Source organism: Caretta caretta, chromosome 23, assembly GCF_965140235.1.
Source record: "Caretta caretta isolate rCarCar2 chromosome 23, rCarCar1.hap1, whole genome shotgun sequence".
NCBI classification, from domain to species: Eukaryota; Metazoa; Chordata; order Testudines; family Cheloniidae; genus Caretta; species Caretta caretta.
Genome location: NC_134228.1, coordinates 6,899,999 through 6,968,988, shown reverse-complemented (window position 1 = coordinate 6,968,988; position 68,990 = coordinate 6,899,999). Strand labels below are relative to the sequence as shown.

The 68,990-nt window shown below is 58.4% G+C and overlaps 2 protein-coding genes across 3 annotated transcripts; one reads left to right on the top strand and one right to left on the bottom strand.

The window, feature by feature from the left end:
- Positions 1–38,244: 38,244 nt before the first annotated feature.
- RTN2 (reticulon 2) lies at positions 38,245–59,467 on the bottom strand. 2 transcript variants are annotated; one of them, XM_048834374.2, is made up of 10 exons: positions 59,261–59,467; positions 54,748–54,792; positions 52,848–53,336; positions 51,178–51,432; positions 45,403–45,610; positions 44,004–44,142; positions 40,696–40,765; positions 40,483–40,529; positions 39,810–39,868; positions 38,245–39,022 (listed from the first exon to the last, which is right to left on the bottom strand). In XM_048834374.2, exons 1-10 carry the CDS (start codon positions 59,289–59,291, stop codon positions 38,980–38,982), a joined length of 1,386 nt encoding a protein of 461 aa, XP_048690331.1. In that variant the 5' UTR covers positions 59,292–59,467; the 3' UTR covers positions 38,245–38,979. The 2 variants fall into 2 exon arrangements, with proteins under 2 accessions (XP_048690331.1, XP_048690330.1); XM_048834373.2 differs by having other exon boundaries at positions 52,848–53,359; positions 59,261–59,465.
- Positions 59,468–59,918: 451 nt separating this feature from the next.
- PPM1N (protein phosphatase, Mg2+/Mn2+ dependent 1N (putative)) lies at positions 59,919–68,081 on the top strand. Its single transcript, XM_048834366.2, has 5 exons — positions 59,919–63,822; positions 64,653–64,770; positions 65,064–65,175; positions 65,394–65,454; positions 66,467–68,081. The coding sequence occupies exons 1-5, from the start codon at positions 62,917–62,919 to the stop codon at positions 66,494–66,496; spliced, it is 1,227 nt and encodes a 408-aa protein (XP_048690323.2). The 5' UTR covers positions 59,919–62,916; the 3' UTR covers positions 66,497–68,081.
- The last annotated feature ends 909 nt before the right edge of the window (positions 68,082–68,990 follow it).

Here is a 68,990-nt window from a genome sequence, read left to right as displayed (position 1 = left end):
CCGCGGGCCGCGGCACTAGCAGGGAGCCTGCCAGCCCCACCGCGGCACCGTGAACCGGACGTTCAACTGCCCGGTCAGCAGTGCTGACCAGAACCATCAGGGTTCCTTTTTGACCGGGTCCCAAACCGGACAACTGGTCACCCTACCAGAACTAGCGCTGGGCTCTGGGCTGAGCCGAACCCCCAGCAAAACCAGAGCGGAACTGCCCCCCTGAGATCCCGCCCCCCGACCCCTGGATTGTTTGGGACGTGCCTCTGGCCCCTCTGCTGAAAGCAAAGATAAAGGGGGTGTTGAGGCTGGGAGCGAGGGCTCGTATCGGGAAGAAAGTCACTCTTATTCTGGGACAGTGTGTCCGCTCGGGGAGTTAGAGCCAGCGTGGGAGAGTTACTCCGATTGCCCCTTCCTCGAGACCTGAACCTTGTCGGAGACCCTGGTGGCGGGGGAGCCCTGGCAAGGGAGAGATGACAAGCCCGCAGGCTGGCCGGCTCGCTCTGGTTCCCGGATTTGTGACTTTCGCCATCTCCTCCCTCATCTTCCTGGGGGAGGCAGTTTCACTTCTCCAAGCTGGCGGCTCAGCTGGAAGGATGCAGGCATGAGCCACATGTCACCGCCAAGGGCAGGTCAAAGCGACCCAAGCACAGGGCCCGGCCGCAAAGGCTGGGAGATGTGGAGAGTCCTCACTGGGCTGGATCATGTCCAGGCAGGGGCTGGACTGGGAAGGAATTTGAGGCACGGACAGGACCTCGTCATGCTCCAGATTCTCAGCTTTCAGGGAGCAGCTGCTGGGCCAGGCACTTCCAAAGTGATTCTGGAAACCTGCCCTGAGGCTGAATGTTGCAGGGCTGCACATGGAGCTTCCACTGGCTTGCGCTCCCCTGACATCCGGCTCAACCACAGCTCCCTGGGCTCAGTGGGGGTTCAGGGGGTGCATATGGGGGGCTCCCTGGCCTGGGTTATGCAGGAATTTGGTCTCTTCTGGTCTTAAAGTCTATGGACCTATATTGGACCTGTGGGTGCTCAGTGTACCTGGAACCCAGCACATCTGGAAACCAAGGGGTCTCAAGTTGCCCCTCCCCAATGGGGGTAGTGACCACTTTTGAAATTTTGCCAGCACAGTCCCGCCCTTTGGGTTATGAAGAAAATCTTGAAGACGTGACCAGGACGTAACTGGTGCACCAACATCTGCCTGCCCTGAGTCTGCACACAGCTGGGATGATAGCTCTGGGAGAGGAAGCTGGCCCTGGCAGCTCACACAGTGTTCACTCTGGAGCCTAATAACGATGGCTATGCTCTTAACCATGTTAACTCTTTCTCTGCTGCTCACAGCATAAGAGAGTGAGGATCGTATTATCAATCAGCGATGAACGGTGTCTCGTGGTACCTTGCATGGGCGGGGTATTGGACATCATTGCTTTATTGTCCTGTGTGTGAGGCAGAGTCTAGCCAGCCGTGTCTGTAGATCAGTGGTGCCTGATCCTTGGGGATACATCAAGAAGGGCTTTCAAAGCTAAATGGGCCATTGCAGGTCATCCCAATGCAAAGGCTTTGTGAACTGTCCCTTCACATCCACGATGGGCTCGTCCCATCAGCTGGAATTCTGGAAGAAGGAACTAAGATCAGCCGACAAGAACGTTTTTCCATCTCTCCCCTTTGCTGCTTGGATTCTCACAGGGCTGGAGCTACAAAAAGAAGCCGAGATCCCCAGCCTGGATAAGCCCTGGAAGGCGTTCAGAGCTGACAGATTGCGACAACTCGGTCACCTTTTTAAAACCATAGACTGTAACTCGTGTATGTCGACATGTTGCCTGCTTGAACCTGCACTAAATCTCTTGTGTCTTGGTTAATAAATCTCTGGTTCGTTAATTACAGGATTGGCTAGCAGCATCTTTGGTGAGAGATTTAAGGTACAAATTCAGTGGGGGTAAGTGCCTGGTCTCTTGGGATTGGGAGCAACCTGCACATTTTGTGATCTTTGGTGTATGGCAAAGTCCAGCTGGCCCAGATGGCAGGAGAGAAGATCCCAAGAGGACTGTCTGTGGCTCCATGATAAGGCTGTTACAATGACCCAGGAGTTCACATTTGTTACTGGGTTGGTGAAATGTAATTATGGAGCATGTCACCAGTGTGCGGTCTCTGCCCTGCTGCTGACAGGCTGCCCTGAGGGTGACATTCCCAGGCGTGACCCACTCCAGGCAGCGTGGCACTTGGTGGGGGTGTCATTACTGTTATTTGATTTTTAATATATGTGAAGGTGCAACTCTGCTCTCAGTTACCCCTGCCCTGACCCCGAGAGTCCGGCCTTGCCGGCATTGCAGTCAGGGGGTGACTCTGGATTGACCCCGGGGGGCTGAGATCAGAATCCAGCCCTGCCCCCATTGCAGTCGGGGGGATAACTCTGGATTGACCCCGGGGGCGGGAGGGCTGAGATCAGAGTCTGGCCCCATACATCCGGCTTGATGCACAATCCTGCAGATGCCTCTGCATGGATTTGTGGTGGGTGCCAGGTGGGGCCCCCGATCCCAGACACTGTAACACCGACACACTTGCATTTTTAATACAATGGACCCCAAAGATTTTAACCCTAAGGCAAGAAGGTTTCTCCACAATCCTGCCATGTGTCACAGCCCCCGCTCCTAGGGTCACCCCATCCACTTCCCCCCGGGATGCACCTCAGCTCCGTCCCCTCCCCACCACCTGCCAGCTGCTGTGCAATAGGGGGTCCCAGAGACTGGCACCAGGAAGCGAGACCCAAGGCGGGAGCTGTCACATCTGCAGCTCATGCCTTGGCTTCAGGCAGGGCAAGAGGAAGTTGTCTCCCTAGGTGGCTGCCCTGGCTCTGCCCCCACTTTGGGGGCACACAGGGGCCTGTTTGGGGGCATCTGCCAGAGATGAGGGCCACCCCCCAACTGTAGCTCCTGGGTGCTCAGGCTCTTGGGTAGCTGTGCTGAGCCCAGTCCCTGATCCTCTGGACTCGGAGCTGGACAGTGTCTGGCTCTGTGCTGTGCAGATACATGCTGAGAGCGCTCGGATTTGAGGGACAGGTGCACCCAGTTCCTGCCCTAAACTGCTGTGTGGCTTATAAACAGCCTTCATGCCCCATCCCAGAGGTGGCTGCATGTCAGTGCTGGGCGAGGGATTCCTGTATAAGAACAGAAGAGCAGCCATAGTGGGTCAGACCAATGGTTCAGCTAGGCCAGTGTCCTGTCTTCTGACAGTGGCCAATGCCAGATACTGCAGAGGGAATGAACAGACAAGGAAAATTTGGAGTGATCCATCCCCTGTCGTCCAGTCTCAGCTTCTGACATTTAGAGGTTTAGGGACACCCAGAGCAGGGGGCTGCATCTCTGACCATCTTGGCTAATCGTCACTGATGGACCTGTCCTCCAGGAACTTAGCTCATTATTTTTTAACCCAGTTATGGTTTTGGCCTTTACAACATCCCCTGGCAGTGAGTTCCACAGGTTGACAGTGTGTTGTGTAAAAAAGTACTTCCTTCTGTTTTAAACCTGTTGCCTGTTAATATCATTGGGTGACCCCTGGTTCTTGTGTTATGCAAACTGGTAAATAAACACTTCCCTATTCATGTTCTCCACACCAGGCATGATTTTATAGACCTCCGTCATATCCCCCCCTTAGTCGTCTCTTTTCCAAGCTGATCAGTCCCCGTCTTTCTAATCTCTCCTCAAACGGAAGCTGTTCCAGCCCCTTACTCATTTTTGTTGCCCTTCTTTGTACCTCTTCCAGTGCTAATATCTCTTTTTTGAGACAAGGCCACTGGAACTGCACCTAATATTCCAAGTGTGGGCATATCCTAGATTTACGTAGTAGCATTATTGTATTTTCTGTCTTAGGTATCCCTTTCCTAATGGTTCCTAACACTGTTCTCTTTTTTGGCTGCCACTGCACATTGAGTGGATGGTCTCAGGGAACTATCTGTGATGTCTCCAAGGTCTCTTGCTTGAGTGGGAACAACTAATTTAGACCCCATCATTTTGTATGTATAGTTGGGATTATGTTTCCCAATGTGCATTACTTTGCATTTATCAACATTGAATTTCATCTGCTATTTTGTTGCCCAGTCCCCCAGTTTTGAAAGATCCTTTTGTAGCTCTTTGCAGTCTGCCTGGGACTTAACTATCTTGAGTAATTTTGTATTGTCTGCAAACTTTGCCATCTAATGGTTCACCCCTTTTTCCAGATCATTTATGAATATGTTGAATAGGGCTGGTCCCAGTACAGACCCCTGGGGGACACCACTAGTTATCTCTCTCCATTCTGAAAACAGACCATTTATTCCTACCCTTTGTTTCCTGTCTTTTAACCAGTTACTGATCCATGAGAGAACCTTTCCTTTTATCCCATGACAGCTTCCTCATTGCTTATGAGCCTTTGGACCTTATCAAAGGCTTTTGAAAGTCCAAATAAACTATATCCACTGGAAAAAGAGCAGGAGGACTTGTGACACCTTAGAGACTAACCAATTTATTTGAGCATAAGCTTTCCTGAGCTACAGCTCACTTCATCGGATGCAGCTCTAAGGTGCCACAAGTCCTCCTTTTCTTTTTGCGAATACAGACTAACACAGCTGCTACTCTGAAATATATCCACTGGATCACCCTTGTCCATATGTTAGTTGACACCCACAAAGAATTCTAATATTTGAAGTGTATGGATTCCCTTTACAAAAGCCATATGGACTCTTCCCCAACACGTCGTGTTCATCTCTGTGTCTGATAATTCTGTTCTTTACTGTAGTTTCAATCTGTTTGCCTGGTACAGAAGTTAGGGTCACTGGCCTGGGATTGCCAGGCTCATCTCAGGAGCCTTTTTAAAAAATGGGTGATACATTAGCGATCCTCCAGTCACGTAGTACAGAGGCTGATTTAAGCCATAGGTTCCATACCAGAGTTAGTAGTTCAGCAATTTCGCATTTGAGTTCCTTCAGAACCCTTCGGTGTTACCATCTGGTCCTCGTGACTTATTACTTTAATTTATCCATTTGTTCCCAAACCTCCTCTATTGACGCCTCAGTCTGGGACAGCTCCTCAGATTTGTCACCTAAAAAGAACGGTTCAGTGTGAGAATCTCCCTCATCCTCTGCAGTGAAGACCAATGCAAAGAATTCAGATGTTTTCCCTGCAACAGCCTTGTCGTCCTTGACTGCTGTTTCAGCGCCTCACTGGTCCTATGGCCCCACAGACTGGTTGGCAGCTCCCTGTTGCTGATGTACTTAAAAAATTTTTTTGCTGTTAGCTTCTGTGTCCTTTGTTAGTTGCTCTTCAGATTCTTTTTCTGGCTGGCCAAATTACACTTGGCTTGCCAGAGGTTCTGCATCTTTCTATTTTCTCCCCTAAGATTTGATTTCCAATCTTTAAAGGATGCCTTTTTTGCTTCTAACCACCTCTTTTACTCTGCTGTTTAGCCATGGTGGCAGTTTTTTGGGGGGGGGTTTGGGTCTTCTTACTGTTTTCTTTTTTTTTTATGTGGGGTTTAGATTTAGTTTGAGTCTCTATTATGGTGTTTTTAAATAGTTTCCAAGCAGCATGCAGCCATGGCATTCTTATGACTGTTCCTTTTCATTTAACTAGCTTCCTCATTTTTGTGTAGTTCCCTTATTTGAAGTTAAACGCTACTGTGGTGGGTTTCTTTGGCATTTTTCCCCCTACAAGGATGGTAAATGTAATTGCATTATGGTTGCTGTTACTGAGCGGTTCAGCTAGATTCTCCTCTTGGACCAGATCCTGCACACCGCTTAGGACTGAATCAAGAATTGCCCCTCCTCTTGCGGATTCCAGAACTAGTTCCAGGAAGCAGCCATTTATGGTGTCTCGAAATTTTATCTCTGCATCCCGTCCTGAGGTGACATGTTCCAGTCAACATGGGAATGGTTGAAATCCCCCGTTGCTGTTGCGTTTTCTGCCTTTGTAGCCTCTGTGAAATGCTCAGGGAGATTACAGTCACCGTCCCCATCCTGGCCAGGTGGTTGGTAGTGTATTCCTATTGCTCTAGTCGAGTCTGGAATTTCTAGCCAGAGAGATTCTATGGTACAGTTTGATTCATTTAAGATTTTTACTCTATGGGCCTCTGCTTTCTTTCACATACAGGGCCACTCCCCCGCCAGCACGACTCACTCCGTCATTCCTATATATTTTGTACCCTGTTTACCAGCCCCCTGTATAAACAGCTTCTGTGCCACACCTCAGAGATGGCTACATCTCAGTGCTGAGTGAGGGATCCCTGTATAAACAGCCCCCACGCCCCACCCCAGAGATGGCTGCATCTTAGTGCTGAGTGAGGGATCCCTGCATACACAACTTCTACTGCACCCCACCCCAGAAGTGGCCATGTCTCTGCACCAGATGAGGAGTCCCTGTATAAACAGCCCCCACGCCCCACCCCAGAGATGGCTGCATCTTAGTGCTGAGTGAGGGATCCCTGCATACACAACTTCTGCTGCACCCCACCCCAGAAGTGGCCATGTCTCTGCACCAGACGAGGAGTCCCTGTATAAACAGCCCCACCTCAGAGGTGTCTGCATCTCAGAGCCAGGCAAAGGATTCCTGTATCCACAGCCTCCACTCCCCAACCCAGAGGTGGCTGCATTTCTGCACCAGGCTTGAGCGATACCCCAGAGTCAGCTGCATTTCAGTGCCAAGTAACGGATCCCTGTATACACACCTCCCCTTTCCCCCAGGTGGTAGTACTTCAGTGCCAGGTGAGGGATCCCTGTATACACAGACCCTGCTCCCCAACCCAGAGGTGGCTGCATTTCAGCGCTGAGCAAGGAAGCCTGGTATAAACAGCCCCCATGCCCTACCTGAAAGGGGGCTGCATCTCAGAGCCAGGCAAAGGATCATTGTATGACCAGCCCCTGAACTGTACCCAAGAGGCAGCTGCATTTCACTGCTGAGGGAGGGATCTCTATATAAACAGCCCCCACACCCCACCCCAGAGGTGGCTGCATCTCAGTGCTGGGCAAGGGAGCCTTGTATAAACAGCCCCCACCCCCCCGAGGCGGCTGCATCTCAGTGGTGAAAGGACCCCCTTTGGGGTTAGGAATAACGCCCCACCCGGGGGTGCCCAGGCAGGTACCCCTCTCCTGGGCTTGCGCATGGCGTGGGTGGCTAGCGAGGGCCCAGCGGGCCGCTGCGCCGGCGGGAGGAGCCGATGACCGCACCGCCTTGTCCCCGCGGTCCCGCCGAGGAGGACAAGGGCAGCGGGCCGGAAGCGGGTGACTCTCCTTCCCCGCCCGCCCGCGCTATTTCGGGCTGCAGCGCTGCGGGGCCGGGCGCTATTTATAGCCGCGAGCGGCTAAAAATAGAAGCGGGCCCAGTGCGCGAGCGTATCGCGCCCGGTCTGCGCCACGGGCAGGTCGCCAGCCCCAGAGCTCGTCCCGTCCCCCCCCAACTTCGGGCAGTGCCAGCCCCGCGGCCCCCCAAGGGAGCCCAGCCTGCCTGCAGGGACCAGCTGTGAGCGCGGAGAGGTGTGTATGGGGCGGGCTGGATACAGGGACCTGTGGGTGGGGCTAGGTAGCTAGATATAGCGGATAGCCGGGGCGGGGGGGTCGCTAGCCAGAGAGGGGCGTGTGGGGTGCATGCAGGTGGGGGTGTATTCGCTGCTCTAGGCAGCTGGGAACTCGTCCAGCCGGGGTATGCAGGGGCAGGTGGGGATTGATGGGCATGGAGGGGGGCTGCAGGTCGGGATTGATGAGCATCAGCGGAGCTGGGGGCGGGGAACTCTCCCAGTTTAAATCCCCCACCCCTCCTTTGTAGCCGCAGATGGCCTGAAATCCAGTTCTGGTTTTACTCCTCGCCCCGCGTTTCTCACGGCCTCACAGCTGCGGCCAGGGGGGTCCCAGTGAATCCCGGAGTGGATTTTTCCATCGACGCCGGACCCGGATCCCACCTCTGGGCCTGTAGGGGGGGGCGCGGGCCCCGATCCTGGTGCCAAGGGCTCCTTGTCATGCCTGATGCGGGGGGCAGGTGCCAGCCCGGGGGAGCGATGGGAGTGGTGCCCAGGCCCCTATCACCCCAGGACCCCCTCCCCCCAAATGGGGATTGCACAGGGGTCTCCCTAGCTCCTCCACAGCTGGCGGGGCCCCTGGGGCGCTGGATCAGTTTAGAGGGGGCAGCTGAGAGCCACTGATGAAACCCGTGCATGCCGCCTGTGGTGGAAGCCAGGTATTTGGGTGCTATTAGTATCACAAACCAGGGGTGCTAAGACCCGCCCCCCAGCACTACTAGGCCCAGCAACCATGCTGGGTGCCCCCTCCTGGCACAGGGGAGCTATGTTCAGGCTGCTCTTAGCACTGGGGACTCACCCAGGCAGGGCAGGGGGAGCTGGGTTCAATGTGCCCACATCCTGGGCTGGGGTCTGACCCTAGCAGTGAGTCTCCAGGCACTGGGGAGGGGTGTCCCTCCCTTCAAGACTTGACCCTGCAGCCCGAGCTCCGTGACCCCACTCTGGGCCGCCCACTCCACCCTCGGGACTGCCCCAGGGCTCCCATGGCAGGAGCAGTAATGACCGCAGCCAGAGCAGCCTGTGAGAGACCCCGAGCCCAGCCGGGGCTCTGTGCCCCTACGGGCTGCACCAGGTTAAAGAATCAGTGGAGGCTGATGAACCAGCAAGGCGTCTATGGCGTGGGGGGATACTCCCCCCCCCCCCCGCCCCATGGGGACACTTCAGGCCCTGGGTCCTTCAAGGCATTTGCCCCACAGAGCTTGTGATTGAAATAGACAGAGAGCAGGAGGGGAAGGGACTTGCCTAAGGTCACCCAGCGGGGCAGCCGCAGAGCTGGGAAGAGACCGTGGTCTCCTGCCTCCCAGCCCAGTGCACTAGGCCACCCTGCCTGGCACAGCGGCGAGGCCTGGGTGACTGTATCCCCAAGGATTCCTGTCGTGGTGTGGGAGGGGTCTCCCAGACAAAGGTCCCTAATGGTAAGAAGTGATTCCCCAGGCCCCCAGTTTGGCAAAGTCGCTGGTGTTACAAACCTCAGGCAAGGCAGGTGTGGCCGGCGTCAGAACACAAAAAGAAAAGGAGGACTTGTGGGCACCTTAGAGACTAACCAATTTATTTGAGCATGAGCTTTCGTGAACTACAGCTCACTTCATCGGATGCATACTGTGAAAAGTGTAGAAGATCTTTTTATACACACAAAGCATGAAAAAGTACCTCCCCCCACCCCACTCTCCTGCTGGTAATACAGATCACAGACGCTCCCGCCTCTGAGGAGGGACTGGGAAGGGTGGAGCAGGGGGCATCAGGAGCAGCTCCCGCTCAGGAGTCAAGCTAAGTCCCGGGACCTCCCCCGGCACCAACTCCACCAGCTGCTGCCACCTGGGCTCCAGGGGAGGGGAGGCTTTAGCCCACCTGCTGTACAGCACGGATAGAAACGTCTGAGCCCCCCATTCCCCGGGTTACATAAACACACCCCATTCTTAGCTGGGCAAGCCCAGAGGGGTGGTGGCCCCAGCTGAGCTGCCCAGACAGCGTCTGCCCCTCCCACAAGTCAGTGGGGCCTTTAGCCTGCTGAATTAGGAACTACTGGTCAGGACCAGAGCCGCGCCCATCTCGCCCGGTACCCCGTCTCTGACAGAGGCAGCACCCGCTGCTTCAGAGGAAGGTGTGAGACCCCCAAAGTGCTGGGCAGATGGGGAGAAGCAGCTGCCCCCCACATCAGGTCTCTCACCCTGGTCTGTAATAGTTAGAGATCAGCTTCAGCCCCTGAGCAGAGTACGTATTAGCTGTGATAATTCTGGATAGTCTTGTTAGCTGTATAAATATCCAGTCCCTATTTTAATCTGCCTCCATTCTCTGCCTCGGCGATTTCACGTGGCCGTGAGTTCCACAGGCTAGTCCCACACTGCGTGACAAGGTATTTCCTTTTATCAGATTTGAATCCCCCACCTTTTAATTCCCTGGACCATCCCCTTCTTGTTGTGTATGAGGCACAGAAGCTCCTGATCTCCCTTCTCCAGACCGGTCGTTATTTCATAGACAATTGGCATGTCCCCTCTCACTCATCCCCTCTCTGCAATAGCAACCCCAATCTTTCCCATCTACATCCAGGAGCTTAGCCAGGCTCTGATCAAGGCTGTTGCCCATCTCTGACCCCCACTTTGTACAGCACTATCCTGTGTGAGATGGGCCCAGGGTTACATACACACACACATAGCCCAGATGGGGCTGCCCCATCGATTTATCTGGAGGCATCAGAACGTTCTCTGCGTTTTTTCTCCACCCCATTCCTTACGCCCCCTGAACATCTCCTTAGCACTTTTGAGCGCAGCTGTTCGCTGGGCAGAGGTCCCCACTGGACTGTCTCCACTGATGCCAGGTCCCACTCCGGAGCTGGCCTGGTTCAGTTTGAGCCCCGTAAGGGCAATGTGCATTTTTCAACAATGAATTTCAGGTGCCACCCTGTGGCGGCCGCCCCCGTGGCTGGCTCAGGTCTCTGCAGACCCTCACAGCCCTCTCTGCTCCTGACTCATGGAAATCATAGAGCTGGGCAGAAAATGGAAAGATTTGGGGAGAGTGATGTTTGCTATCCCCAAATCATTTTAGTGCAGGGGGCCCAAACTTTTTACCTCATGCCCCCTCCCCCTTACCCCATCCATGCCTCTCCCCGCCACCTGGGGCTGGGAGCGGGGCTGTGGCTCTGGGTAAGGGGGCCAAGGCTGGGGCCACCGCTGGGGCCGGCAGCTGGGGCTAGGGCCAGGAGTGGAGCAGGGTGGGGCTCCCTCTCTGGTCCCCAGGGGGGCTGTCCTGGCCCCAGCCACACCCCTCGAAATGTTCTTTGGTGCCCCCCTGGGGCACACCCCCCCAGATTAAGCACACCACCTCTGTTTTAATGCTATCGGCAGCTGTTTGCCGTAGAAGTTTAACCAGCGGCCGTGGGCAGACACATGCCTTTAGCTTTACCACAGCGCCACCATGTACCGGAAGGAAGAGCTTTCCTGTGCGCCAAGTCCCACGCACTGTGCATGCATCTTTGGTGGAATGAAACACGAGCTGTCGTAAATATAAAGGGAAGGGTAAACCCCTTTAAAATCCCTCCTGGGCAGAGGAAAAATCCTCTCACCTGTAAAGGGTTAAGAAGGGAAAGGTAACCTTGCTGGCACCTGACCAAAATGACCAATGAGGAGACAAGATACTTTCAAAAGCTGGGAGGAGGGAGAGAAACAAAGGGTCTGGGGCTGTCTGTATGCTGCTTTTGCCGGGGATAGACCAGGAATGGAATCTTAGAACTTTTAGTAAGTAATCTAGCTAGGTATGTGTTAGATTATGATTTCTTTAAATGGCTGAGAAAAGAACTGTGCTGAATAGAATGATTATTCCTGTCTGTGTGTCTTTTTTGTAACTTAAGGTTTTTTCCTAGAGGGATTCTCTATGTTTTGAATCTAATTACCCTGTAAGGTATCTACCATCCTGATTTTACAGAGGTGATTCCTTTACTTCTATTTACTTCTATTTCTATTAAAAGTCTTCTTGTAAGAAAACTGAATGCTTTTTCATTGTTCTCAGATCCAAGGGTTTGGGTCTGTGGTCACCTATGCAAATTGGTGAGCATTTTTACCAAACCTTTCCCAGGAAGTGGGGTGCAAGGGTTGGGAGGATTTGGGGGGGAAAGACGTGTCCAAACTACGTTTCCCGGTAAACCCAGTTAGAGTTTGGTGGTGGCAGCGGATATTCCAAGGGCAAAGGATAAAATTAATTTGTATCTTGGGGAAGTTTTAACCTAAGCTGGTGAAAGTAAGCTTAGGAGGTTTTCATGCAGGTCCCCACATCTGTACCCTAGAGTTCAGAGTTGGGGAGGAACCTTGACACGAGCGTATAAACGGAGAGCAGCATGTGCTGCTGTGCCCAACCATGGAGACGCCCTTACAGTGTGCACCAGGTCGTTGTCCCAGGATTTAGTAATAACTTCAGGACTCAGAGGGTCCTTTTTATATCAAAAAGAGCATCCATGGCTGCCATGGGTCTGGGGAGTTTGTGAGGCACCTCTGTTACCCATGGTACTTCAGGGGTGTCAAGCTGTCCCAGGGCCACTGGGTCAAAGTGATCAGTCACTAAATGTTTCATAGATTCCAAGGCCAGATGGGACCCATCCCGGGTAGCACAGGCCAGAGAAGTGCCCCAGAACAATCCCTAGACCAGAGCCTTTAGAAACACAGCCCAGCTTGATTGGCACATAGATTCATAGATATTTAGGTCAAAAGGGACCATTATGATCATCTAATCTGATCTCCTGCACAACGCAGGCCACAGAATTTCACCCACCACTCCTGCAAAAAACCTCTCACCTATGTCTGTGCTATTGAAGTCCTCAAATTGTGGTTTAAAGACTTCAAGGAACAGAGAATCCTCCAGCAAGTGACCCGTGCCCCATGCCACAGAGGAAGGCGAAAAACCTCCAGGGCCTCTTCCAATCTGCCCTGGAGGAAAATTCCTTCCCGACCCCAAATATGGTGATCAGCTAAACCCTGAGCATGTGGGCAAGATTCATCAGCCAGATACTACAGAAAATTCTTTCCTGGGTAACTCGGATCCCATCCCATCTAATATCCCATCACCTATTTACCATGAATATTTAATTACCAAAACCATGTTATCCCATCATACCATCTCCTCCATAAACTTATCGAGTTTCATCTTAAAGCCACATTGGCAGGCCTGGTCTGCGCTGCCGATTTAGACTGACAGAAGCCGCTTTGTGTCACCATAGTTCTGCTTGTATCGACACGTCCGTCTGTCTCCTGCCCTGTTACGCTGACCCAGTAACACCGCCTCCCGCAGCGGCGCTGGGCCCCGGTCGATGGGCTGAGGCAGCCGCAGCGTGAGTGGAGAGGCACGTTACTTATTGTAAGGGGACAAAATTCAGTGGGGGTGTTTTGGTTGCTAGCTCCCAGTACTCAAAGGGGAAGGGTCAATGGGAAACCAGGACCTTGAGCCTGACTGTCCCCAGCAACAATGGGGAGAGGCCAATGCTCCAGGTTAGCCTGAATGACAGGTGGGCAGGCTGATCAGGAGGCCAGGGGGGTCCATGTGAGCTGGAATTCCCTGGGTCAGACAGAGTGGGGCCCAGCTAAGGAGAGAGCCGGGGTCCGAGCCAAGCTGCCAGCAGAGTCACAGAAGCAGCCCGGAGAGCAGACCTGCGCTGGGAGGAGAGCTGCAGCAACCAGGGCCAGAGAAGCAGCCCAGGGAGCAGCCGTGCTGAGGCAGAATGGAGCTGGAGCTGGGTGCGGTGAGTATCTGGGGACAGCGAGGGGGACCCTGGGCAGCGGGCCCAGAGCAGGGAGATGTCCCCCCACCCCAGCCAAGAGGCCTTGCAGGCCAGGCTTGGAGGGGGACCGTAACCTCGACGGGGCGGGGGCGATGCTGGGAAGAAGGGTCCTGCCAGCTAGAGCCTGAGAGCATGTGGCCACCGCCAGAGCAAGTGTCTGACCCACAGCATCCCTGCAGCATGGCCAGGGCCTGAGAAGGGGCCTGGGTCGTGTGAGGAACAGACTGGGAGCTTCCCTTACATCCCAGAGACGCTTTGGGACGTCCCCGTGCCACGGAGCAGGGTGACGGGTTTTCCTTTAACCTTTCCCAGTTTTTCCTTATTTTTTTAAATTAGTTGCTGTTTAATAAATTGTATTTGCCTTGAACTGTACGTAACGATCAGTAGGTCAGGGAAGCATCCAGTGCAGAGAGAGCACCCCCGAGTGGGGACACCCTAGCCCCTGCCCTAAGTGACCACAACAGGGTTGGGGGTCGAGCCCCCCAGGAATCCTGGGCCCAGCCTTGTTGGGGTTACGAGGACTCTGCCACACAGGAGAGTTAAAGGGGAGCCCTTGAGGTCAGGCAGGCCTCTGGGTAAAGAAAGTGGGTGCGAGGACTCAGATCCTTTCTCTTGCCCACTTCACCGGGGTAGTGTATAAGCCAGGAAAGTTCCCCACAATAGCAGGACCATTCCCCTGCTTACATTATGTCCTCCAGCAGCTGTCCCACAATGCTCTGGTCACAGTTGTGAGCTCCTCTGCCCAGGGATCAGGTAGACCGGGAGGCCTGCCTCCCTTCCCCCATGAATTTTTGAAATGCCTTTTCCTGCTTGCCCAGCTTGGCGATCACACCAAACCACTCTCCACTGTTGTGTGCAACTGCCCAGCTGGCCATGCCAGCTACATGCGCTGGACATGCTCCAGCCTGGAGCAGACCGGAGATACTGGATCTCCTGGACCTGGGGGTCTGTGCAGGCCCAGCTCTGAACCAGCCATAGAAATGTCGACCTCTACGGGCAGATTGCTCGGGGGATGCAGAAGGGGCACCACGGCGACCAGCAGCAGAAAGCCAAGGAGCTGCGGCAGGCACACCAGGCGGCCAGCGAGGCCAACAATCGATCGAGTGCCGAGCTGAAGACCTGCCGCGTTCACAGAGAGCTGCGTGCCATCCTTGGGGGAGAACGGCTTTGGACTGCACCGCAGTCCCAGCAGCCGAGCGACAGGCGAGCCCAGTGCAGAGGGTAAGTGGGGGACTGCATTTCCCATGACAGGGATGGCACCCCCAAATGAGTGGGACACAGACTTGGGCCTTTCCTTGATCTACTCGTGCTGGAAGAGGTTGCAGTACAACCAAGAGAGGCGGAGTTGCTCTCTGCTTATCATTTATCTCATGCTTCTCTCATTCAAGAAAGGTCCCTTGAATCTTCCTGAGAGACCTCCATGAAACTTCCCTGCAGGTAACTGTAATCCTGTCCCAAAGGTTTCCAGGCAGGGCTGCCTTATTTCCTCCCCTGGGGTAGGACACTTCCCCATGCCAGGCAGCGATAACTTTGGCATGCACCCTGCAGTCAACAGGCTGGTGGCACGTGGGGCCGGGTGGCTTCCGGACACCCGCAGCAGCTGTGCTCTCTCCACCTTTGTTACCCTTAGGTGAAATACAGCTACCACCACCCCCTGCGGAAAATGGGGCCGTATTCAGGGCCAGTGCCCTACCCTCGTAGGTTCATGCAACCCAGAAGTTCCCTCCTTCTTTACCACAGCGGGAGTTGAGCGTGGCACTGGAGACCAGGGACGGCCAAGAAAATGGACACCGACGTTCCTTCCTCTGGTTTATTTATTACTGTTATCATGTCCCTGTCAGTCTTCTCTTCCACCCCCAACAATCTTCTAGTCATTGAACTTTCTGAAACTTTGCACTTTTAGGGAGAGGTGAGGGATTGACTCTGTGTACACAAATTTGCAGAGGGACAATAGGGTTGAGGTCTGTTATTTCTCACCTCTATATATTTATTTATTTAATTTATTTTAAACCATTTTTGCTGTTAACAGGCATGTTATCTCTGGAGACACAAATCCACAGTCTGAGAACTGCAAAACTAAGCATCTCTGATGGTATCTTCTAGACGGAGCACTGAGTCCCATTGGGTAGATAGAAAGATTAACCTAAATAATCTATACAGAAGCCCCTGGAACCCCATAAGATTGGGTCCCTAATCCATGAACTATTGGAACTCATATACAAAACTTTTCTTAAACATTACACGAATATATTGTCTCATACTATAGAATTAGAATTTATAATCCCTATTCCATGATGAGACATCTTTGGGCTAGAATGTACCTTAATTAAAACTATCTTTAGATAGGTTTTTTCCTCAAAAAGCATTTTATCAAAAAATCCAATTTAAATAAAAAAACACACTGATTTTTATCCACCCTGGTAGGACCTGGAATGGAACCACAGAGAGGGCTACAATGCCTCTGTCTGCCTTCCCCTGCTGTAGGATTGGTTGGTTGCCAATCTCTGAGTCAGAATTACCCCAAATGAGGTAGTGAAAGTGTAATCCATTAGCCAGAATGGCCCAGACTCTCCGAGAGTTCCCTCTTTTACTCTCTAAGGCAGGATGCCAAGAGCTCCGAGAAGGAGATTGGTTTCATTAATTGGCTCTTCCAGTTCACACCAGTAAGGGGGTGTTATTGTTCATGGGCTGGAAGGATGGGAGGGGATTTGGAAGGGAGAATCCAAATGAAATTTTTCAGGTTCCTGGCCACCTGCTTGGGAAAGTGACACTGACAAGAGCCAGGTTTCAGAGTAACAGCCATGTTAGTCTGTATTCGCAAAAAGAAAAGGAGTCTTGTGGCACCTTAGAGACTAACCAATTTATTTGAGCATAAGCTTTCGTGAGCTACAGCTCACTTCATCGGATGCATACTGTGGAAACTGCAGAAGACATTATATAAACAGAGACCATGAAACAATACCTCCTCCCATCCCACTCTCCTGCTGGTAATAGCTTATCTAAAGTGACCACTCTCTTTACAATGTGTATGATAATCAAGGTGGGCCATTTCCAGCACAAATCCAGGTTTTCTCATCCCCCCCCCCCCCCCCCCAAAAAAAAACAAAAAAAACCACACACAGAAACTCACTCTCCTGCTGGTAATAGCTTATCCAAAGTGACCACTCTCCCTACAATGTGCATGATAATCAAGGTGGCCCAACTTGATTATCATACACATTGTAAGGAGAGTGATCACTTTAGATAAGCTATTACCAGCAGGAGAGTGGGATGGGAGGAGGTATTGTTTCATGGTCTCTGTGTATATAATGTCTTCTGCAGTTTCCACAGTATGCATCTGATGAAGTGAGCTGTAGCTCACGAAAACTTATGCTCAAATAAATTGGTTCGTCTCTAAGGTGCCACAAGTACTCCTTTTCTTTTTACTGACAAGAGCCTTCCTACCCAGCACCAGAGAGGCAGAGAACCTGGGTGCTCGGCTTCTCCGGTCCCAGAGCCACGGGGGAAGCAGGAGCCCTCCTGGATAGTGTTAATCAATCTTGCTTTCTAGTCTTTCTCGTGTTGATTTTCCCAACAGAAAACTGACGTTTTACAGCAACATGGACGTTTTCCCAGAGGAAATTTAGATTTTTGCCCAAATGGCCTTTTCCATGGGGAAATTATTCCAACTGCAAACTCCCCACAGGCTCCACTGAATAACTTGGTTCACCTCCCCTCTCCAGATCCTCATTAAATTCATTAAACACCTAGGAACCTAGTGCACAGCCTCTTGCCATGATGAACATTCACCGGTTGACCACCTCTTAGCTTCCTCTCCGTGGGCCAGTTTTTACTTTGCCTCTCGCCCATGACAACGTAGGCTTGATTTTAGTGGAACTTGGGAGCCAGAATACTTTTGCAGATCTGGGTCTTCGCTTCTTAGTATCCTCTTATGCAGGACCTTGTCAAAGGCCTTTTGAAAGTCTCGGCAAATATAGCACCTGTCTACAAAAAGGGGAATAATGACAACCCAGTGACCGAGAGACCAGTCAGCTTAACTCCAGTACCTGATAATGGAGGAAATAATCAAACAATCCATTTGTAAACACCTAGGAGAAAATAAAGGGATATGTAACAGTTAACATGGATTTGTCAAGAACAAATCATGTCAAACCAATCTCATATTCTTCTTGGACAGGGTAACAAGCCTTGTGGATAGAGGAGGAGCGGTAGATGTGGTATATAGGGTTACCTAGGGAGGTGGTGGAATCTCCATCCTTAGAGGTTTTTAAGGCCCAGCTTGACAAAGTCCTGGCTGGGATGATTTACTTGGTGTTGGTCCCGCTTTGAGCAGCGGGTTGGACTAGATACCTCCTGAGGTCTCTTCCAACCCTAATATTCTATGATTCTATATCTCAACTTTAGTAAAGCTTTTGATACTGTCTCGCATGACCGTCTCATAACCAACCTAGAGAAATATAGCCGTAGTGAACCTGCTATGAGTTAGGTGCCCAGCTGGCTGGAAAACTGTACTCAGAGAGTAGTTCTCAATGGTTCACAGTCAAGCTGCAAGGGCATATTGAGTGGGGTCCTGCAGGGATCTGTCCTGGGGCTGGTTCTAGTCAATATCTTCATAGATTATTTGGATAATGGCATAGAATCATAGAATATCAGGGTTGGAAGGGATCTCAGGAGGTCATCTAGTCCAACCCCCTGCTCAAAGCAGGACCGATCCCCGACTAAATCATCCCAGCCAGGGCTTTGTCAAGCCTGACCTTAAAAACTTCTAGGGAAGGAGATTCCACCACCTCCCTAGATAACGCATTCCAGTGTTTCACCACCCTCATAGTGAAAAAGTTTTTCCTAATATCCAACCTAAATCTCCCCCACTGCAACTTGAGACCATTACTCCTTGTTCTGTCATCTACTACCACTGAGAACAGTTTAGAGCCATCCTCTTTGGAACCCCCTTTCAGGTAATTGAAAGCAGCTATCAAATCCCCCCTCATTCTTCTCTTCTGAAGACTAAACATCCCCAGTTCCCTCAGCCTCGCCTCATAAGTCATGTGTTCCAGTCCCCTAACCATTTCTGTTGCCCTCCGCTGGATTCTTTCCAATTTTTCCACATCCTTCTTGTAGTGTGGGGCCCAAAACTGGACACAGTACTCCAGATGAGGCCTCACCAGTGTCGAATAGAGAGGAACGATCACATCCCTCAATCTGCTGGCAATGCCTCTACTTATACATCCCAAAATGCCATTGGCCTTCTTGGCAACAAGGGCACACTGTTGACTCATATCCAACTTCTCGTCCACTATAACCCCTAGGTCCTTTTCTGCAGAACTGCTGCCGAGCCATTCTGTCCCTAGTCTGTAGCGGTGCACTGGATTCTTCCGTCCTAAGTGCAGGACTCTGCACTTGTCCTTGTTGAACCTCATCAGATTTCTTTTGGCCCAATCTTCCAATTTGTCTAGGTCACTCTGAACCCTATCCCTACCCTCCAGCGTATCTACCTCGCCTCCCAGTTTAGTGCCATCTGCAAACTTGCTGAGGGTGCAATCCACACCATCCTCCAGATCATTTATGAAGATATTGAACAAAACCGGCCCCAGGACCGACCCCAGGCACTCCACTTGATACCGACTGCCAACTAGAGCCATTGAGCCATTGATCACTACCCGTTGAGCCCGACAATCTAGCCAGCTTTCTATCCACCTTATAGTCCATTCATCTAGCCCATACTTCTTTAACTTGCTGACAAGAATACTGTGGGAGACCGTGTCAAAAGCTTTGCTAAAGTCAAGGAACAACACGTCCACTGCTTTCCCTTCATCCACAGAGCCAGTTATCTCATCATAGAAGGCAATTAGATTAGTCAGGCATGACTTGCCCTTGGTGATTCCATGCTGACTGTTCCTGATCACTTGCCTCTCCTCTAAGTGCTTCAGAATTGATTCCTTTGTGGACCTGCTCCATGATTTTTCCAGGGACTGAGGTGAAGCTGACTGGCTTGTAGTTCCCCAGATCCTCCTCCTTCCCTTTTTTAAAGATGGGCACTACGTTAGCCTTTTTCCAGTCATCTGGGACCTCCCCCGATTGCCATGAGTTTTCAAAGATAATGGCCAATGGCTCTGCAATCACAGCCGCCAACACCTTTAGCACTCTCGGATGCAACGCATCCGGCCCCATGGACTTGTGCTCGTCCAGCTTTTCTAAATAGTCCCGAACCACTTCCTTCTCCACAGAGGGCTGGCCACCTACTCCCCATGCTGTGCTGCCCAGTGCAATAGTCTGGGAGCTGACCTTGTTCGTGAAGACAGAGGCAAAAAAAGCATTGAGTACATTAGCTTTTTCCACATCCTCTGTCATGAGGTTGCCTCCCTCATTCAGTAAGGGGCCCACACTTTCCTTGACTTTCTTCTTGTTGCTAACGTACCTGAAGAAACCCTTCTTGTTACCCTTAACATCTCTTGCTAGCTGCAACTCCGGGTGTGATTTGGCCTTCCTGATTTCACTCCTGCATGACCGAGCAATATTTTTATACTCATCCCTGGTCATTTGTCCAATCTTCCACTTCTTGTAAGCTTCTTTTTGGTATTTAAGAGCAGCAAGGATTTCACTATTAAGCCAAGCTGGTCGCCTGCCATATTTACTATTCTTTCTACATATCGGGCTGCTTTGTCCCTGTAACCTCAATAAGGATTCTTTAAAATACAGCCAGCTCTCCTGGACTCCTTTCCCCCTCATGTTATTCTCCCAGGGGATCCTGCCCATCAGTTCCCTGAGGGAGTCAAAGTCTGCTTTTCTGAAGTCCAGGGTCCATATTCTGCTGCTCTCCTTTCGTCCTTGTGTCAGGATCCTGAACTCGACCATCTCATGGTCACTGCCTCCCAGGTTCCCATCCACTTTTGCTTCCCCTACTAATTCTTCCCGGTTTGTGAGCAGCAGGTCAAGAAGAGCTCTGGCCCTAGTTGGTTCCTCCAGCACTTGCACCAGGAAATTGTCGTGTAGAGCATACACGTATAAAGTGGTGGATGATACCAAGCTGGGAGGGGTTACAAGTGCTTTGGAGGACAGGATTAGAATGATCTTGACAAACTGGAGAAATGGTCTGAAATAGGATGACACAGAGCCGTAACTAGGCATTTTAGCAGCCGGGTGAGCAAGCCTATTTGCACCCCTTACCAGGGTTTTGTGTGTGTGTGTGTGTGTGTGATTTTCTGCCCCCTTTTTCCGTCCCTGGGCTTTGTGTCCTGGGTGGCTGCCCCACTCACCCTGCCCCGGATACGGACAAATTCAATAAGGACATATGCAAAGTACCACACTTGGGAAGGAAAAATCAATTGCACACATAGAAAATGGGAAATGACTGTCTAGGAAGAAGTACTGCGGAAAGGGATCTGGGGGGTTAGACTGGATCACAAACTAAAAATGAGCCAACAGTGTAACACTGTTGCCAAAAAAGCAAACATCATTCTGGACTGTGTGAGCAGGAGTGTTGTAAGCAAGACACGAGACGCAATCCTTCCGTTCTACCCAGCACCGGTAAGGTCACAGCTGGAGGATTGTATCCAGTTCTGGGCACCCACACTTCAGGAAAGATGAGAAAGTCTAGAGAAGAGCAACAAAAATGATTAAAGGCCTAGAAAACATGACCTATGAGGAAAGAGTGAAGAAATGGGGTTTGTCTGGAGAAGAGAAGACTGACAGGGACATGATAACAGTCTTCAAGTACCTAAAAGGTTGCTAGGGGTTATAAATTGTTCTTCTTAACCTCTGAGGCTAGGACAAGAAGCAATGGCCTTAAATTGCAGCCAGGGCGGTTTAGGTTGGACATTAGGAAAAACTTCCAGTCAGGGTGGTGATGCACTGGAATAAATCGCCCAGGAAGGCTGTGGAATCTCCATCACTGGAAGATTTTAAAAACAGGTCAGAGAAACACCTGTCAAGGATGGTCTAGATAATACTTAGTCCTGCCTCAGTGCAGGGGACTGGACTAGATGACCTATCAACAAGGTCCCTTCCAGTCCTATGATTCTAGGTCACCTAGGCTCCTTTATCCACAGCTTAACTGAACTGTTCAAAGAATCTCAAGAAAGTAGTGAGACACGATTTTCCTTTGCTCAACCCATGCTGGTTAGACCCTGTGAGATCATGATCTTCCAGAGTGTTATTCGGCTTTTAATTACCAATCCAACCTATTTGCCGGGCCCAGAGGTGATGCTCGTGGGGCCATACTGCCCCACATTCCCCTTAGATGCTTTTTATAAGTTTAGGCACAAGATTTGCTACCCTCTGGAATGGTGGCTGTGTTGTAGCTCACAAAAGCTTATGCTCAAATAAATTTGTTAGTCTCTAAGGTGCCACAAGTACTCCTTTTCATTTTGCGAGTACAGACTAACATGGCTGCTACTCTGAAACCTGTGTTTAGTGAGAAATTGCTTATTTTCGTTAGAAGCTCAGCTGCTTCTTACTCGAGCTCCTTCTAAACCCTTGGCTGGACCATCTGGGCCTGCCACCTCATTCTCTTTGTTACCAGGAGAAAGCAGGCCTGGGCAGGAATCACTCCCCACACCAGCATCTTCCGTAGTGAAGATGGATGCAAAGAAATAATTTCACTTCTCAGCAGACTTGTTTTCTTCCTTAATTGCTGCCTTTGACCCCCATGATCTGGCTGACGCCTGATTCTTTAGCAGGCTTCCAGCTTGCCGTAGACTTGGAGAATCTCTTGTTTCTTTTTGCACCTTTAGCTATTTGCTCTTTGAACTCCGCTTTGGCCCTTCTGACTCATCGCCTCCTGTAATGGATGCTCCCATTTGTGGGTTTCACTTGGGTTGGTTTTTCAGATGCCAAAGGATGTTTATTTGGCTCCAACAGCTTCTTGAACCATTTAGCCAGAATGATTTAACTCCTTGCCTTCCTGGCTCACTTTTGGTGTGGATGCCTTATGGGACAGTATCAAATGCTGGAGGATGAAGAGGTTGAACACTAGCAACCAGCCTGGATTTACCAAGAACAAATCATGCCAAACCAGCTTGATTTCCTTCTTTGACAGGAAAAAGAAAAGGAGGACTTGTGGCACCTTAGAGACTAACAAAATGTATTTGAGCATAAGCTTTCAGTTGCTACTCTGAAACCATTCTTTGACAGGGTAACTGGTTTGGTGGATGAGGGGGATCCAGTGGATATAATATACCTGGACTTTAGCTTTTGACACAGTCTCTCATGATATTCTGATAAGTAAGCTGGAGAAATGTGGGCTCAGGAGAACTACCATTGAGTGGATACATAATTGGTTAAACAACCACAAATAAGGAGTAACTATAAATGGAATGATGTTGGATTGGAGGGAGGTCTCCAGTGGGGTTCCACAGGGATCTGTTCTGGGTCTGATGTTATTTAACATCTTTATTAAAGACCTGGATGTAGGACTAGAAAGCACCCTGATGAAGTCTGCAGATGACACAAAGCGGGAGGGGGGGGTTAGAAACACTTTGGAGGATAGAGCTAGAATTCAAAAGGATCTTGATAAATTGGAGAACTGGGCTATAGACAACACAATGAAATTCAACAAAGACAATTGTAAGGTGCCACCCTTGGGGAAAAACCCCAAATGCACAAATACAGAATGGGGGATAACCGGCTTGGCAGCAGCACTGCTGAGAAGGATCTGGGAGTTGTGGTGGATCACGACCTCAACGTGAGTCAGCAAAGCGATGCTGTTGCAAAAAAAGCAAATGCAATTTTGGGTTGCATTAACAGAGGCAGAGCCTGCAAGGTGATCGTGCTGCTCCACTTGCCACTGGTTAGGCCTCAGCTGGCATACTGTGTCCAGTTTTGGTCACCAATGAATAGAAAGGATATAGAAGGCAAGTGACAAAGATGATCAGAGGGATGGAACGCAAGCCATGTGAGCAAAGGCTGAAGGAGCTGGGTATGTTTAGTCTGGAAAAGAGGAGATTAAGGGGGGCCATGATAGTGGTTTTCAAATACTTGAAAGGCTGCCATAAAAAAGATGGAGATAAGTTGTTCTCTCTTGCCACAGAGGGCAGGACAAGAGGCAGTGGGTTCAAACTACAGCACAGCAGATCTAGATTAAAAATTTCCTAGCTGTAAGAACAGTAGGACAATGGAAGAGATGCCTAGGGAGGTTGTGGAAGCTCCTGGACGTTTCAAAAGGAGGCTGGAGCCACCTGTTCAAGGCATCAGTGGGCAGAAAGTTGTTGATCTGGGGGGAAACTGGAAAAACACACAGAGCCCTTCACACCTGGTTTCTTCTTGACTGGGGCAGTTCTGCCCTAGAACATTCCCTGGGATTTTGGAATTGTTGGGCTGTGGATTTGAAGAGTTCTTATGTTACAGACAAGCGGACAGAGAGATGCCATGGTGGTGAGCGTAAGGTCTTCGCAAGCTCAGCCAACAAGCTGTTCCAAACAGCAGCCAAGGAATCATCCTCTCCACTTGGTCCTGCTGGGCTGTTTGATCAGTGCATGATCCTCTGCGCTCAGAATTTCTCTCTCTCGATTCTATGGCTCCGTTAGACAGAGCTTGGCTCCCCCAGCTCTTCATCCAACTCCGTCTCTCCTGGGTCGCTTGTCCCCAGGTATCCCAGCACCCACTGGGTTTTGTCTTGCCACCATGTTTCCATAATGCCTGTAGCACCAAGCTCCGTGCATCGCCAGGCGTCTCGTCCACTGCAGTTTGGCTGCAAGCTTCTCCTATGAAGACCCAGACATTTATCGCTTTGATTCTTGGCGAGGTTTAGTATTGATCCAATTTTATTTGACTCCTTAATCCAACACCTGTCCTGGTCCTAGAGGGGCACTTGTTTCCTTGCTTATGTAGGCTGAGCTGAAGCCCTTGCTAGCCCTGAAGTGAGGGGCCCAGCTGGAGGGATAGTCCTAGTGGGGGGTGAGGGGTCCAGTTGGGTGTACAGCTCGGCCATAGCAATGAAGCGTGTGACCCCCTGTGACTAGACAAAAGCAGAGAGTCACGGCCCAGGCCCCTGCTGTGCGCTAGGCCCTGAAGAGAAGAGAACCATCCCTGCCCCAAACAGCTTTCTCAGTGGCTCTCTTGTGTGGCCTCCGCCCCTCCCTGCTCTAGGCCAGCTGGGCTTTGCTCCCTCCCCGTGACTGGGCACTTGGAGATGGCCGGCTCTGTTACTGCCCTCGTTAGCCACGCCCCCACTCAGGTGCTGCCCCTCCGGCCACCCACCCCCAGCTCTTCGATCGAATGTGCCCAACACATGCCAGCAGCTTGGCTCCACTTTGCTTCCTGGGGGCCCATCCCCCTCCCCATGGACTGCCCCTGCCCCAAAATGTTCCCTGGAGCCCAATAAACTGAACCCTCCACACCTGCTTTCCCACCATGCCATGGGGCCTGGCAGCCCCCTCTCTCTGGCTGCACCTGCCTGCCGCCTGAGGCAGCTCCCCCAGCATGACACCCAGGTTGGCTCTCGGCTACTCATCTCTTTACCCATGAGGTCAGGATCTGCCAGGGGGGTTGGGCTGGTCGACAGGCCCTTGGAGGATCCAGCCAGCGTGGCAGAGCCCCAAGGGGTCCCGCTCTTCCTCCAGGGCAAGCCCCACAGCCCCGGAGCCTTGGCTCCAGCCCGCCTGCTTGGGGACATGTGGGGGGACCCCCTTCCTCCCGGTGGCTGGGTGTGAATGTTCTGGGGTGCTGATACGGGGCCGCTTTCAGCATGTTGCAGCCAGCTCCTTAACAACCCAGCCATTGCGCCCCAGATCGCCAGGCGACCCCCACGCCTGCGCCAGCCCAAAACAGACTTAACCCTTCTCCCCGCACTGGGGAGTAGTGCAAAGCATTGCGGGAAACTGAGGCACACATGGGATCCATAAAAACGTTACCGAAAATGCCCCCTTCGTCCTAGGAGCATTGTTCCCATTCTGCAGACTGGGAAGCCGAAGCTCGGAGAGGGGAAGTGACTCCCACCCCCAAGCTGGAAATCAATCTCTGGATTTGAGTCTGGTGCTCTAGCCATTACCCCACACTGCTGCCCTGTACAGCTGGAGGGTTAGTGCTCATGTGTTTTGGGAGCTATGGGCCCAGCTTCCCTAGAGCATCGCCCACTCCTGCTGAGCCAGCCCTGGAAACCAGGCAGCATGGAGGAGGGGACTGGGATTTCCCAGCACCCTCTGGGGCATCGCTCCAACTCCCCATACCAGCCTCCTGGGTGCTACAGAAATCTGGACAGAGAGGCCCTCTGGGTGCCCCTGGTGCCGTGCCTGGTCCTGGCTGGCATTGCCACGAGCCACCCCTTCCCATCCAGTAGCCAAGAAAGCAGCCCCAGGCACCGAGGGGTGCTGCAGCCGGTGGTGTGTGCAAGTCATTACGCAGGAGCAGAGCTGGCCGGAACTCGGGGGATGGCTCCGGAGCCGTTTTGGTATCCCAGATGTGAGCGGAGTCAGAACGGCAGCAAATGCACCCACTTTCTTGGCCCGCCGGTGACCGAAAACACCGAAATAGGGTGGGCCTGGAAGGAAATAGGGGAAAGCTGGTCTCCCTCCCGGCTCTTCCCTCCCCCACCTTGTCCCTTAGACGGTCAGTCACAGGCTCTGCAGCGTCCCTGCCCTACAGCTGGGAGCCTGGAGGCTGCCTGGGCCCAGGCACTGGGAGGAGGATCCAGCCCCGGCCCCTCCAGCCGCTGATTCAGCCCCTGCGCCGCTGCCGTCATCGCCCGGCCTCTGGCTCGCTGCTATTTTTAGCCGGGCTGCGCCAGAAATAGCGCGGGGGCCGCTGCGCGCAGGGCCGGAGCCTCGTCAGCGCAGCTATTCCGGGCCCGGCCGGCGCCCCCCCCCGCCGCGGAAGCCTGCGCCTGCCAGACCCCTGCCTCCAGCCCTCTGCCCCCCTGTCTCCCCCTCCCCAGCCCTCTGCCCCCCTCCCCTGCCCTGCCTCCAGCCCTCTGCCCCCCCTGTCTCCCCCTCCCCAGCCCTCTGCCCCCCTCCCCTGCCCTGCCTCCAGCCCTCTGCCCCCCGTCTCCCCCTCCCCAGCCCGCTGCCCCTCCCCTCCGTCCCCTCCCCTCCCTGCCCCCTCCCCAGGCAGGCTCCCTTCCCAGCCCTTTTCCGCCTCCCCATGTCTCCCCTGCGCAGCCTCTGTCCCCTCATCTCCCCCTCCCCAGCCCTCTGCCCCCCACATCTCTCCCCTGCCCCTCCGCAGCCCTCTGCCCCTCCCCATGTGTCCCCCTCCCCTGCCTCCAGCTATCTGCCCCCCATCTCCCCCTCCCTTGCCCTCTGCCCCACGTCTCCCCCTCCCCAGCCCTCTCTCCCCTCCCCCCAGCCCTCTGCCCCTCCCCTGTGACCAATTCTCCAATGTCTCAGGATCATTTTGAAGTCTCCTGAGGTTCTCCATGGCGCTTCAGGCCCCTCCCAGCACGGTGCTGCCTGCGGCAAGTTATACACGCTCCCCACTCTGCCCTCACCCTCTCGGGGAGCCCCGCACCCCGCCAGAGCCCTGCGGGGCCCACTCGCACTGCATCCCTGGCTGACAGTGGTCCCCGGAGCGTGGTTTTGCAACCAGTTGCTCACCCCAGGGCCTGAAGGGCTCTTGGACCCAGGGGAGGCAGGACAAGAGCCCAGGGCTGGGGGCTGCAGCTGTTCACTAGGGAGGGGGAATAGCCCAGGGTGGAGGCTTCATCTCCGGGTGGTCCCAGGCCAGTCTGGCTCCTTTGGAGAAGATGCTTCAGCCAAGCCCGAGTGATTGGGCCCAGTACAGAGGGGCCGGGTGAGATGTGATGCCCTGCATTATGCCCGAGGCCAGGCTAGAGGGTCTGGTGAGCCCTCTGTCAGAGCAGGGGCGGGGGGGGGGGGGGGGGAGACGACGATGACTTTTTTGGGCAACTAGCAAATTTGCTGAAAAATGCAGGTTTCATGGCCTCTAACTGATTTAGAAATTCCGGTCACACCTGGCGACTAGCTTTGGACAAAAAGCTAAACAGGGTTTTTAAGTGTTTCCAAAGGGGGTTTTGCTCAGGAGCTTATTGCACCCAGCAACAGCAGTGCCCAGCCCCCTCCAGCAGGGGGCAGCAGTGGTGCATGTGCCCACACACTTGTGGAAAACCAAACCCCCCAACCCATTTCACTTGGGCGCAGGACCCAGCAGCCCCCAGCCTGCACTGTACCGTGGCTCCCACAGGGTAGGGGAGGAAACTGAGGCGCGGGAAAGGCCTTGTCAGTGTCACAGCTGGGGCAAGAGCCCTGGAATCCCGATTCCCAGACCCCCCCCCGCTCTAACCACTAGGCCCCCCTCACAGAGCTGGGGCTAGAAGCCAGGAGGCCTGGCTCCCAGCCCCTTGCTCTAACCACTAGGCCCCACAGCCCCTTGATTAGCTCTAAGAGACACTTGGAGGAAAGGGGCCACTAGAGGAGGTGCTGACAGCCCCCACCCCCAGGACCCTCCCACGGGAGGCAACACTTTGCCCACGGTGACAGAGGTGTTGGGAATTGGCTGGTGTGGGGTCGCCACCTAATGGTGGATCTTAGGAGTGCAGAGAGCTCCCACTCACCCAGAACCACCCACCCCCATGGAAGGGGGCTCAGCCCTGTCACTGAGCACCCAAGCCCTGGCACCCGGATCCCACGAGCTGGGCATCACACAGGGCAACAAACAGGATAGCTGGGCACCCAGGGTGGGGGAGCCTCTGCCACCCTCTGAAAAGTGGGGCAGAAGCACTGCCCTCAGGGGGCTCTGCTTGGTCTCAGGCAGGTGTTACACTGGGAGATGGGGGGGGGTCTGTACTGCTGCCAATTTAAGGAGCTGATGAGGTTCCCCCCTCCCAGTGCATAGACTGGGAGAGCCAGGCCTGCCCACACCTCAGCACCTGTCTAGAGGGTTTGGCCCCGGGCAAAGGGCTTGGCTGCACCTTCCAGTGGGGTTGAATGGGGCACTGCCCAATCCTGGCACCCCAGACTCCACCCAGGGCCCTGATGGAGCCAGGCAGGTGGATGAGGGGGCAGCCAGGGCACAGTGGAAAAGGACACCTGGATGCATGCCTGACAGGGGTGGCTGAGACGCTCCATTGGCTGCAGAGAGGGAGCATCTCCCAACCCCCAGCTCAACCCAATGTCCAGGCTAAGCCCAGTCCTGGACTTCAGAATCAGCCCCTCATGGGCATAGACGCCCCCTCTACATTTGGTCACCAGCCTCGGGAGACCTGGGCTCAGTTGCCTGCTCTGACACAGCCTCTTGAGCAACCCCATCTCTGTGCCTCCAGCCCCCTCTGTTTACTAGGGTCCTGACCCTGCTGGGAAGTGACCTACTGTACCCCAGATCCCTGAGCCCCTTGAACCCAGTGCACCCCCAGATCTCTTAATTGGATAAAATTCACCCTGGGCTATTTAAGGAACTGGCCGTAGCCGGCTCAGAACCATTAGCAATTCTCTTGGAGAGCTCCTAGAGGGTGGGTCAGGTCCCAGACGACTGGAGAAGGGAAACACACATCATACTTATCTTCCAAAGGGGAACAAAGACCCCAGGAATTCTAGACCAGGCAACCTAACTCTGATAACTTGTTCCAGGTATTAAACCCTGTTCACACTGGGAGGATAATTCAGTGATAGTTACAGCCAACATGGATTGGTCAAAAGCAAACCATGCCATAGGCGCAGACTCCAGGGGTGCTCGGTGGCTGGACCACCCATGGAAAAAATAGTGGGGACTCAGCACCCACAGCTGTTTAGCAGCACCCCATATCAGCTAATCAGGGGTGCCACCAAACAGCTGTTTGGCTGCTCAGGGAGGGTGGAGAGCAGCAGAATGGTGGGAGGTGGGTGCAGAGTGGGGGGCAGGGCCTCGGGGTGGGGCAGCCCTGGGGGAAAAAAAAACCAAACGTTGGCACCTATGAATCATGCCAATCCAACCTAATTTCCTTCTTTGACAGGGTAACCAGCCCAGTGGCTGGGGGAAGCAGAGACTTGCTTTTAGTGCAGCTTTTGATACAATCCCACGACATTCTCTAGGGCTGTCATAAATATAAAGGGAAGGGTAACCACCTTTCTGTATACAGGGCTATAAAATCCCTCCTGGCCACAGGCAAAACCCTTTCACCTGTAAAGGGTTAAGAAGCTCAGGTAACCTTGCTGGCACTTGACTCAAAATGATCAATGGGGGGACAAGATACTTTCAAATCTGGAGGTGGGGGGGGGGGGAAGAGGGAAACAAAGGGTTCTGTCTGAGTGATGCTTTTGCCAGGAACAGATTAGGAATGCAGCCTTCCAACTCCTGTTAAGTTAGTAAGTAATCTAGCTAGAAAATGTGAGAGATTTTCTTTTGTTTAATGGCTGGTAAAATAAGCTGTGCTGGAGGGAATGTAGATTCCTGTTTGTGTCTTTTTGTAATTTAAGGTTTTGCCCAGAGGGATTCACTATGTTTTGAATCTGATTAACCTATAAGGTATTTACCATCCTTATTTTACAGAGGTGATTCTTTTACCTTTTCTTTAATTCAGATTCTTCTTTTAAGAACCTGATTGATTTTTTCATTGTTCTTAAGATCCAAGGGTTTGGGTCTGTGTTCACCTGTACCAACTGGTGAAGATCATCATCAAGCCTTCCCCAGGAAAGGGGGTGTAGGGCTTGGGTGGAAGAGGTCTCCAAGTGGGCTCTTTCCCTGTTCTTTGTTTAAGACGCTTGGTGGCAGCAGCATACTGTTCAAAGACAAGGCAAAGTTTGTACCTTGGGGAAGTTTTTAACCTAGGCTCGTAAGAATATGCTTAGGGAGTCTTTCATGTGGGTCCCCACATCTGTACCCTAGAGTTCAGAGCAGGGAAGGAACCTTGACAAGGGCAAAGTAGGGCCATGTGGCCTAGGTGAAATTGCTATAAGGTGGGTACACAACCGTTTGGAAGACCTTACTCAAAGAGTCATCGTCAATTGTGTGGTGTCAGACTGGGAAGGCGTCTCTAGGCGTCCTGCATCCCGTGCTATTCAATATTTTCATTAGCGACTTGGAGGAGGGAATGGAGAGTACGCTTATAAACGCTGCTGGCGACCCCAAGCCCGGAGGGTTGCAAGCACTTCAGTGGCCAGGATTCAAATTCAAAGTGACCTTGAGACGTTGGAGAAATGGTCTGAAAAAGTCAGATGTAATTCAGTAAAGACAAGTGCAAAGTACTGCACATCGGAAGGGACGCTCAAACACACGACTACAAAATGGGGACTAACTGGCTAGGCAGGGGTACCACAGGAAAGGATCTGGGGGTTATAATGGAGGTGAACTGACTAGGAGTCAACAGTGTGATGCTGTTGGGAAAGAGGCGAATATCACTCTAGGGTGTATCAAGACACCGGAGGTAGTTGCCTGCTCTACTCAGCCCTGTAGGACCTCGGCTGGATGCTGTGATGTTGGAAGAAAATGGGAGAGAGTCCAGAGAAGCGCAACAAAAATGATCCAAGGTTTCAAAAACCTGACCTCGCCGAGGTGGAGTTCTTGGGCAGTGCAGTGGGTTACTTACATGCATAGGCGCCGACTCCATGGGTGCTCTGGGGATGGAGCACCTGGGGGGTGGTGGGGGAATTAGTGGGTGCTCTGCACCCACCAGCAGCCCAGCTTCCCTCCCCACCCCACCCCACTCCACCTCCTCCCCTGAGCGTACCTTGTCTCCGCTCCTCCCTCCCAGCCCTTGCTGCTGCCAAACAGCTGTAGCAAGCTCCAGGAGGGAGTGGGAACGTGGTGCGCTCGGGGGAGGAGGCGGGGCCAGGGATATAGGGAAGGAGTCGGAATAGGGGCAGGGAGGGGGTGGAGACGTTGGGGAAGGGGTTGGAATGGGGGCAGGGCAGGGGCAGAGTCGGGGGGGGGGTGTCCAAGCACCCATGGGCGCCAGGAGAAGTCGGCGCCTATGCTTACATGGACAGGAGCAGCATTGGAGTGTAGACGCTTATGGAGTTGGGTTGATGTAAGCACGTCACCCTAACTCCGTAGTGTAGACCGGGTCTAAGCCCTAAGAGCCTGCCCTGGAACAAGGAGCTGGCAAGAGAGCCCCGGGGAGCAGAGCATCTCCTGAGGTACACCTAGAGCCAGGTAAGAGAAGATGGAGAGGCTGGGTAGGAAGGAAGGAAGGAACCCAGGAACACAGCACCAGGGACAGGGACTGAGCAAGGTTGCCAACTTTCCAATTTTTCAAAACTGGCTGGTACAGGCCTCCCCCTCCTGTCGCTCGCTCCCCCTCCCCGTCACTTGGTCCTCCCTCTCCCACCATAAGGATAAGGCCTTTTCCTGTAGCCATATTGTATGGTCCGAGACCTTTATCTGCAGCCCTATTAGGAAATCAGCAAATTACATTAAAACAACGTAATTGTGACACTGCACCTCATTCTCCATGGTGATAGTATGACAGGATTATGACATAATTATGATGCATTTGTACAAGTCAAGTCACGTGAGGTGTCCTTGGAGAGGTTATGATTTGCTGAATTTGATTATCCTATTTGTATGCATGTATCATTTTTGCATCTGAAGTGATGAATATTGACTATGTATCTGTATTTCAAATGTAGTCTAGTGGGCACTACCCAGGGTAACAAGATGCTTTCAGTCTAGATAATGGGTGGGGAAGGGCCTATTCAGGGCGATGGGCCATTAGGAAGAACAGACCTGAGGAGAATCTCATCCCTCACCTGGTGATGAGCCTTCCTGAGAACACTCCAAACAGCCTGCGAGTGATGGCTGCTATGACACTACAAGGACATGTGATCAGGCCACATGATGCTGGACTCCATCTTGGGATGTCAGGATTATTCCACTGACTGGTCTGGGAACCAAGCTTTGGAACAAAGGGTTCCTGCCATATGCAAAAGCCCTATAAGACAGGGAGTGACATCTGGAGTTCTTTACTCCCCACACAAGAGGACTCTGGGGAACATGTGAGGAACAAAAACTGAACTGGAGGAAGTGCTGGACCCAGGCTAAGGGATTTCCAGCCTGTGTATGAAACACCTGGAGATTCCAAGCTGCAAAGCAATTGTAGATCCTTGAGGCACAAGCTACAAGTGTGTCTGTACCATCAGTTAGGGTGAGAATCTGCTAATTTGTATCCTATTTAGTATTATAACAGGGTCACACTCACCTCTTGCAAGCACCCCCGGCCAAGTCCACACTTTCTGTTTGTGGGGGGATCTTCAGTGACTCAGCCTTCCGGCCAAGTTATACACAGTCCGTTTGGGATAAAAGCAACAAAAACCCCTTTTCAGGGTACAAGTCCAACAGGAGTCTTTCAGTTTCTCCCTGCTCTGGACTAGAACAGTGCCCTATAACTCCTTCCCTGGAGGCAGTGTCTTCACCCTCTCAGGGCCTTTCAGGCCCCAGCTCTTCAGCTGGGCCACTACAGGTCAGTTCCCCTTCTTGGGTGCCTCAAAGTCCAGGCCACTTTCCTAGTGGTCGGTGGTGGACCCAGGCCCACCCTCTACTCCAGTTCCCAGCCCAGGGACCTTATAGATAGCAGCCATCCATAATGTCCCTTTAAATAAACTATGTTACTGCTATAAATCCCTGGACCCCTTCCCCCTTATTTCAGGGCCTTGTCCTGGCAGAGTCCCAGCAGCCAGCCTGGACCACCAGCCACCCTCCTCCAGCTCTAGCAAGGAACTGAACTTGCATGGGCCCTGAAGCTCTTCTTATATTGACCTGCTGGACCCTGATTGGCTGCTTCCCACACAGCCACTCTAGGCAGCTTGGAGGACCTCTATACTGCCCTTTTCTGGGGCGGGGTGTGGCAGGGCCACAAGGCCTCCAGCAGGGGGCCTCAGGGCCTAGTCCAGCCCGTCGCAAGTATATTAAGCTTAGTTTGCATTTTTTGTTTATTTACTAGGTAATCTGCTTTGATTTGTTTGCTATCATTTATCATTAAGGCTTCATTTTAGTCACAGGTATTTTTGGTAAAAGTCACAGACAGGTCACAGGCAGTAAACAAAAATTCGTGGCCCGTGATCCATCCATGACTTTTCCTATATACCCCTGGCTAAAACTTTCGGGGGGCTGCCCGGGGGCACCATGGGTGTTGGGAGAGGGCAGCCCGGAGACTGGGGCGGGTAGGCGGCAGTGGCACGTGGGCGGGTTGGCTCAGGACTCCCGCTGGTGCTGGGGAGGAGGTGGGCAGTGGCATGTGGCCTGGGACCCCCGCTGGTGCTGCGGGGTGGGGTTTGGTGGGGACGGTAGGCTCCCTACCTGGCTCCATGCCTCCCGCTCCCCAACAGCAGCAGAGGAGGCTCAGGTGTAGGCGTGGCCAGCCCAGAGTGCTGGCTTTACAGCTCCCATTGGCTGGGAACTGCCTCCACCGAGGTGCTGAGCAAGGGGGATGTTGCTGCTTCCAGGGAGCGCCCCAAGTTAAGCACTGCCCAGAGCCTGCTTCACCCCATCCTGTGCTCCAACCCCGTGCCCCCTCCCACACCCAAACTCTGCTGCTGGGTTGGGGTGGGGGTGGCCTGAGGCTGTCCCAGCAGCGGCCAGTGCGACGGGTGCAGGGGCTGCCTGAGCTGCTCCTGAGCCAGGTGCACCGGCTGCTGCAAAAGTCACGGAGGTCACAGAAAGTCATGAAATCCGTGACCTCTGTGACAAACTCGCAGTGTTACTTATAATCACTTAAAATTTATCTTTTGTAGTTAATAAACTTGTTTTTGCTTTATCTAAACCAATGACTTGGAGTGAAGTGTGTGGGAATCATAGCCCAAGGGTCAAAGGCTGTTGCATATTCCTCTCCACATTGCGGGAGGGGGTGAACTTTATGAGCTTATGCTGTACAGTTCCCTCTGCAGTGCAAGATAGTATAATTTTGGGTTTATACTCCGGAGGTGGTGTATGCCTGGGGACCTGGGGGTTGCCTTGGCTGTAGCCTTTTTATGTAGGGGCTTGTCAGAGTCTGCATGTAAATGCAGCTCTGTGTGTGAATGCTGGTGAAAGTGCAGGCTGGAGGGCTTTGCAGCTTGTCACAGCAGTACAGTGTGAGAAGGGTGATGGGTCAGGGGGCTCAGTGGTACTCCAGTTCCAGGTGGCACCCCAGGGAGAAGCCTGACACAGTAATATTGGGATGTTAAGAAGGTGATCCTGTCCTAATAGTACCTATCATCACCAGATAAAGAAAAATCTTAAGGTGGTTAAAGAAAACGTTGTTTTTTGGCATTCTGTCTGGCAAGAAATCATGTTTCAACAAGTCGTGGTTGTGAAATCCTCATTTCTTTATTGTTTTGTGTTTATGGTCTTCACTTCTCTATTGTTTATCAGTATGGTCTCTGTTTGGTTTTTTTATTGTTTCTGTCTGTTGCATAACTAATTTTGCTAAGTGTAAATCAATGAAGGTGGCGGGGTATGATTGGTTGAAGAATTGTTTCACATTATGTTAGAATTGATTAGAAAATTTTTTAGTAAAATGATTGGTTAAGGTATAGCTAAGCAGGACTCAAATTTCACTATATAAACTGGGGTCCAAACGAAGTTCTTTGGGAACCAACTCCAGGACACAGCCCCAAGAACAGAGTTCCCAGACCTCAACACCCTGCCAGCCACACCATGCAAAAGTGGGAGTTCCCCAGATAACCTGATCCTGATTGGCCATCAAGAAAAGTTCATGTGTCTTATTGGGAGTAGTGAGCACTGTATGTGTAGCATGTGCAGTCTGTTTTTGGTGATTGTTAATAAATAGAGGATAAGGATATTAATGTGTAAGGCTCTTTCACTGGTAAAAGATCCCGTAAACCCGCAAAGAGTAAGGTTACGCCTGAGCCCTAGGAACAGGGTAAGGGTGGTGCCTAAATTAAGAGGGTTACACTTTGAGCCCTAGGAACTGGGTAAAGGTGGGTGCCCCTAGAATGTGCGAGTAACATAGAATTTTGTGTGGGTAACACCAGGACTCACCTGCCGCCCGCAGAGCTGGGTTGGGAGGAGCTGACGCAGAGCCTACCTGCCTGCCCAATTGGGGCATGGCGGGAAGAGAGCCAAGGTCCCGGGAGGCTGAGAAGGCAGGACAGGCCCTCACGGGAGGCAAACCCAACTACCGACCGTGCTCCTCAAAAGCCAGGCACTGTCAGCATCCCTCCTCCTCCAGCAGCAGCTGCTCTTCCCACCCTCCCAGTGGCGGAGGTCAATGGCATTTACTGCGGGAACCGGACATTTGGTGTCCGGTCAGCATAACTGCCTGGACACTTCAAGCATCTCCTTTTGACCAGACTTTCCAGTCAAAAACCAGACACCTGATAACCCGAGGACTGAGCAGACCTGGGCTGCTTGTTGTAGGGTTCCTGGGCTGGAACCTGGGGTAGCACGCAGGCCCAGGCTCCCCAGCCGGCCATGGGGATAGTGGCCTAAAGCCCAAGGAGGGGCTGAGCACCATATGGAGATGGCCTTTGGACAGGGTCCTGCTGGACTCTATAACCCCAGAAGCGGTGGACTACATGTTGCGCTGGCCGGAGGGCCAAGTGCCTGGGAATAAGGCTATTGCAGAGCAAACAGCGAGGGGGCAACCGCCGCAGCAAGAGCCCCATTCCCTGATCTGGACCCAAAGAGGCTCTTTAGCGGTGGATATCAACCCCATGACAATAGGTGGGGAATGCGGGCAAAGGTTCACCATGAAACGAGGGAAGACTAGGGGTCATCAGTTAGAATATGGAGCCACCGTACGTGGAAGCCTTCATGGGAGGAAGGGCTGCGCTCCCAAGCTGCGAACAGAGGGGCAGGCTTAGTTACCTGAGTCCCCTGGCCAGCTCTGGGGAGCAGCCGGAGCAAGTCCAGGCACAGCCCCTGGAAAACCAGCACAGACACAGGCAGGGGCAGGCGGACCTGCGGAGACACCTGCTGCTCTTGGAGGTGCAACGTCAGTGGCTGATGGGGATCCTGTGAAGGGAAACCCCCACAGGCCATGGGCATCCAGGAAGGGAACAGCAGCAGGGTCCAGGAGCCCAAAAGCACAGTCTAAGGTATGTTTGGCCTGTGGCAGGCCCTTATATGAACCACGAGGAGCATGCCAGCCCTGGTGGGGTGGGGGTGGGCAACTGGGTGAAAACGTCGAAGAACGGCCTGCCGGCAGGGCAAGGCTGAGGGTGTGTTTTGGATGCCAAGAAGCCAGGTCAAAAGATGCTGACTTCGCAGGAAACAGAGAGTGGGCAACGGAAAGACTGCAGGGCTGCAACTAGTGGGGCAGGCCCCTGTGGAGATACGGACGTGCTACAGGGTGTGATTCCCAGAGACCCCCCGGGGCAGGCTCCTGTGCAGATACAGATGGGTTACAGGACATCTCTCCCAGACAGACCCCCCCAGGGCAGGCTCCTTTGTGGATATGGACGGGTTACAGGGTGTCCCTCCCAGAGACTGCCCAGGCCAGGCCCCTGTGGGGATACGGAGGGGATACAGGGCGTCCCTCAAAGACAGACCCCAGCTGTAAGACCCTTTAATGCTCTGCCAGGTATGGCCAGGTTCGCTGAAATAAGGTCTGGGAGGGCTGCGCTGCCTGGTGGCAGAACCATACAGTGCAGTTTAGCACCCCATCGCGGCATGGACCCAAGGGGCCAGGAGGGGTGGCCTCTCGCAGGGCCAGGCAGGAGGCAGGCAACGTGGAAGTGGCGGCGACGCCCGTGGACCTCGCCATTCACCCCGCAGTCGCTCGGAGGACACAGAGGGCTAAAAACCAAGGGTGGGTGAGACAGAAGAGGCTGCAATTGGGTCTGGCCCAGACACGGGACCGGCTCCGGTGGGCCCGCAGCCCCGGCGGGGAGGGGCTTGGGGGGCAGTGGAGCGAGCGTGGAGGATTCAGGTGACACTAGTCACCGTAGCACAGGCCTTGTGAGCAGAGGCCCAAGAGTCCCTGCGGAAGCAGGACCGGACATGAGGGAAGAAAAGGAGCAAGTGCAGCCTGTGGCAGGCAACCTGGAGCAGACGTGAGTTGCCCTGTGGGCGCAGCCTAAGACATCTTCCCCCACGAGGCGGGCAGGGTGTGTGATGGGTGTGCACCCCACACCAGCCCTGAGAGGGTTAACTAGGGCCTGGCCTCTCCTGGGTGGGGGAAGGCCCAAGTTCATGGACATGGAGCCGGGCTGGGCCGGCATTAGCTGGCCAGGAAGGCGCGAGCAGGAGGGGGCTGCGGTCACTGCCTGGGACAAGGGAGGCCCTCAGGAGGCGGGAGGGCAGGGGGCGACCAAGCCCTGCGAGGCTGCCCTGGAGCAAGGAGTGGGCAAGAAGCTGGGCGGGGTGAGGGAGCCCCTGGGACCCAGGACCAGGCAGGAGAAGACGGAGAGGCTGGTAGGAGGCAGTCCAGGGAAACAGCAACAGGGATGGGGCCTAAGCAGACCTGGCCTGCTCGCTGTAGGGGCCCTGGGCTGGAACCCGGGGTAGCGGGTGGGCCCGGGCTCCCCTGCCGGCCATGGGGATAGCGGTCCAGAGTCCGAGGAGGGACTGAGCAACACCTGGAGATGGCCTTTGGCCTGGGGTCCTGCTGGGAGCAGGGGGAGCTCTGGGGTGCCACGTTCCCAGCTCAGGGTGCCAGCTGCCTTGGGGTTGATGGTGCCAAGTGCAGGGGGCACCTGAGATACAGACCATGGTGTAGACCCTGGGCCATGACCCAGCCCTGCTGGCCCCCACCTCCCCTCCCGCCGGTTCCCCCCTCCCCTCGCTCTGCCCTGCTGGCCCCCCCTCCCCTCCTGCCAGTTCCCCCCTCCCCTCGCTCTGCTCAGCTCTGTGCTGGGTTAAGGGATCACGTCTAGGGGGGCACCCCAGGGGCAGCCGCTGCCCAGACAGTGTGGGATGGGCTCCATGCAGCCCCCCTCCCCCACCTGTGTCTTGCTTCTGGACCAGTGCCCAAGCTGAGCATCCCCCTCCCTTCCCTGACTGCTCAGGGGCTGGGTGGGCAGCGATTACAGGGTGGGAGGGCCCCTGCTGTGACCCCCGCCACCTACTCTCCCAGCCTCGGGAGCTCCCCCTGCTGGTGGCTGGGAGCCATTCCCACCCCCTGTGCCCAGTTGGGGCCGCAGTGAAGGACCCTGCCCAGCGGATTTTTCCACCAGCGTTTTTATTAAAGTGTAAATCTGAGTGGAGCTTTGCGGGCGCCAGGGCTGCGCCTGCCCCACGGCACCAGGGGGTGGCCCCAGGCCAAGTCCAAGAAGGGTCCACCGGACTAAAAACAGTGTGGAGAGGCGCCGGGGGGGGGGGTTGGGGCTCGGACACAACAGGCTGCTAGCCCCTGGGCTCCCAACCAATCACAGACCCTGAATTCACTTAGGTCCAAGCCCCCCTGCCCCCCGGGGAAACCAGACCCCTCCAGCCCTGAGGAGCCAGGGGCCTGCCCCTTCCCCACCCCCACCCCGCAGGGCCAGGCCCTGCCGGGCTCATGCTGGGGCTGCGGCTTGGAGGCAGGAAGCAGGCAGGGCCCAGAACGCCGTGCCACTCGGCCTAAGGCAGTGGGTGGCATGCAGGGGCCTCTTGTTAGGGCAGGCTGCACCCGGTGCTACAGCCCAGGGTGGTGGCCGAATCACAGGGGCCCCTCTCAGTCACCCCCACCACCTCCGGAGCCCTGAATGTCCAGGGAGCTGCCTCCTGCCCCAGCCCCACAACACACAGGGCCAGGGGGGCAGCGCAGGGGCTGAAGTGTAGGCAGGTTCCTGACCAGGAGAGGGGCCTCAGTCCCTTTCCCTGAGGCGGGAGGTGTAACCGGCGAGGAAAGGGTCCGGGGGGAGCAGCGGGGGGGGGGGCAGGGGCATCATTGCTGTGAGTCGGGCTGGGGCAGTCGCTCATTCTGGCTTCGCTTTGGCACTTGGAAGCTTGGCCTGAATCCTAAAGGGGAGAAAGAGAAACATCACCACGGCGGTTTAATACCCCCTGGCCTGGGCTGGAGCCCCTCCCCCGCCTCCTCGGCACCCACGCATGGCAAGACGGGCACAGAGTCACTGGGTTACCCATGCTCCAGCCCTGTCTCCCCAGGTCTGACCCCCTGGCACTCAGCCCCCCGGGCCAGCCCCTAGAGGGGAGCATGCTCACATCCCGCAGGACACCTGGGCTGGGCAGGGCTGGACGGGCAGGGCAAAGGAGTCACTGCAGGGCGTTCAACCCAGCAGCCCCGCAGGGAAATACCGTGGGGACACCGTGCTGCAGGCCCTCTCCCCCTGCCTTCAGTGCTGACCCCAATACCCCAGCAGTGGGGCAGGGAGCTCATCAAGGAGTGCTGTAGTGCAAGGGCAAGGGGCTGGGGGCTCGGCAGGTGACACTGTGCTGCAGGGAGCTCAGCAGGGGGCGCTGTGCTGCGGGGAGCAGGGCTGGGGGCTCGGCGGGGGGTTGCCGCACTGCAGGGGGTGTCATCTCTGGGCTGTGTTGTGGGGTCACTACAGCTGCCTGGGAGACAATGAGCTGTGGCCCCTGTGTGGTTCCTCGCAGAGCCAGGAGCTCGTCCCCTCCCTCCATGGCAGACACGGGTAGGGTGACCAGCTGTCCCGATTTTATAGGGACAGTCCCGATTTTGGGGTGTTTTTCTTATATAGGCTCCTATTACCCCCCCACCCCCATCCTGATTTTTCACACTTGCTGTCTGGTCACCCTAGACACAAGGGGTGCAGGGGGCCCTTACTTGGCTCTGAGGTTACTCAGCTGGTTCCTCACCAGCCCAACGTACTGGTCGATCTGTGCCTGGAACAGATGAAGTGAGAGGTAAACGGGGGCTGGGGGGGGGGTCTGGGCAACAGCCCCCACCAGAGACCATCGCAGAACTATGGGGCCCCTGGAGAGCCAGGACTCACTGCCTGGGGTGCCCCCGACGCCTCCGGGGATCCCTGAACAAAGGTGAGAGCTCCAGGGAATGTTGGGGGATTGGTCCTGCTTTGAGCAGGGGGTTGGACTCGAACCTCCTGAGGTCTCTTCCAACCCTGCTATTCTACGATTCTATGAATGGGACACGGGGCCTGCCCCCTCTAGGGGGCGCCATCTCCCATCCAGCCCCAGGGTGGGGGAATAGCTAGCTCAGGGGGGCAGGGAATGGGACATGGGGCCTTTCCCATCTAGGGGGCGCTGGATCCCAGCCGGCCCTAGGGCGGGGGACTCCCTAGCTCAGAAGGTGGGGAGTGGGACTTGGGGCCTTTCCCCCCTAGGGGGTGTTGTGTCTCTCCTGCCCTGGGGCGGGTGCAGAGCCAGACGGCTCCTGGGGCTGCAGAACTGCCAGCAGCAGCCCGTGAGCTGGGGTGCGCTGGTCAGGCTAGCCCCTCCCGATGGCGCACGTGGCCCTGAGCCACCCCCCGACCACTCACCTGGTGCTGTCGGTAGAGCAGGGGGAAAGTAAATGCACTTATCACACCTGGGGGCAGAAAGGGGCAGGTCAGAAACACACACCCCCTGCCGCTCCCAGCATCCCCTGCTGGGGGAGGCCCCCACAGCCAGCACTACCCACCTGCTGCCTACACGGTGGTCCTGCCCCGCACACACCCCCTCCCCGACCACCCTTCACCCCCGTCTGCCCTTACCCAGGATGAGCAGCGTCAGCCCGTTGAACACGGCTCCCACGTAGGTGAGGATGTAGAACAGGAAGGCGAACTGCAAGCAGGAGAGAGCACAGTGAGAGTGGGGCAGGCCTCCCTTCCCCCCGCCCGTCCAGGGGCTGCAGCCTGCCCCAGCCTGCCAGGGAGCAGCAGCCCCACGTGGGGGGAAGGAGCCGGGCTGGTTCTGCTCAGCAGAGACTCATGCGGGTCCCTGCTCCCAGCCTCCAGCAGGGGTCGCTGAGCAGCCAGGGCTTCCTGCCCAGGGAAGCTGGCAGGTGCACAGCAGGGCTGGGGAGAGGGAGCAGTTCCCTGCTAGTCTTGTGGGTTCATGGCCATGGCTCTTGGCCTGACGCCTGAGACCCACAGAGACCAGCGTCCAGCTGCGACCCACTCTGTCCTGAGCGCATCCGTCCAAGCCGGCAGCCCCACCTGGCCCCGCGTGCCCGCTCCCTGCCAGGGATGCCAGTAGCAGGTTTTCGCCCGGAATACCAGGTCGAAAAGGGAGCCTGGTGGCTCCGGTCAGCACCGCCGACCAGCCGTTAAAAGTCCGGGTGACGGTACTGCAAGGCTAAGGCAGGCTAGCCCTACTCCGCTGGCTGCCCCTGCCCTGATCACCGGCTCTGCACTCCCACTGGCCAAGAACCGTGGCCAATGGGTGCTGGGGTTTGGGGCGGTACCTGCGGGCGAGAGCAGCGCGCAGAATCTCCTGACCCCCCTGCCTAGAAGCCGGACATGCTGGCCGGTTCTGGGGCACAGCGCAAAGAGAGGACAGGCAGGGAGCCTGCCTTAGCCCCACTGCGCCGCTGACTGGGAGCCGCCCGAGGTAAGCCCATGCCCCAACCCCCTGCCCCAGCCCTGAGCTCCCACCCAAACCCGAAGCTCCCTCCTGCACCCCAAACCCCTCATCCCCAGCCCCAGCCGAGACCCCACACCCTGAGCCCAGAGCCCATACCCCCTCTTGTACCCCAAACCCCTCATCCTCAGCCCAATCCCCCAGCCCGCACCCCCAACCCAGAGCTCTCACCCCTTCCCACACCCCAACCTCCTGCCTCAACCCACAGCCCCCTCCTGCACTCCAAATCCCTTGGCCCCCCTCACCCCAAATCCCTCATCCGCAGCCCCACCCCAGAGCCCACACCCCTAGTCAGACCCCTCACATCTTCCCAACCCCAACTCCTGGACCCAGCCCAGAGCCCCCTCCTAAATGCCCCAAACCCCTCATTCCTGGCCCCACCCCAAAGCCTGCACCCCAGCCGGAGCCCACACCCCAGCCTCAACCCCCTGTCCCAGCCCAGTGAAAGTGAGAGCAAGCAATGGAGGGAGGGGGGATGGAGTGGGCAGGGGGTGTGGCCTTGGAGAAAAGGCGGGGCCTCCAGGCAGGGGGCGGGGCAAGGGTGTTCCATTTTGTGAGATTAGAAAATTGACAACCCTAAATCCAACTCTCAGAGTCCCAGGGCCCCAGGTGCTGCAGGCGCGCGAGGGTCGCTGCCCGACAGCAGGGGCAGGGGAGGGCTGTGCGCAGACAGGCCAGCGCTGGAATCCAGAACACCGCACAGCTTGCTGCAGGGTACCAGGTGTCACAACCCAATGGCCCCCTCCCTCAGGGGATCCCCTGGGGAGACAGATCAGCACTGTATGTTGCTAATGCTGTTGCAGGCATCACAAAGCATTCTGGGAAGAGTTAAAGGTGTAAGTGTGGAGTGGAAAATTCCTTTGCAGGTTGCAAAAGGCCGAAGAGGGAGGGAGAAAGACAGGAACAGGTTAACTCAACGATTCAGCTAGGCTTGAAAATAAGGGGCAAAACTGCCGCTCAAGGCCAATGCACACACAAACAAGCTCCCTGCTGCTAAACAGCCAAAAGCCTGTAAAAGAAAAATAACTGAACCAAACAGTCCTAAAAAGGGGGTGCAAAGCTAGTAAAAATGCAAAGCTCAGCAACTGGGAACATAACAGTCTCACGACCCTGAAGCCAATGTGTTTTGGGGAAACCAAGAAAGCCTCAAAAGGCCGGTTTAAACTGGCACACAGAGCTTAAAAACCAAAGGTCCCAAAAAAAAAAAAACCCCAAAAAACCCCAGGGTCTTAAAAACCCTCCCAAGAGCTGAGGCAAATCGGAGATCAACAGCAAATCCTAAACAACCCGTCCACCCCTCCCCTTCTTCTTCTTACATTACACCCCAGCGTGGCCAGCCTTGGGTAGTACGGGTGTAGGTATGAAAGTGGGTTAGGGCTTGGGGCACTAACGCTTCCTTCCTTCCTCTGAGTGACGTGGGGAACCCCCCAGTGCTCTCCGCTGTTATTTTATTATTTTATCAATAAACTTTAAAACTTAAACCCTTGGTGTACTCCATCATCTCCTCCCCTAACAACCCTGCAGCCTCAGCCTAATCACCTGATGCCTCAGGCAAATTGATAACTGAAATCTGTCACGCAGGCAGGGTCAGAGCCCGGGGAGGAGTGGGGAAAGACCGGCCTCAGCTGACTCTGCGCTGGGCCTGAGTGCCGGAGCAGGAGCAGCCCCAGCGCCTTCCAGCTCAGGGGAGGACAGCTGGAGGTCTGATCCCTGCGTGCGAAGCCATGGGGGTCAGTTCTGGTGCTTCAAGGCCGGCTGTGAGTGTGTGACCCCCTGGGGCTCGGGCTGTGCCTGCGTCTTCCCAGTGCCCTGGCCTGGCGCCCGCCCTGCACCAGCCCCAGCCAAGTGGCCTGGCCATCACCGGGCCACCTCCCTCGCCCAACTGGCGTGGCCATCACCTGGCCGCCTCCCCACCGGTCCCACCCACCTGGCGTGGCCATCACCTGGCCGCCTCCTGACTGGCCAAACGGCCTGGGCATTGCTGGGCCATGTCCCCAGCCTCAGGCTCTGGCTCTCCCGGAACCCCCAAAAACTCTGCAGAGTGGGTATCCCCCTCCAGCAGGCACGGGAAGCCCTTCACCTGCTCCCCACCACCCCTTGCTAATCACTGACCCCCACCCCCATGGAAAGGAGTCCCACATTGCTGACTACCCCCCCCCAGTTCCTGCTCCCTCCTGCCAGACACAGAGGTAGGTACCAGCCCCCCACCCATGACTCCCTAATGGCCAAGGAGAGCATATAATGGGGGGCTAGATAAATCCAAGGGGAGAAGGCAAAAAACCTTCCCCCACTGTGCCCCAAGTCCCATGGGAAGGGGGGGTAAACAGAGGTCAACACTTCTCCCATCCCCGCTCCAGGATGCTCACAGGGGGCCCAATCCCCCCTACACCAGCAGGGACAGGGAGCTGGGGTGACCCTGCCGCGGGGGGGCAACACCCACCTTGATCGAGTCCACCAGATCCTCCACCAGGAAGAGGCGTCGCAGGGTGTGTGCGGCCGCCAGGATGTCCCGGCTGAGCCGCGCGGTGAGGCGCTCCAGCTGCTCCTGGGACAGCGGCAGGTCAGCGTCCAGCTGAGCCCTGCACACATGGGGGAGTGGGGGGTTAGCGAGTGGGAGGGATCCCAGCCAAGCACCCACCCCATAGCATCTTCTGGGAGAGGCCAGGGATGGTGTAGCTGGAAGCTCCCCATACAGCCAGCGCCCCGCCACACTCCCCACAGTGCCCCCTGCTGGGAGAGGCCGGGGCTGGCATACCTGGGGGCTCCCCACACAGCCAGCGCCCCACCACACTCCCCACAGTGCCCCCTGCTGGGAGAGGCCGGGGCTGGCATACCTGGGGGCTCCCCACACAGCCAGCGCCCCACCACGCTCCCCACAGTGCCCCCTGCTGGGAGAGGCCGGGGCTGGCATAGTCAGGTGGCTGCTGAGGGAGGAATTCACTGGAAGGGGAGGGGGTACTCATGTGGACGGGGTGTTGGCGGTACCCACTAAAGTGGGAGTCTGGGGGCGGGGGTTAGACCCACCAGAGAGGGGAGGCTCTGAGGGTTAATCTCTGGCTGGGAGGGTGCGGGGTTGTGGGGGATCATTCAGTTGAAGGGGAGAGGATCGGGGGGCTGGCCAATGGTGTGCTGGGGGACCAGGGGGACTCTCTGGAAGGAGGATGTCGGGATGGGGGTACTCACTGAAAGGGCGGAGGGTGTGTGGTTGGAGTCTTTGGGGGTCGCGCTCCCTGGCAGAGGGTCGGGGGGGTCACACTCCCTGGCAGGGACCCGGGGGAAGGACACACTCCCTGGCAGGGCCTGAGGGGGGGTCACACTCCCTGGCAGAGAGTCGGGGGTCACAGTCCCTGGCAGGGCTCTGGGGGGGTCGCACTCCCTGGTGGGGCCCCGGGGGGTTGCATTCCCTGGCGGGGCCCCAGGGGAAGGTCACATTCCCTGGGAGAGGGTCGGGGGGTCACAGTCCCTGGCAGGGCCCCAGGGGAGGGTCGCACTCCCTGGCGGGGCCCTTGGCGGGGGTCGCACAGAAGGTCCGGGGGGGTCACAGTCCCTGGCGGGGCCCCGGGGGAAAGTCACACTCCCTGGCAGAGAGTCGGGGGTCACAGTCCCTGGCAGGGCTCCGGGGGGGGGTCGCACTCCCTGGCGGGGCCCCAGGGGAAGGTCACATTCCCTGGCAGAGGGTTGGGGGGCCACAGTCCCTGGCAGAGCCCCAGGGGAGGGTCGCACTCCCTGGCGGGGCCCCGGGGGGGGTCGCACAGAAGGTCCAGGGGGGTCACAGTCCCTGGCGGGGCCCCGGGGGAAGGTCACACTCCCTGGCTGGGCCCCGGGGGGCTCACACTCACTGGAAGGGGTTGGCGCCGTCGGAGCGGTGCAGGACCTGCAGCCCCTTGCGGCTCAGCCGCAGCGTGAGGGTGATGCCCAGCACGGCCAGGGCGCCGTAGGAGCCCACGCTGACGATGCTGAAGTGGAGCAGGCTCAGCAGAGTCACCATGATGCCGGTGAAGACGAGCGCCGAGGTGCGGGTGTCCCGCCAGTGCACCAGGTCCGCCACTGAGGGGGAGAGCGTTAGCGGGGCGTGACGGGGGGCCCTGGAGCCAGATGTGTCCATGGCCTGGGGCTTCCCCTGGGGACCCTGTCCCCGTCCCTCAGGACCCCTCCCTCTGCCTGGCCCCTCAGGGACCCCCTGCCCACCTGGGGACGTCCCGCTCAGTCCCTCAGGACCCCCACCCCCCGCCTGGCCCCTCAGGGACACCCTGCCCCCTTGGGAACGTCCCGCTCAGTCCCTCAGGACCCTCCCCCCCCTCGGCTCTCAGGAACTCCCTGCCCACTTGGGGATCTCCCGCTCAGTCCCTCGGGACCCCCTCCCCTCGCCTGGCCCCTCAGGAGCGCTCTCCAGTTGGGGACACTGGCTCCATCCCTCAGGACCCTCTCCCTCTGTCTGGCTCCTCAGGGACCCCCGCCCACTTGGGGACGTCCCGCTCAGTCTCTCAGGACCCCCGCCCCCTGCGTGGCCCCTCAGGGACCCCCTGCCCACTGGGGGATCTCCCGCTCAGTCCCTCGGGACCCCCTCCCCCCGCCTGGCCCCTCAGGAGCGCTCTCCACTTGGGGACACTGGCTCCATCCCTCAGGACCCTCTCCCTCTGTCTGGCTCCTCAGGGACCCCCGCCCACTTGGGGACGTCCCTCTCAGTCCCTTGGGACCCCCTCCCCCGGCCTGGCCCTTCAGGGAACCCTTCCTCCCTGACCTGGGGACACCCGGCTCAGTCCCCCCTCTTGAGCCCCCTCCCCAAGCTTGGGTCCCTGGCCCAACACTGCATCTCATGCTGGGTCAGAACAATGAAGAGCCCCATGCAGTGAGTGCCCAGCTCCTGGGCACAAACCCTCCAGCCTGTGCCCCCATCAGTCCCCCGCCCCCTGGATATTGCAGCGCCAGGCCAGGGCACGAGCTGCCAGCAGGGCCCAGCCAGCCAGACCCAGGCCTGGACGGTTGCTGAGGTTCCCCCCAGCAGTGCCGCGCCAGGAGGGGCCCTCAGCCACACCTGGTCCCTGCAGGGGTGCTGGGGGGAGGACCCACAGCAGCAGGGCCGAGTCCAGGAGGCTGGGTCTGGGTCTCTGGCGGGGCCTGGGGGGCATCCTTGGGGCCGGGCTCTGCAGCAGGCCTGGGGCCTCGGGCGCTCCACTGGGAACAGCCAAAGGGTCAGGGATCTGGGGATGGGCCGAGGCCCCCATAGGGGTCTGGGCTCTGCTCTGGTGGGCACAGCCCTGGGGCAGGCACTCTGAGCGAGGGAGGGCTGCGGGCACAGACTGGGGGGAGGGGGTGACAGACCCTGGTAGCTGCTGCTTAGCCCAGGTCCAATGCCCAGCCCAGTCCTCCCCACGGGCCAGGCTACAGGATACTTGGGGAAAAGGAATAAGGGGGCATGGAGAGTCAAGGCACCATCTGCTCTGGGCTCCCGTCGCACAGGGGGTCTGAAACTGGGCCAGGCATCCCACAGCAGCTCTGAAACCAGGACACCCACCCCCACCCCCCGGGCCAGCGACAGGAGACTCCCTTCGAATATAGAACTTAGGTGTGTTTTTATCACTTAGTTAGTTATCGAGGTTTAAAACAAAGAATCAAAATCACAGTCCGCTTGTGTACGGGTCTTGTCTCACTAGGATAGTCTGAGGCCTTGTTCTTAGGCTAAGGCCTTTGGCTAAGCACCAGGGGCAGCCAGAAGTTGGGACACGAACAGTCACATCCCAAACCAGATCCTGTCCTGATAGTGCCCATCACCACCAGATAAAGAAAAAGATCTTAAGATGGTTGAAGAAAACTTAGTTTGACAGCATCCTGTCTGGCAAGCAATCACTTATCAGTGGTTGTGAAACCCTCATTTCTGTATTGTTTTATCTTTATGGCCCCCACTTTTCTATTGTTAATCTGTCTGGTTCTCTAATTGTTTCTGTCTGTTGTATAATTAATTTTGCTAGGTGTAAGTTAATGAGGGTAGTGGGATATAACTGGTTAGAGAATTATGTTACAATATTTTAGGATTGGCTAGTTAAATTTCAGTAAAATGATTGGTTAAGGAATAGCTGAGACTATTACTATATAAACGGGTCAAACAGGGAGTGGATGGGAAATTGGAATCGTGTTTGCTAAGGGGGGGGGGGGGGGAATGGGAACAGGGACACAGGGAAGGCTCTGCGGCGTGGGAGCCAGGAAGGGGACACTGGGGAACAGACTCTATCGGCATATATAGAGATAAGCCCGAGTGGTGTGAAGGGCTTCGGAATATGCTTGCTTGGAAACTAACCCCAATAAACATCGCATTGTCTGCGCCTCGGACTTCTGGTCTTTTGCTGCTTGCTGTCTGCGTGACAACCAGAGGAGAGGGTGAAAGGAAAACCCCTAACAGTGGGCCAGGCATCTCACACCAACTCTGAAACCAGGACCCCCTGGGGCCAGATACAGGAGACTCCCCCACCCCCACTCCAACAGAGCCAGTGCCCCTGCAGTGCCCCCATCTCAGCTCCCCCTGCAGGACCCACACCTCAGTGCCCCCTGCAGTGCCCATAGCTCGGCACTCCACAGTGCCAATGCCCCAGAAGGGCCATCTCAGCGCTCCTAGACAGCCAGTGCCCAGACCCTCCTCATGCTCAGCCGCGCCCCACACAATGTCCAAGTGTCACTGAGTCCCTGGGCGATGCTCTGGAACTGCTCCCTATGAAGCCAGGCAGGACTCTGGGGAAGTCTCCTTTCTGGGAGCAGCCTCTCTGCAGGACACACAGCTCACACAACATCTACCTTCCTGGGTCTGACCTCGGAGCATTCAGCCTCCTCTGCCCCTCCGTGCGCTTCCCCCAGCGAGTCCGCCCAGGCGGGCTCCTGGGGAAACCAGAGGGTCCTGCACCCCAACTTCGCAGTCAGAGGTGACTCTCAGCCAGCCAGTAAAACAGAAGGTTTATTAGATGACAGGAACATGGTCTAACACAGAGCTTGTAGGTGCAGAGAACAGGACCCTCAGCTGGGTCCATTTTGGGGGGCAGTGAGCCAGACAACCCCGTCTGCCCTTCACTCCATGTCTCCAGCCAGCCCCAAACTGAAACTCCCTCCAACCCCTCCTCCTCTGGGCTTTGTCCCTTTCCCGGGCCAGGAGGGCACCTGATTCCTTTGTTCTCCAACCCTTTAGCTCTCACCTTCCAGGGGGGAAGGGCCAGACCATCAGTTGCCAGGAAACAGGGTGTCGGCCATTCTCTGTGTCCAGACCCCTGCACACACCGGCCCTCTAGGGCTCTGCAATGATCATACACCCTCATCCCACCACCTAGAGACTTAAGAACTGCCTAGGGGAAACTGAGGCACACCCACAATATTCAGAGGAAACATTAAGAACAGTCCCGCTTCATCACACCAAGGCATGAGAGTACCCCGGCCACTGGCCCTGCGTGTACAGGGGTAACGCCTGACTCCCTGAAAGGCTGCATGTGCCAGCTTCCACCCCTCAGGGCGTGCCATATACTGCCCCACCAGTGCCCACTCCCCTCCCGTGCCAGTACTCACTCCCCTCCCACACCCTGCCAGTGCCCACTCCCCTCCTGTGCCCATGCCACATCAGTGCCCACTCCATGTATGTTCCCAGTGCCCTTTTTCCTCCCCAGGCAGATGCCTCTCTCTGTAACACGAGATGCCCAGGAGCTGGGGACACCCTGTTCCCACCCCCATCGCCCATCCTGCTAAGTGCCACCCCAGCCCTGCCCTTTTACATGGTAGTGGGGGGGCCTTGCTTCCCAGGGGGTTGGGGGAGGTCACCCCTTTGTGGACGACTCGTGGCTAAGTTTAGCTGCCGGCCTGCAGCTGTCGGGATGGTGCCGCTCCCCCTCCCCCACCTAGTAACTGACAGGCCCAAATGCCAGGCTGGGGGCATGTTGCTCACAGGCATTGACTGGGGTGGGGTGGTCACAACCTTGAGGATTGGGGCCCCCCCAGCAATCACTATGACCCCCAGCTTTGATCCCGATCCCCACAGAGCTTCCATCTGCCCTGCTCTCCCAGCCCAGCCCAGCCCTGCCCGCAACGTCCCCCCAGCCACTCCCTGGCCCCCAAGAATGACCCAGCCCCAGTCCCTGTCTGAGCCCAGCCCCCCAATGCCCCCAGCCATCCTCAGCCCTGTGATTCCCCCCCCCCCCCCGATGGGGCATGTCTAACCTGCGCTACCCATCGCGAGTCCTTTCCCTGCAGCACGGTGCGAGGGTCCCGTCGCCTCGGCACACCGTCTCCGGGTGGGGGCTGGGGGCTGCAGGGCTGCACAAGGGGGGAGCCCGGGGGCTATTTATAGCCAACGAATGCCAGCTGCCATCTCCCATCACCCCATCCCCCTTCCTGTCCTGCACGGGGGCTCGGCCACACCAATGATGGGAGGGATGGTGCCGATGGGCAGCGGTGGGGGGGGCAGGTAATAGCGGGGGGGCAGGACGGTCCAGTGCCTAAAGCACAGGACTAGGAGCCAGAACTCCTGGGTTCTGCCCCTGGATCTATAGGGCAGTGGGGTGCAGTGATCAGAGCGGGGGGGCTGGGAGCCAGGACTCCTCGGTTCTGTCCCCAGCTCTGGGAAGGGAGTGGGGTCCAAGGGTGAAACGGGGGAAATCAGGACTCCTGGGTTCTATTCCGTGCTCTTCTGTGGACAGATCAGTGTGAACCACAGAATGCCGAGCTGACTCCAGCTGAGAAGGATTCTGCTAACTGGAACCCCCTTTCCCCTGCAGGGTCAGTCGGATACACCCTGTTCTTCAGTGCTGCACAGCTGTGTAGCAGCCCCTGCACCCCACCCCAGAGGTGGCTGCATTACAGCACTGGGCGAGGGATCCCTGTATAACCAGCCCCTGCGCCTCACCCCAGAGGTGGCTGCATTACAGCACTGGGCGAGGGATCCCTGTATAACCAGCCCCTGCGCCCCACCCCAGAGCTGGCTGCATTGCAGCACTGGGCGAGGGATCCCTGTATAACCAGCCCCTGCGCCCCACCCCAGAGCTGGCTGCATTACAGCACTGGGCGAGGGATCCCTGTATAACCAGCCCCTGCGCCCCACCCCAGAGCTGGCTGCATTACAGCACTGCGCAAGACTCCCTGTAAAACCAGCCCCTGCGCCCCACCCCAGAGCTGGCTGCATTACAGCACTGGGCAAGACTCCCTGTAAAACCAGCCCCTGAGCCCCAGCCCAGCCTGGCCCTGCAGGAGGCTGGAGCGTCCCCCTTCCAGCTGTGGCATTCTCTGGGAGGCATGTGCCAGCCCCAGTCTCTCCTCTACTGCTCCGGGACGTGCTGCTGTCAGCACCGGGGCTATGTTTACCCGCTGACTCGCCTGCCCTGGGATCCTGCTCTGGCACCAGCCCACAAGCTGGGAGGAGCTCTTGGGGGCGGGAGCTGAGGCAGCCCTGCCAGCACCCAGCTGGGGACTCCAGTGCTGCGAGTTCCCCACGGCAATGCCCCATCCAGAACACCAGTGCGGTGAGCTTCCCCAGAGCAGTGCCCTGCCTGGAACTCCAGTGCTGCGAGATTCGGCCACAGCCCTGTTATTCACCTGTCCCTTGCCCCCCCACCCAGCTCCCAGCTTCTGCGTCTTCATTGGCTGCTCACCTATCATGTATACGCCCAGAGTGCTCCCGGATTGGTCCAGCCCATCCAGCTGCTGTTCTGTGATTGGTTCCATAGCTGCCGGCTCCCCCTCCTCCTCTGGCTCCAGCTCCTCTTCCCCTGGGCTGGGGGCGGTTGAGGTCTGGGCGGGGGGCTGGCTGCCCTCGGCGTAAGCGAGCCCGGGGGTGCCCCCTGCAGGACATGGCATTAGGGCTTTGGGCCCCGGGCGGTCCCCTGGTGCTGTCTCCGGAGCAGCCTCTGCCACAGGCAGGGGGGTGAAGGGTCATTGCCAGGGTCATCGCCTGCCTGACACCCCACGAGCCCGGCGGTGGTCCCCTCCAGCAACACAGCCTGCTCCAGCCCCCCACCAGAGCCCCTGCTCCATCCCCCCAGCCGCCACCTCCCTTCCCTTCCCCCCCAACAGAGCCCCTGCTCCATCCCCCCATCTGCCACCTCCCTTCCCTCCCCCCCCACCAGAGCCCCTGCTCCATCCCCCCAGCCGCCACCTCCCTTCCCTTCCCCCCCAACAGAGCCCCTCCTCCATCCCCCCAGCCGCCACCTCCCTTCCCTTCCCCCCCAACAGAGCCCCTCCTCCATCCCCCCATCAGCCACCTCCCTTCCCTTCCCCCCCAACAGAGCCCCTCCTCCATCCCCCCATCTGCCACCTCCCTTCCCTTCCCCCCGCCAACAGAGCCCCTCTTCCATCCCCCCATCTGCCACCTCCCTTCCCTTCCCCCCGCCAGAGCCCCTCCTCCATCGCCCCATCTGCCACCTCCCTTCCCTTCCCCCCCACCAGAGCCCCTCCTCCATCCCCCCATCTGCCACCTCCCTTCCCTTCCCCCCCAACAGAGCCCCTCCTCCATCCCCCCATCTGCCACCTCCCTTCCCTTCCCCCCCAACAGAGCCCCTCCTCCATCCCCCCATCTGCCACCTCCCTTCCCTTCCCCCCGCCAACAGAGCCCCTCTTCCATCCCCCCATCTGCCACCTCCCTTCCCTTCCCCCCGCCAGAGCCCCTCCTCCATCGCCCCATCTGCCACCTCCCTTCCCTTCCCCCCCACCAGAGCCCCTCCTCCATCCCCCCATCTGCCACCTCCCTTCCCTTCCCCCCCAACAGAGCCCCTCCTCCATCCCCCCATCTGCCACCTCCCTTCCCTTCCCCCCCAACAGAGCCCCTCCTCCATCCCCCAGCCGCCACCTCCCTTCCCTTCCCCCCCAACAGAGCCCCTCCTCCATCCCCCCATCTGCCACCTCCCTTCCCTTCCCCCCCAACAGAGCCCCTCCTCCATCCCCCAGCCGCCACCTCCCTTCCCTTCCCCCCCAACAGAGCCCCTCCTCCATCCCCCCATCTGCCACCTCCCTTCCCTTCCCCCCCAACAGAGCCCCTCCTCCATCCCCCCAGCCGCCACCTCCCTTCCCTTCCCCCCAACAGAGCCCCTCCTCCATCCCCCCAGCCACCTCCCTTCCCTTCCCCCCCAACAGAGCCCCTCCTCCATCCCCCCAGCCACCACCTCCCTTTCCTTCCCCCTGCAGAACCCCTCTTCCATCGCCCCATCTGCCACCTCCCTTCCCCCCAACAGAGCCCCTCCTCCATCCCCCCATCTGCCACCTCCCTTCCCTTCCCCCCCAACAGAGCCCCCCCCCCCCAACAGAGCCCCTCTCCCATGGTTCCTACCTGAGTGTGCGGCGAGGGCTCCCGGCTGCTCTGCTGCCCCAAAAGGGCGGGGGCAGGGCCCACCCCTGCCTGGCATGACTTGTGGCTCTTCCCACCCCAGGGAGCTGGGCTCATCCGCGTAGCTCAGCGGGGCATCCCAGGCCGAGAAGGGTTCCAGCCCCTGGCACTGCCCGGCCAGCAGCCCCTGCTCGCCCTCGGGCGACTGGCACAGGCTGGGGATGTTCTCCAGGCTGTCGCCCAGCGCGGGCACCAAGGTCTCGCAGGTCTCGGGGCGGGGCAGGGGGCCCCTCATCCGGCGGGCCAGGGAGTCCCGTCGCCCCCGGGGGCCAGGCTCGCTGGGGGGGATGGCGTCGGGGCCACCCGCGAAGGTGATGTAGGAGAAGGTCAGCTCCCTCGGGGTCCCCCAGTCCAGGGACGTCTCCTCGTCCTCGTCCTCGGAGAACTCCCGCGCCGTCTGCAGCTCCGGGAAATCCGACTCGTCATTGCCGCCTGCCGGGGAGGCGCGGGGGTTACTGGGGCAGAGAGGCCGGGCAAGGAGGGAAAAGGAACCTCAGACCCCTGCCAGGGACTGGACTGTGGGGGATCTGCCCCGCCCCCTCCCCCCACAACTCCCTGATGAAGACCGGACTGTGGGGGATCCAACCCCCCAAACCTCACCAGGGACCGGGCTATGAGGGGCTCTGCCCCCCCCCAGCCTCCGATGGGGGACTGGACTGTGGGGGATCCAACCCCCCAAACCCCACCAGGGACCAGGCTGTGAGGGGCTCTGCCCCCCTGTGATGAAGTGGGGGGTTTTCTTGTTTTTTTCTTGTTTTTTTCCAATGGTTTGCACGCAGAAGGGGGTGGGACTCAGTTTCCCTGGGTGTTACTGGTTTAACGAGGTGATGGGAGAAGGAGTTTGTTGGTACAGAGAACCCACGAGGGAACTTGGGACCCCGGCCAATGGCCTGGAGAATGGAGACCCCAGCGACTGGTGACCAGGACGCCCAGCTCGGGAGTCACAGGCGGGTCTGGGCAGTGGGAGAACAATGGGCTGCGGAGAGAGGACCCTGGTGTCCTGACCAGCTGGTTCCAGCAAAGGACTGGCTGAGAGGAGAGGAGGCCCAAGCAACCCTGTTTACCTGGATAGAAGAGAATGGACAGAGGTGGGGCTTGTGGGCAGGTGCTATCAGATGCCCAGCTGGAAAGGGGAGGTGGGGGGGTGGGGGTCTCGGGACTGGAGAGAGGGAGCAGGCAGAGCCCACCTGGATGCAGGGGAGACTTGGATGTGCTGGGCTGAGGGAGGCCAGGCCTGAGGCCCTGAGAGTTTCCTGTGCTGGGTTCAGACGCTCAATAAACACTCCTGTTTTACACTGGCTGAGAGTCGCTCCGGTCTAGAGATCAGGGTGGCATTATTCCCTCTGGGCGTGGGAGTCCCAGGGGTCCTGAGCGAGTGGACTCCCTGAGGGGGCCCACACCGAGAGACAGGTGTGCTAAGGATCAGAGAGGTGCGGTTCCAGGAGGCGGAGGGGCTTAACCCCCCAGACAGAGTGGATCCCCGAGAAGGGCTGTCACACTGAAGGGGACCATACGGGGCCAGGAGTGGGCAGGACCTGTGAGTCCGTGACACCCCGTCATCCCCCCGATGGGGACCAGGCCATGGGGGATCCAACCCTCCAAACCCCACCAGGGACCGGGGCTGTGAGGGGATCTGCCCCACACACACCGTCAACCTCCCAATGGGGACTGGGCCATGGGGGATCCAACCCCCCAACCCTCATGGGGGACCAGGCTGGGAGGGGATCTGCCCCCCATCCTCCAGGCTGTGGGGGATCCAAACCCCATCAGGGATGGGACTGTGAGGGGCTCCGCCCCCTGTGCTGGGAGCTCTGGGGACAGGGCATGGGGGGCAGAGACTCACCGTCTGTAGAGTCAGGTGTGGTGGAGACAGTAGAAGGAGATTCTTCTGCAAGAGACAGAGGGAGGCACGAGGGTCAGTCTACTCCAAAGCCCCAGACCAGCAATGAGTCCACACACCCCTGAGCCCCCAACCCCTCCACCCCACTCCCTGCAGCCCAGCGCCCCCTAGCGCCACACTGGCGCATCGGGGCCAGCACTGACTGCCAGGGGAGAGCACCCTCTACTGAGCACCTCAACCCACTCCCTGCCAGGCACTGAGCATTCCTGGGGGCTCAACCATTTTGCATCTTTTACTACCAGACCAAACCCTGAGCAGTGATTCCAAGCAGCGCAATCTAACCCACTGCCTCACCCGATGCCCAGGCTGTGGGCAGGTGCCGACTAGAACATCCATTGCAACAAACTCTCTCCTATTCCCGGCCCTGCTGACCAGCGTCCTCACTAACCCCAGGGGAGAATGCCCCATTCAGCTGCAGGATATAAGTACCTGTATGCAAAGACCCAGGGGATCTCTCCAGCACCCAAGCTGCATCTTTCCCCCACATGCTGTCTCCCACTCTGTTCCCCTTCCTTCCCCCAGCCCCTCCCAACCATCACCACCCCCCTTGCTCTAACTGCCCCCCAATATATGCAGGGGCAGTTTGCTGGGGAGACTCAGAGACAGGCTGATCTGAGCTGGGGTCCTTGGGATGGCTTTACCCTGCAACCCCCCTATTGGGACACTGACTCTTGGGGCAGCCCCTTGGGGCAAACTTCTTGGTTGGAGGGCCACATCTGGATGGGGAAATTGCATGCAGGGCCAAGAATGTAGGGCTGGGGCAGGGAGTTGGGGTGCGGGAGGGAGTGTGGGGTGTGGGAGGAGGTGCGGTATGCAGGAAGGGTCTCAGGGCAGGGAGTTGGGGTGCAGGGTTCAGGAGGGGTGCGGCAGGGGGCTCAGGGCAGGGGATTGGGGTGCAGGAGGGGTGTGAGGGCTACAAGGGGGCTCAGGGCAGGGGGTTGGGGTACAGGGTGCAGGAGGGGTTCAGGGTGCGCCAGGGGGTTGGCGTGCTGGCAGGGAGCTTAGGGCAGGGAGTTGGGGTGCGGGGTGCAGGAGGGGTTCGGGGTGCAGCCTCTGGCCTGGCGCCACTTACCTGGAGTGGCTCCAGGATGGCAGCAGCATGCAGCGGGGCTAAGGCGGGCTCCCTTCCTGCCCTGGCCCTGCGCCGCTCCAGGAAGTGGCCAGCACCATGTCCCTGCGGCCCCTGGGTGAGCGGGGGGCAGAGGGCTCTGCGCACTGCCCTCCCCTGTGGGTACCCACTGGCCACGGTTCCCATTGGCCACGGTTCCCTGTTCCTGGCCAATGGGAGCTGCGGGGGGCAGTGCCTGGAGGCAAGGGCCGCACACGGAGCCATCTGCCCCCTTCTCCCCCAGGGGCCGCAGGGACATGGTGCCGGCCACTTCCAGCAGCAGTATGGGGCCAGGGCAGGCAGGGAACCTGCCTTACCCCCGCTGCGCCACGGGGCTGGCAATCCCGCGGGTCAGATCCAAAGCCCCGGTGGGCCGGATCCGGCCCCCGGGCCATAGTTTGCCCACCCCTGCCCTAGCCAGACCCAGGGGGCCTATTTCAGGCTGCCCAACAGGGGGCACCACGTGCGAGCCCCACTGGCTGAGGCGGGTCTCTCCCCACAGACGGTCGGGCAGGTGCTGCCACCTCCCACCACAGTCTGTTCCGGGAACTGACCTCATCCCCTCCCCACGGCTGCTCAGAGCCCCGCCATGTTGAGGCCAGGGGGTTAATGCAGGAGCTGGGCCGGTGCCAGGGCCCTGGCAGGTGAAGGAGCCTCCTCCTGCCCCAAACTGTCCGGTTTCCTGGCAGGTCTGGTCAGGACAGGGGGGCTTAAGGCAAAGCCCAGCTGCTGAGAGGAAAGGGCCGGGGGTGAAGGGAGGGGCACTGTGCTGCAGGGTTCGGGAGGGGGCGCTGTGCGGTCAGGGCAGGGCTCAGGAGGGGGGCACCGTGCAGCCAGGGGCAGGGCTCAGTAGGGGGTGCCATGCGGTCAGGGCGGGGCTCAGCAGGGGGCGCTGTGCGATCGAGGCAGGGCTCAGCCCTGTGGTCAGGGGCAAGGCTCAGTAGGGGGCACCATGCGGTCAGGGCGGGGCTCAGCAGGGGGTGCTGTGCGATCGAGGCAGGGCTCAGCCCTGTGGTCAGGGGCAAGGCTCAGTAGGGGGTGCCATGCGGTCAGGACGGGGCTCAGCAGGGGGCGCTGTGTGATCGAGGCAGGGCTCAGCCCTGTGGTCAGGGGCAGGGCTCAGCAGGGGGCGCTGTGTGATCGAGGCAGGGCTCAGCCCTGTGGTCAGGGGCAGGGCTCAGCAGGGGGCGCTGTGTGATCGAGGCCGGGCTCAGCAGGGGGTGCCGTGAGGTCAGGGCTCAGCAGGGGGCACTGTGTGATCGAGGCAGGGCTCAGCCCTGTGGTCAGGGGCAGGGCTCAGCAGGGGGCGCTGTGTGATCGAGGCAGGGCTCAGCCCTGTGGTCAGGGGCAAGGCTCAGCAGGGGGCGCTGTGTGATCGAGGCCGGGCTCAGCAGGGGGTGCCGTGAGGTCAGGGCTCAGCAGGGGGCACTGTGTGATCGAGGCAGGGCTCAGCCCTGTGGTCAGGGGCAGGGCTCAGCAGGGGGCGCTGTGCTGCTGGTGGGAGATTGTTGTCCTTTGAATCACTGATGTTAAGGCCCTGACTCATTCACCTTCCAGTTCCCCAGGCTCTTCCGCAAAGGGCTGAGCCCCGACCCCAGGGCACTGGCCAGCCTCTCACTTGGGGAACAGCCAGTAACGCTGGTGCCTGGGGTCAGCCCTGCCTGCAAATGTGCCCCACAGCACAGCGCCCCCTAGTGTGATTGCGGGAATGGGTCAGCCCTGCCTGTGCCTATAGCACAGCGCCCCCCTAGTGCAAACTGCAGGAATGGAGTTAGCCCTGACCACTCCGCCCATCGAGTCCCGGTGAATAATGGCAGGGAAATGAAATTCCTGTTTTACCAAATACTTAAAGAGTTTTTGGAACTTTGTTTTTAATCTGTGACTGGGACCAAACCCCTCCTGCATGTTCCTGAAGCAGGAATGAGGTCGGCTCCCCGAGGCGCATCTAGGGAGCTGCCCAGAACAGAGCACATGATGTCTCGGCCACCCAGGGCCAGAGAAGCCTGGGGGCTGGGAACGATTTTCTGACAGAAAAGGGAAATTTTAGAGCAAAACTGAAATTTTCCTGAGAAATGTTCAATGTTGCAGAAAGTGAATTTCCCTTCAGAAAGTCTCAGTAGTAAATTCCCGACAGGGACGTTTAGCTCTGTGTGTGTGCAGGGCCTGGCACAATGGGGCCTGCCCCATGGCTGTAAGGTCTTAGGCCCTACCATAACACACCTAATAGCTGTAAAATGTACAGCACCTGGCACAATGGGGCCTTCCCCATGGCTGGGGGGGGTCCCTAGGCACTACCGTAATACACCTAATAGCAATACAAATGTACAGCACCTGACACAATGGGGGCCTGCCCCATGGCTGGAGTTCCCAGCTGCTACAGTAACACACCCAATAGCAATACAAATGTACAGCACCTGACACAATGGGGGCCTGCCCCATGGCTGGGGCTCATGGATGGTACCCTAATACACCTAATAAACAATAATCATTCCTGCCAGCACCTCTTGTACCCTGCGGCTTGATCCTTAGCAGCCTCAGGCCTGGGAGTCCCCCCAGCTCCCGCGGAGCCCCGACCGCCCCCGGCCCTGCGTCCTGGGCCGGAGTGCGGGGTGGCTGGGTCACCCACCGGCCCCGCCATCGGATTTCAGCACTGCCCCCCCGACCCCCCAGAGCAACGGCGGGGAGCGGCCCCAGCCTGGGGATGCGGATGGAGCAGCGCCCCTGGGGGCACCAGCTGCCGCAGGGGCCAGACTCCGCCCCAGGCCCTCGGCTGCCGCCCTCCGCCCAGCCCAGGTGCTGAACCGGCCCGGAGCCCGCGACGCGCCCCGCCCAGGGGCCCTGCAGCCCCCGGGAAGCCGCCTGCCGCCGCGCCCGGGCCACGGCCAGGCCCCGGGGCGCAGAGCAGCTGCCCGCGGAGCCGGAGAGAGATTCCCCCGCGTCGGGTCCCCAGCGGCCCGGCTCCGTCCGGGGACCCCGCGAGCACCGCAGCTGGAGCCGCTAGGCCGGGCGGGGGGGGGGCGCACGGGGGCACTGGACAAGATCCCTCCACGCCCGGGCCCGATCCTCCCCACGCCCCCCTCCCGCCCCGCCCGGGCCCGATCCTCCAGCCTGACCCTGGTCCCGCCCGCCGGGCCGGGCCGATGCCCCCACCCAGTCCCGATCCACCCTCCCGGCTCGGGGCCCGCTCCCCCAGCCTGCCCAGCCTGCCCCTGGTCGCCCCCCGCTCAGGCCCCATCCCACCTCCCTGTCCCGATCCTCCCCCCCGCGGGCCCGATCCCCCGGCCTGACTCTGGTTCCTCCCCCCCCGCCCGGGCCCGAGCCCCGCGCCCCGCCCCGCCCGCTACGTACTGCAGTGGGCGAACCCCAGGACCTGCCCCATCGCCCCGCAGTTCCCTTCATGGGGCTCGCGGTGCGCTGCGGCGGCGCTGCCCCCCGGCTCCCCCCGGCTCTCATCTCCCCGGCCCCATGCTTCTGCCGCCGGCCGGCCTGATGGGGAAGCCGCGGCTCTGCAGCTCGCTGCCCCCTCCGCGCCAGCCTGCGAGCGATTGCGGGGGGGGTGGGGGGGGCTGCGGAGGAGGGAGGGCGGCGGCTCACAAAGGCGAGGGGCGGGGAGTGTGTATGTGCGGGGGGGAGAGACGCAGACAAAGGGGGACTGAGACAAAGGCGCAGGGGAAGGGAGAGAACGTGGGGGGCAGATCCTGGTGGGGATGGAGAGGGAGGGGTAGGGGTAGGTCCTGGGGTGGGTGGAGAGGGAGAGGTGGGCGTTGGTCCTGGGGTGGGTGCAGAGGGAGGGGTGGGGGTAGGTCCTGGAGGGGTGCAGAGGGAGGGGTGGGGGTAGGTCCTGGAGGGGTGGAGAGGGAGGGGTGGGGGTAGGTCCTGGAGGGATGGAGAGGGAGGGGTGGGGGTAGGTCCTGGGGTGGGTGGAGAGGGAGAGGTGGGGGTAGGTCCTGGGGTGGGTGCAGAGGGAGGGGTGGGGGTAGGACGCGTCTGAGAGCACTCTGGGGAAAGAGGCGTTAACGGCGTGATGGGATGGGAGTGGTGGGGGGGTAGTCGCAGGGGCCATGCTGGGCGAGGGTAGGAGCCCCTCCTCCACCTGGTCATCCCAAACCGCTACCCCCCAGCCCATGCCATGCCCCCCTGGCACTCTGAGCCCCTTCTCACTCACGCTCATGCCACCCCAAGCACCCAGACCTGCAGCTCCTGGGCATGGGGACCGGAGTGCCTGGCTCACCACCCGGGGTGCAGCTGATAGGGCCTGTGGGGACGGGGCATCTCCATGGAGATGGTGGGACCCCGGGCATCACTTCCCCCCGGTGGGTTGAGGACGGGGCCAGAGATGAGCCCCCACCAGAGGTGCAGCCCAGCCTGGGACTCCTCGCCAGGCTGAGTGGGGTGGCACGGACCCTGCTCTGGGGTGACCAGACAGCAAATGTGAAAATTCGGGACAGGGGTGGGGGGTAATAGGAGCCTATATAAGAAAAAGACCCAAAATCAGGACTGTCTCTATAAAATCAAGACATCTGGTCACCCTACCCTGCGCTGCCCCACCTCCTGCCTGGGGGTATACAGCCTGGGGACCACAGGGGACAGCACCACCCCCTTCTGGGCGTAACAGAGTCAGCACGTTAGTAATGACCCAACACTTCTCTAGTGCCTCTCCCTACGGATACCCCCAGCATGCTATGCAGCCACCTCTGGGGTGGGGTGTGGGGCTGTTTATACAGGGATCCGTTGGCTGGTGCTGAGATGCAGCCACCTCTGGGGGAGGTAGGATGCATAAATACAGTCATCCAGCAACTGTGATGAAGTGGGGGAGTTTCTTGTTTTTCCTTGTTGCCTAGGTGGAATTTTCTTGGTTTTCCTATAGTTTGCATGCAGAGGGGGTGGGACTCAGTTTCCCTAGGTGCTACAGGTTTAACAAGGTGATGGGAGAGGGAGTTTGTTGTTAGAGGACCGGCGAGGGAACTTGGGACCCCAACCACTAGCCTGGAGAATGAATACCCCAGCGACCGGTGACCTGGTGACCCGGAGGCCCAGCTCAGCAGTTGCAGCCGGTTCTGGCCAGTGAGAGGACAATGGGCTGTGGAGAGAGGACCCCGGTGTCCTGACCAGCCGGTTCTGGCCCGTGGGAGAACAATAGGCTGTGGAGAGAGGAGAGGAGGCTCAGGCGACCCTGTTCACCTGGAGAGAAGACAAAGGACAGAGGCCAGGGTTGGGGCTGGTGATAGCAGATGCCCAGCTGGGAAGCAGGGGGGCTCAGGGCTGGAGGCAGGGAGTAGGCAGAGCTCACCTGGATGCAGGGGAGACTTGGATGTGCTGTGCTGAGGGAGGCCAGGACTGAGGCCCTGGGAGTTTCCTGTGCTGGGTTCAGATGTTCAATAAACCCTCCTGTGTTATGCTGGCTGAGAGTCTCTCCAGTCTAGAGAACAGAGGGGCATCATCCCCTTCGGGGGGTGGAGGCCCCAGGGGTCCAGAGCAAGTGGACTCCCTGAGGGGGCCCACGGTGAGAGACAGGCGTGCTAAGGCTCAGAGAGATGCGGCTCCAGGAGGCGGAGGGGCTTAACCCCTGAGGGAGAGTGGACCCCCGAGAAGGGCTGTTGCACTGAAAGGGGCACCCCCTATGGACCGCACAGGGCCAAGAGTGGGCACGACCTGTGAGTCCGTGACAGTAGGGCCTGTGGGGATGGGTCATCTCCATGGAGACAGTGGGACCCCAGGCATCACTTCCCCACAGTGGGTTGAGGGTGAGGCCAGAGCTGAGCATCCGTCACAGGTGCAGCCCAGCCCAGGACTCAGCGCTGCCCCTCACCGGGCTGAGCGGGGGGCACGGACCCTGTGCTGCCCCCGCCCCCCACCTTGGGACCACCAGGGGACAGCACCGCTCCCTTCTGGGCATATCAGAGTCACTACATTAGTAATGACCCAACGCTTCTCTAGCGCCTCTCCCCACGGATACCCCCAGCATGCCATGCAGCCACCTCTGGGGTAGGGCGTGGGGCTGTTTATACAGGGATCCATCGGCTGGTGCTGAGATGCAGCCACCTCTGGGGGGAGGTAGGATATAGAAATACAGTCGCCCGGCAACGCTGCCCAGCAATTTGGGACAGGAAGTGAAAACAAGTCAAGTTTCTGTGTGAAGCTGTGTGGGGAGAAGCCCTGAATTCAACCTGGGAGAAAAGCAGCATATGCCAGCTGGGCCCTTCTGCTCCCCCCTCCCCATCTGGGCCCTGCTGCTCCCCCGCAAAAGCCCAGCTGGGCCCTGCTGCTCCCTCCCCCCACAACCCCAGCTGGGCCCTGCTACTCCCCCACACACAACCCCAGCTGGGCTCTGCTGTTCCCCCCAACCCCACAACCCCAGCTGGGCTCTGCTGTTCCCCCCAACCCCAGCTGGGCCCTGCTGCTGCCCCCAGCGCACAACCCCAGCGGCGCTCTGCAGCTCCCCTGCCGCTCCCCCCACCCCCAGCTGGGCCATGCTGCTCCCCCTGCCCAGAAAGGAACAACCCCCAGACAGTTCGGCCAATGGGCCCCAAATGGACACTTTCGTGATGGCACCGTGGGCCTGGTCCCGCTTGCCAGTCTGGCTGCACTCTGCAGAATACCCACAGTGGCTAGGGCGGGGCTGGCCCTGGGTCCCGCTACCCACACCCCAGCCTCGCATGGCCCACGCTGCGTGCTGGGCCATGACCGGGCAGGGATTAGGAGATTTAACATTCCATATTTAGCTGCAGGATGAGGAATTATGGTGCCAGGGAGGACAGAGCCGCCACAGCCCCCACAGTGCATGTGTCCCTGGGGCTGCCAGGGGGCGAGCCGGCCGCACAGCACCATGGGGGCGCCAGGAAGGCCCCGGGGAGTCGGCAGGGGCAGGGTGCAGCCTCTGCGGCTGAGCCACTGAAACCTGCCGGAGATCAGAGGGCTGGTACCAAGCGGTGACCGGGCGATTCCCCAGGGCACTTGGTCGGGGGCACCAGGCTTGGGAATAGGGTGAGTACCCTGGGCACAGGATGGCGACCTTTGTGCGACTGCTGGTGTCACAGGCAGAGCGGATGGTCTCGCGTCTCTTCAAGGCGGAGCGTGGCGAGGGGCCCGGCTCCTTCCTGGAGGCGCCGCGGACGGAGAAGCTGCTGGAGCAGGGCGAGGGGGGCGGGCTGCGCTACGGGCTGGGCGCCATGCAGGGCTGGCGGGCCCACATGGAGGACGCGCACACGGCTCAACCCCAGCTGCCAGGCAGCCTGGCCACCTGGGCCTTCTTTGCCGTGTACGACGGGCACGCGGGAAGCACGGTGGCGCAGTTCTGCGCCCACCACCTGCTGGGGGAGCTGGTGGTGGGCGAGGCCTTCACGGGGGGCGTGGAGTCGCCAGAGGCGGTGAAGGGGGCGGTGCGGGAGGGCTTCCTGCATATCGACAGCCGCATGCAGGCTCTGGCGCGTGCCGAGGGCTGGGAGCACGCCGGCTCCACCGCCGTGGCCGTGCTGGTCTCACCGCGCCACCTCTACTTCATCAACCTGGGCGACTCGCGGGCCCTGCTGTGCCGGGCCGGCCGCCTCACCTTCTACACGGAGGACCACAAGCCCAGCCGGCCGCGGGAGCGGGAGCGCATCGAGAACGCCGGCGGCACCGTCCTGCTGCAGCGCGTCAACGGCTCCCTGGCCGTCTCCCGCGCCCTGGGCGACTTTGACTACAAGGCCGTGGCCTGGCGGGGCCAGACGGAGCAGCTGGTGTCCCCCGAGCCCGAGGTGTACGAGCTGGCGCGCTGCCCGGGCGAGGACGAGTTCCTGGTGCTGGCCTGCGACGGCGTCTGGGACGCCTTCGACACCGAGGGGCTCTGCGCCTTCGTCCGCTCCCGCCTGCAGCTCGGCAGGGACCCGCAGGCCGTGTGCGAGGAGGTCCTGGAGGCCGGGCTCTACAAGGTGAGGCAGGGATGGGGGGCAGGGCCATTGGCCTCTAGCGGTCGCTGGTTTCCAGCTGCAGGGTGGGGTGGGGCAGGGAGTGGGACATAGGACCTTTCTCCTAGGGGGCACCGGTTCCCATCCGGCCCCAGGGCAGGGACTGGCTGGCTCAGGGGGGGCGGGGAATGAGGCACAGGACCTTTACTGTCTATGGGGCACTGACCCCAGGGCAGGGCACTGGCTAGTGTGGGGAGGTGGGGTGGGGAATAGGACGTGGTGATTTTCCACTCTAGGAGGTGCCTGCTCCCAGCCAGCCAGCCACAGCATGGGGGCGCGGGGGGAATGGCTCATGGGGCCTGTTCCCTCTAGAAGGCGCTGACTCCCATCCGGCCCCAGGGCAGGGACTGGCTGGTGCGAGGAGGTGGAGGGGAGGGACTGAGACATGGGGCCTGTCTCCTGTAGGGGGTGCCGGCTCCCATATGACCCCAAGGCAGGGACTGGCTGGCTCAGGGGGCAGGGAATGGGACACAGGGCCTTTCCCCTCCAGCAGACAGTGGTTCTGTTATCTCTGCCTGGCCAGATGTTTGGGGCAGAGGGGTTGGGGGGAGATGAGGGACCCCCCTGCCCAACACTGTCTGGTTCGATGGAGTTCCTGCCCTGGGCTGGGGTGGTACAGATCCGGCTGCTCTCCTTGTCTGGCTGTTGTATGGGCCCTTGGGCTCCATGCTGGGCCGTATCTGGGCATAATGCCCCCTTGGGCTCCCCCCATTCTAATGACCCATCAGGGCCCCCTACAGCCGCCTGTCCCCACGCTCGCTGCCCCCTGACCTGATTGGTTCTCCCCTGCCCAGGGAAGCCGCGACAACATGACCTGCATGGTGGTGTGCTTCCGGGGGGCCCCCGGCACTTCCCAGGCCGCCCTGCAGAAGGAGCGGGAGCTGGACGCCCACCTGGAGAGCCGGGTGGCAGGTGGGTGAGGTCGAGCCCTGGGCAGCACCAGGCCCTTGGCTACAGGGCAGCTAGACCAAGGGACCCAGAGCGGGAGGCACCCACGCCTGCCTGTGCCAGCTACTGCCCCTCAGGTCATGGGCGGGAGCAGGGACAACAGGGAGGGGAGTAGGGGGAGGGCAGGGGCAAATGGGGTGAGAACGGGATGCGGGGCAGGAGCAGTGGGGAGGGGGTAACCAGGTGCAGTGCAGGGGCAGAGCGGGGCTTTGAGTGCCTGGGCAGAGCCAGTCATGAGCCAGCCCCTCTCCCCACAGAGCTGTATGGGGAGCTGCAGGAGCAGGGGGCTGCCAGCCTCGTGGCCATCTTCCGGTGCCTGGCGTCCGAGGTGAACCCCAGCCTGCCCCCCGGCGGGGGTCTTGCCAGCAAGTGAGTACAGATCCCCCCCCCCACAGCGAGCACCCCCACTACATGGAGCCCCTGGCACACAGTGCCTCTGCCCCAGGCTGGGGCCTGGCTCACAGTCCCATGTGGCTCCATGGGAGGGGAGGGGGTGAGAAGCCCCGGGCCCTTAGGGGACCCCGAGGGGGTGGGGTAGTGAGGGGCCAGGCACTGCCTCAGGGCTGACCCCTGCTATCCCCTTGCAGAAGAGCCGTGATCATGGAGGCCTACGAGCGCCTGCGTCGGAGCTATGAGGCCCAGCTGCCAGTAAGGACTGAGCAATCTGCGGCCCCCACCTCAGCCCCCACTCCCTCCACCCCACGGCCCCCAGCCCAGCCCCCGCTCCCTCTGCCCCACAGCCCCCAGCCCTGCCTCCTCTGCCCCATCGCCCCCAGCTCCTACCTCCCCCAGCCCCTATCTCCTCTGCCTTGCAGCCCCAGCCTCTACCTCCCCCAGCCACTATCTCCTCCACCGCACGGCCCCCAGCCCCCGCTCCCTCTGCCCCATGGCCCCCAGCCCTGCCTCCTCCACCCTACTTCCCCCAGCCCCTACCTCCTCCACATCGCAGCCGCCAACTCCCGCTCCTTCCGCCTCCTGCCCCAGCCCTTGCCTCCCCCAGCCCCTACCTCCTCCGCCCTGCAGCCCCCAGCCCCTACTTCCTGCGCCCCACAGCTCCCAGCCCCCGCTCCCTCTGCCCCATTGCCCCCAGCCCTGCCTCCTCCACCCTGCAGCCCCCAGCCCCTACCTCCCCCAGCCCTTACCTCCTCCGCCTCATAGCCCCCAGCCCTGCCTCTTCAGCCCTGCGGCCCCCAGCCCTGCCTCCTCCACCCCATGGCCCCCAGACCCTACCTCCCCCAGCCCCTACATCCTCCACCCTGAAGCCCCCAGCCCCTACCTCCCCCAGCCCCTATCTCCTCCACCCCATGGCCCTCAGCCCCTGCCTCCTTCGCCCTGTCACCCCCAGCCCCTGCTCCCTCCGCCCTACATCTCCCAGTTCCTGCTCCCTCCTCCCTAGGGCCCCCAGCCCAGCTCCCTGCCCTCTCTGCCCCAGGGCTCCCAGCCCCCAGCCAAGCCCCCTTCTGCTCACCCCATGATCCCCTTCTCTCTCCACCCACAGCCTCCAACCCAGCCCCTCCGGTCCCCACCCCAGCTACCTTGTCCCCCATCCTGTTCTTTCCCCCCCCACCGCACTCCCAGCGTTCCCTGTAAACCCCGACCTGTAGCCCCCACCCGGGCCTGGGCCCATGTGACATCCCTGTTGCTGTCTGCTCCATTGCAGGGACGCTGTGAGAGTGGTGTCCCCTGCTGAGCAGACCTCCTGGGGCAGAGGATGGGAAGAGGATACTGGACCACCCCTTTCCCTGACAGCTCCACGTGCCCCCCCGCCCGATGGCTCTGACAGGCCCCCTGACCTTCCCCAGCCCCGACGGCTCTGCCAGGCCCAGGGCTCCCTGCCTGGCTCTGCTCTGGCGCCAGAGGAAAGGCCGCAGCACAAGGGGACGGATGCTGCCGGGGCCTGCGTGGGTCCCCCCATCACCGCACGGGAGTGCGTGGCACAGGGAGAGGGCGTTGGAGGTTAGGGGGCAGCCCGGGGCTCAAAGGCAGGGGCAGGACTGAGAGCAAAGGACTCCTCCCCCCCAGCAAAGACTGGTGCTCGTTGACAGGCGCTCGGATCCTGCCGCAGCCTCCCTCCAGGGCAGCTAGAGGCCTCTCCCCGTCTGGTGCCCCCAAAGGGGCCGCTCACAGGTGGAGCCACAGACACGTCACCTGCTGGCTTCCGCCGTCCCGTCGCTGTTTGCAGTGACCCCAGTGTCCCCCTGTCCCGAATCCCCCCAGACCAGCTCCTGGCCATGCCCAGCCCTCACCCGGACGCTCCCGGGAGTGAATCAGGTCGCTGCACCTAGAGCTCATCGCTGTAATGGGGGCTTGACACACGCTCTGAGCTCAAGCCCAGCCCAGCCCTGGTGTGCAGGGAAAGCCCAACAGAAAGTCCCGGCCCCCCGGGATCCCCAGCCCGAGGAGCGAAGCGTGAACCTGTTTCTCCCCCGTACTCGGCTCCTCGAGACTCCAGCCCCCTTTGGCTGAGGGGCCCCAAAGTTCTGTGGTTTCAGGGACTCTGGTCCCTCGAATCCCCGCTCCATGATGGACGGCTCCAGCGGTTTTGTGCCCCCCACCTGGCACCCCAGAGTGGATTGTCTCTGTTTGGAGAGCCCAGGAGGCCTCCTCTTCCTGGCTGTGGCCTTCCCATCCCATGCTGAATCATATGGAGACGGGGGCTTCCTTTGATCCCATGCTGCTCAGTCTCACTGGGGACAGGTCGCCAGCCACGCCCATCCCTCCTGCCTGGTCCTCCCTGGGCTCGGCCACAGCCGTCCAAGCAGAGTGTCGGTGAGTGTCCATAGCTCCCCGTGCAGCGGGAATACAGCCCTGGCACAGGGATATTCCTCACCAGCTGCCCCGGCTTTTGGAACCGACTGCACTCGCTGCGATTGACAGCCCAGTAACACCGCCCCTCAGCCAGGATCGCCCCCAGCTCGACAGCCTGGTAACGCCGCCCCCAGCCAAGATTGCCCCCAGCTTGACGGCCCGGTAACACCACCCCCGCCCCAGCCAGGATCGCCCCCAGCTTGACGGCCCGGTAACACCGCCCCCAGGTTTATATCCCAGTAACTCTGCACGCAGCCAGCTGCTGCAACGGCTGGTGGCTCAAGGGTCAGTCCCTGGCTTTATAGCCCAGTGACCCTTTGCAGTGGATTCTTTGGAAAGGAAAATGCAGATCAAGCTGTTCTCTCTGGCTGGGTCGATGTCCAGCTGGCTCCTCCCCGGCTCGAGAGCTCTGGTTACCTGCTGTGTAAATGGTCCTCCTGAGGGCCTTCTGCATCACAAAAATAAAAATTCTGCGCACGATATTTTAAAATGCTGCAAGATTCTGCAAATTTTATTTGTCAAATATGGCAGCTCCAGCATGGCATTGGGGAGCACAGGCCATTGCCTGCACAGAGGTGGGAGATCACTCTGCTGTACCCAATCCTGACACAGTGCAAGGACCGGGCCTGCCCCAGAAACACCCCAGGGCCCTGCCCCTCTGTGCCAGGTGCACCAGGTGTGAGCAGGCAGGCTCAGCCCGGCAGGATCGAAGTGTGGAGGGGCTTAGAGTGGGGGGATAGAGTTTGGTAAGTGGGTCTGGGTGTGGGGGGCTTAGTGGGGGGTCCATATGCTGGGGGAGCGGGGCTCAGTGGGGTGGGGATCCAGGTGTAGCTGTTCGGGGCTCAGTGAAGTTGGGAATCTGGGTGCAGGTGGCTCGTCAGGGTCATCCAGGCGTAGAGGGAGTGGGGCTCGTCAGGGGGGTTTCTGAGTGCAGGGGGGTAAGTCATTATTCTGTGGGGAAGCAAAGAAATCTGCGGGGAACATGAATTCTGCGCACACGCAGTGGCTCAGATTTCCCTCAGCGGTAGAATAGGCCTTCGGCAGCTCTGCTTGACAAGCGGGTTGGTCAGAGAAGCAAATTGAGGTTCCTGGGGCTCGGGCAGCCTGGGCTCGCGCACTGGTTGCCAAACACATTTGAAGCATATGATTGTAGCCCATATACAGAACTCTTTCTACACAGGCTGTACATGCACCCCCCTGTACACACACACACCCCCCTACACACTGTATACATACACCCACTGTACACACACACACACCCCACACACACACATACTCCTACACACTGTATACATACACCCACTGTACACACACACACCCCCTACACACTGTATACATACACGTACACACACCCCCCACACACACACACCGTTCAC

What these genes read in the sequence shown, in the direction of transcription:
- PPM1N (XM_048834366.2), top strand. Translation starts at nt 62,917, where the DNA reads ATGGCGACCTTTGTGCGACTGCTGGTGTCACAGGCAGAGCGGATGGTC. An exon ending in TGGAGGCCGGGCTCTACAAG is followed by an intron (nt 63,823 to 64,652) that starts GTGAGGCAGGGA and finishes TCCCCTGCCCAG; the next exon opens with GGAAGCCGCGACAACATGAC. An exon ending in GGCGGGGGTCTTGCCAGCAA is followed by an intron (nt 65,176 to 65,393) that starts GTGAGTACAGAT and finishes ATCCCCTTGCAG; the next exon opens with AAGAGCCGTGATCATGGAGG.
- RTN2 (XM_048834374.2), bottom strand. Translation starts at nt 59,291, where the DNA reads ATGGGGCAGGTCCTGGGGTTCGCCCACTGCA. An exon ending in TCTGGGCGTATACATGATAG is followed by an intron (nt 45,611 to 51,177) that starts GTGAGCAGCCAA and finishes TCTCCCCCTCAG; the next exon opens with TGGCGGACCTGGTGCACTGG. An exon ending in CTGAGTAACCTCAGAGCCAA is followed by an intron (nt 39,023 to 39,809) that starts GTAAGGGCCCCC and finishes TCTCCCCTTTAG; the next exon opens with GATTCAGGCCAAGCTTCCAA.